This window comes from Cupressus sempervirens, chromosome 10 (assembly GCF_028749045.1).
Source record: "Cupressus sempervirens isolate cs-2001-9-10 chromosome 10, ASM2874904v1, whole genome shotgun sequence".
NCBI lineage: Eukaryota > Viridiplantae > Streptophyta > Pinopsida > Cupressales > Cupressaceae > Cupressus > Cupressus sempervirens.
The window spans coordinates 144888237-144960325 of record NC_143127.1 but is presented as its reverse complement, the minus strand read 5'-3'; the positions used below and the strand labels follow the sequence as shown (position 1 = coordinate 144960325).

Here is a 72089-nt window from a genome sequence, read left to right as displayed (position 1 = left end):
ACTTATTTACACCAATAGTATCAACATGTCACCATTAGATATTTTGAAATATATGTTAGGATCAGCTTCATTTTTTATGTATCCTAGCTTGGAGAGGTACCTATCTATCCTTTCATACCAAGATCGTCGTGCTTGTTTGAGGCTGCAAAGCCATTTCTTTAGTTGAAATACATATAGATGTTAATATCATATTAGTTTTGACAAATGAGTGTCTATACACTTTAGTCATGTATAAGTTATGTACTCAGTTCATGCCAAGTAGATAATACATGTCAAGCATAACATGTTAGATAGTGCATGTTGAGTTACTCAAGTGTCGAGCAATAGTATGTGCCAAGTGATTCAAGTGTTGAGTAACTAGTAAGTGTCAAGCAGATAGTATGTGCCAAGTTATTCAAAGGTCAAGAGATCAATGGATTCCGAGTCATTCTGAGGCTAAGTTATTGCATTGAAGTTGTAGTTGATGTCAGGCATTAGGGACTTCAAATGTTGTGTTATATAGTTTTGATATAGTTTTTTGCAATGGTACAAACTTCCATGTAAAAAAATTTTGAGCCAACTTAAGGATTATTTTATGATCTTAGAAGATATGAACAAATCTTTATTATGAATCCCTATATAGTACATGCATCCAATTAGAAAAAGGGAAGGTTTAAGTAGCAATATGGGTGAATCACAATCATTGAATCATACCTAACCCTAAGTCACCTAGGTCTTCTTAAGGAAGATCCCTAAACTTTTTATGAGTGTTGAAGGAGAAAATAGAGAATTTTTGCATGCATAAACAAAGCTTTCATGGTGACTAAGAAGTTGTGAATTGAAATACATTACAGAATCAGTTAGAGGAGAATAGAGGAAATGAATTAGAAGATAGCAGAGATACATCTTATCAAAAAGGATCAAGTACACATCAGGAAAGAGGTGATCTATCATCAAGTAACAGAGAGTTAACCAAAGGATCATTGCTAAGACATTCTAATAGGTGAATCAATTAAATCCCTTAAAATAGTAGTCTTAATAATTTATTTTAAATCATTTAACAAGGTGCTTACTTCATTATAAGTCAAAGTTCTTTACTAGGCACACTTCTAACAAGGTAAGATCTAATAGTCTTTGTAAGCCTTTAACAAGGAATACCTTTCATAAGGTAGATCATCTCTCATGATCAAAATATTGTAACCTTTATTAGATACACTTTATTACTGTACTAGTGGAGATTTGTGGGTGTCATCCCCACCCCAGCTTTACCTTCTTCTTGGAGAGTTTTTGGGTAACCAGATATCTTGTGTCACACATGTGTTGAATGTTTTATTTACATGTTGTAGATGTATATGCTTAATCTAGTATTTTAGTTTACTTATTGAATTATAAGATGGATGTGAGGTAAATGATTTTATGGTTAAAAGTTTTAAGTTTTGATTCAAATCCCCCCCCACCCCTCTCAGAGTTTACTTTACCTATTGCATAATTTCCAACAATTGGTATCAGAGCTTAGCTCTTTGGAAGTAAAGGTTTGCAACTTTGAGAAAAGATCTTAGAAATGGAAGTGTACAAGTTGGGAAAGACTATTGAGAACCAAAAGATTGAAATACAACTTTCCCTATATCAGTTGAACAAAGCAAGAGATGAGTTAAAGTGATCATTGAAGAGAAGGAAGGAAATAGCTATAGAAGAGAATGACACACATTACCAAGAGAATGACACTACTAAATTATTTGTAGATGGAAACACAAGTGAATTTAATGCATAAATTGTAGATCTAATGGAAAAGAATGGAATCCTAACTAAAGAGATTAGAAATCTTAAGAGAGAATAAGAAGTCCAATCAGTATTGCTGTGTGAAGTCACTAAAAAAAAAAAGAAAGCCATAGAAGAAAAAGTCATGATTGAAGATGAGAAAAGGACACTGGTCAACAAATTGGAGGAGAAAACATCAGAAGTACAAAGAATTGCCAACATGCAATTGGAGAAAATAAATCAAGTCATGATTGCAAATCATGAACTAAATGGAAAATACATTGAGATCACAACACTAAAGTTGCAAAATGAATAATTGAGAAATTATTTGAAAAGATAAAAAGAGTTTTTTGAAAGCTTCAATAGACCTAGTGAATCTATCAAGTAGTTTGAGCAATTGATGAGATCTTCTAGATCCAATAGTGACACTACTGGATTAGGTTACACGAGTACTGAAGAAGGAGAATCATCCAAAAGTGGTGAAGAAAGAAGTAACAAAGGTAAGAAATCCAAACCTACTTGTCATAATTTTTCTAAGATAGCTCATACTACCAATGTTTGCAAAAACAAGACTGCAAATCAGAATCCTAAGCAGAAGTTCATGGGTCACTGCCACAAATGCAACAAACAAGGACATCAAGCACATGAATGCAGAACTAAGACCATAAGCACACCAATATTTGAAGGATACTGCTATAATTGTCAGAAGTATGGACATAGAGCATATGAGTGTAGATCCAAGCCCAAATGGTCGTCAAACAAGCAGACAAAGCTAAAGCACAATGGAAACTATTATAATTGGGATTATAATACTAGTTATAGTTGTCACTATTGTCAAGAGTACAAACATGTTGCTGAAAATTACATAAGAACACATTTCAAAAGTGGCTACAAAATATGGTTGAGTCAAACTATATGTTTTAGATGTTTGAAGATTTGTCACATAAGCAGGAATTGTCCAACAAGGTCGAAGGCACCTAGTAGTGAATTCAACAAAGGCAAAGGAAAGACATATGTTAAGAATGTCAAAGATGAGATGAACAAGAAATTGAAGAGAAAGGATGATTGTAGCACATCAAGTTCAAATGAGGTCACTTCACCCAATGGATCAGGTGATCACACCACTTCTAATTAAGCAATCAAGAGGTATGTTGGGACTGATATTTTAAAAAGGCATACTATACATCAGTTTCAAGGATTTAGTTCTAAATATATTATATATGCATAAAGTAAGACACAAAGTTTTGATTATAACCTAGAAGAAATCTTTAAGTTGTGATAGTTTTCATGTTGCTATCAAGCAAGAAGAGTTTCACTTTAGTTGTCAAGTGAAATGTTAGTTGATGTCAAGCTATCATAGGTGATAGTGTTAGCCAAGCTCATAGTAGTTGTCGAGCATGAGGAAATCACATGAAAGATGAGTGAGTTGAAATTTCTATTGAAGTTGAGTTTACAATTGTGTAAGCATGAAGCATTAAATGCAAGGTTTTAAGATCTATATGATCAATTTCCACTCATTTGACATCATTCAAATTTGAAGAAGAGCACAAAGAGCTAAAGGTGAATTGAGGAGATCATTCCAAGCATTTGTAAATAGGATTCAACACTTGCTGACATCATCTCAGTAGATTTACAAAGTTATTTATTGTGTGTCGAGCTACATAATTTGAATATTTGCAAACCCTAGGATTTCATAATGGCGTCTAGTTCTTCAACAACTAAAGTTAAAGAGGGAAAGGAAGTTTTGAATGTACAATTGATAGGCAATGAGATCAAATAGCCAAACTTTAGAGCCATTCCTTATATTGCTTACAAACAAGATCCATCTGGTGCGTTATCAATGATACCACCACGAGTGTTAATGATTCAAGATGTGAGATGTTTTTAGACATGCAAGGTGGGTAGGATAGGTGACATGGAGATTAGAGAAACCTATGGGAAACTATGCAAAAATGGAGCATTCAAAGATGAATTCAAAATTGTAGAGACAAAAGCGTTAACTCATGCCCTAGATTTCTTCAACATTTTCAAAACTAAATAGATAAAGATAGTTTTGAGAAAAAATTATTATAGTTCTATATGGTTGGATAAAGGACTAGTGAAGATCGCAAAGAATATTTTACACAAAGTAACAAGGTATCCAACCCTAGATTGACCTAAAACTATGAGAAGTGAAGCAAAATAAGTTATTGAGAAGAATACAGGGGTAGTGTGGAATAAATGAGGAATGACAATTGACACTATCTCATATCCATAATTGATTTTGTAGTGAGGAGTATAGCACACAAATTCTATTAATCCAGAAGGCTAAATAGTGTACCATGTATTGATGTTGACATGGGCTACAAAATAGTTAAGAAGGATCATACTTATGACCTTTCTAAGTTGGAATTGCAACAATTGATAGAAAATTTAAGAGCAATAAGGAAGACCGAGAGTGCACAATGAAAATTTGGTTCAATTCTTGTATGTATGTTCTTTTATGTAAAGAATACATTCCCTACTTTTGGTAAAGTTGCATGGAAAAAAAATGGATCTATTGCAATGCAAATAGGTGAATTTATTGAGCAACTTGCAAAGAATTTTGAGTCTGTAATGACCAGCTACTTTGAATATTTCAAGCAATCAATGAAGAAAAGACTGAAGATACTAGTTTCACTAGTTGAGAAACATTTCAATTATGTTTTCTTTCTTTTTGACATTGATTTACATATGTTCAAGTTTTTGTTCCAAGGATAACATGGCTAAGGCCACTAGGATATGAGATCAATGTGGATGAAGCCTCTACAAAAATTATAGCATTACCTGTAGAAGATGTAGATACCAAGGCTACTACCTTCAAGAATTATGATGTGGCTATATCTAAGATAACAATGGATTTAGAGACCGCCTCAATCATAAGAAATAAAAATAAGATAGTCAAGAAGCTTAAGGAGAAATTTGGTGAAGGAGCAAATGAAAATGAAGAAGAAGATGATGAAGAAGAAGAAGAAGAAGAAGATGTTCATGCTCAAGCACCACTAGCCTTAACTCAAGGTCAAGGGGAAGATCAAGCAGAAGAGGTAGAAATTAAAGAAGGTGTTGAGGGAGAAGAAGCCAAGGAAGCACTTGAGAAAAAGAAGAGGAAAGCTAAAACCCCAATAGTTAACAAACCAAGGAAGTTTTTAAAACCTAAGCCTTCAGTTCAAGCAACTTGAACCAGCACAAGAGCTATTGCCAAAAAGGCTCAAGAAGAAGATAAGCCAAAAAAGAAGAGAGCTAGATCAATTAGCAAAGAAGAAGAATCTGAGAAGAGGCCAGAGAGAAAGTATATTACTTCAGCTGAATCTGATGAAGAGAGGATAGAATCTAATGACAACAGCCAATTCAAAGTGGTAAGTCACAGTTCTTCCTTAGATTTAGACAATGTGTGTGAAAGCATAAGGAATCATGTTGATTTATCTAGTCTCCAACATATTGAGTTTGATAAACTTGAAAAAATTGAGATGAACCAAGTAGAGGAGTCAATATGTCATGATGGAAACATTCAAACAAACTCCAATTGAGATTGCCAACTCATTGCCAAAAGATCTATATGACACTGTTGAGCAAAAATGGCAATATAGTCTCAATAAAGAAAGACAAATCAGGGAGACTACACTTGCACAAGTGATGCCAGAGTTGGATAGGACAAAAATGATAAAGGCAATAAAGAAACATGCAAGAAATTTTCCCCTAAATATAGAGCATTTAGCATACTACAAAATAATATTGAGGATTTTGTACAAAAGACCACTCAAATTTAGAAATCATTATATGGCTTGATAGCACCCAAGTCAATAGAGAAAACAACTATTGAGGTAGGTGCAAACAAAGATGAACACCAACAAGTAACTGAGGTTACTATAGTTGACACTAAGACAGTTGCACATGAGGAAGACACTAAGACAAATAAAGCTATGTAGGCTACAGCTAAGGATGAGCAGCAGACAAAACAGAGTGTACAAGATACACTAGTGTTGAGTGTTAGTCCTCAACATGAGTTGAATATTGATACTGATACTATAAAGATTAAGGATATTTTTGATACTATCACTCAGAACATCAACCCCTTTATAGAGGAAGATTTGAAGAAGATACTGGTAGAATCGACTACCCAAGAAAAACTCCATGAACATCTTGTACTAGTGAGTGTTGATGAGATTGAGAAAGTAGATAAGGCATTTGCAAGGGAGGAAGTTCAAACACAATAGACATATATAGCCTCTCCTCAATCCACCTTGATACAACCTACATTATCCCTTATAGTGTGTCAAAGGAAAGAACCATCCATGACCAATATCAACAAATTGGTACAAATTGTGTCAGTACCAAAAGTTGTACAAATGCATAAGAAATAACACAAGTTCCAACATGTCGAGTAGATACTCTTGCACCTACAACACAAGATCAAGGTGCAATTGAGAATGTAGAGAAAGAAAAGGATAGGACTAAAGAGATAGATTTGACTACAAAACTTGAGGAGCAACTAACAATACAAACACTAGTGACTTTTTCAAGAACTGTTACTCCTCCTAGTCAAGCTCTTCATAGGCTGAGTATAGAAGCTATACCACTACAATAATCAAGGCTGAGTCCAAGCACATCCAAGGTAGATGAAGCTAAATAATTTGTGTTAGAAATGCTTTAGACTAATTGAGGGGGGGGGGGGTGAATTAGTTATTCAAGGTCCAAATGTTTGATAAAACTTTTTAACTAAGTATAATGAGCCCATTTAAACTATCCATGCATCCAAGTTAAACATTCTTCTTAGCAAGTTACTGATAAAACAACATGCAAGAATAAGACATGAAAAATCAACACATGACACAGTGATTTACGTGGAAACCCAATTTGGGAAAAATCACTAGTAACATGCTACTCCTTTCTCACTCTTCTGAAGTGATTCCCTATGAAAAGCATGCCCTATTAAAGGCTACAAAACACACTATTAAATGTGACTCGGTTAAGGGATTTCAACCACCCTATTAGAGTGGACCTAGTTAAAGGACTTTAGAACATTCACTTGGAATGTCACCCTGTTAAAGGATTTACAAAATGGTTGTTAAACCAACCTAAGTCCATAGGATTTTTCCCTAATTGATACAATTTCTAGAGAGTAACAATAAGTGCTTTTGATCTTATATAACTCACAACATAACTTGCAGATTTTAGATCTCAATTCAGTTCAAAAATTTTCCTGGCTTTCAATCTTTACAGCTCTAACAGCTTGTCCTCCTTTCAAGCTTTGTCTACTTGAGTTTCCATGCTCGTTGTGCCAATGCAATCACCTCTGTGGTCACCTATCAAAGTAGAGTCTATATACTTTGTTCATCCCTCTTGATGCCTTCTCGTTGACACCACAGACTCTCTCTAATCCCCTTTTTCTTCTTGACTTGTAACTCAAATAAAAGTTTGGAATACTTTTCCCGTTCTTATTTTGGGTTCGAATGGATTAGGTAAGATACAATGTATCTACCCCTTATCTTGTTTCTTATAGAAACATCATGTGAAGTCCACCTGTATTCACCTAAAAAATGGTTAACCTAGAATTCTGTGCCACCAACTCATCATTCTTATCTTCCATCTGGTTCACAAACTTCAAGGTAACAAACTTATCAGCTCATATCTAGTGAATCTTTGAATTTTCAAATAATGCAGTAGCTCGGCACTATTGACTTTCTGATACTTGACACATATTGTGTTACTCGGCACACCTATTACATTTTGTCTAGCTCGGCACTTGAACTTGCTCGGCACCTTCTATTTTACTCAGCACACACTAGATTTTGCATTTTCTCGGCATGAACTAGCTTGCTCATCACCCACTAATGAATTTAGTCAAACTTTGCAGACAATTTTGTTATAGCTTATTCTTCTAGAGTTTCTAAGTGTGGCCAACCTCTGTATCTTCAAGTGTATTATCAATAGACCATTTTACCATTGTCTTAACTAATCCTTTTACTTCATTACAAAATCATAACTCAACCTTTCTCTTAGGTGCTTTTGTTACATCTTATTGATTAAATCCTCTTCATCAATCAACTAAGTGATAGTGTTTGGATCTTACAAGCAATTGTTATTCCAACAAATAGTAGGTTTGACATCAGTGACAAAATAATGATTGAAAATATTCTTAATCAAAAATCTCCCTTCAATCTTCCTTCTTCAATAATGATCTTTTCAATCAGATTTCAACACGTTTGTTGATGTGAACTTGGATGAAGTGATTGAGTTGCCCAAGTTTGATTTTGCAAGCATCACTATTGAACAGATGAGCATACTATAGGATGCTCTTGCAAAGAAGACAAACCAAGAATTTCTCAGACAAGAGCATATGTAGAAGCAAGCCTTGCTCAATATCAAGGAAATTTTTCTTGATGCATTTATCCTACCAGCAACAGAAGCAACAAAGCCTATCATAAAGAAGTTAAACAGCCTAGTTGAGAAGGTAAATGACATAGACCTGGATTCAAATGTGAAATTACTTGAATGGTCTAAAAGAAAATTTCAGAATAAGGTTAATGAAAAGATATCAAGTGTTATTGTACTATCATAGTTGAGTTAGCAACCAAAATTGACAATGTAAAGAAGGTACTAGAGAAGATTTTCTCTTTATACACCAAATTATGCAATCCAACACTCTTCACATAGGAAGTCAGTAGCCACATTATAAATTTGGAGAGTCATATGCAGTCAACTGGCAATACTCTACCAAGGTCTCTAGTCCAAAGTGAGAAAAATTTTAGGAATCTCCTAAACTCCCAGAGTCAGTCAGCAGTATTACATGTAGATGAAGCAAACATAAAGGCTAAACTGATTAGCATCCAGTCTATGGTGACTCCACATATGGAGATATTGCACAAGGAACTAGCCTTTGTTGAAACACTCATGAAGAAAGATCTGCATCTTTCTACTCATGAAGGCTTAGTAAACCTTGCTTCCAAGTTGGCCATCCAAATCAAATCATTGGAGGTAGCTTGTGACAATTGGGATGCTACTTTGAAAATTATGCTTGAGATCCATAAAACATTTTTGGATAAACACACTATTAGTGTATAACCCTTTGACATTAGTGTCAAAAAGGGGGAGAAATAAGAAAGGGGTAGAAATAAAATATGGGGAGAACTAAAGATAATGGAGAAGAAAATATTTTTTGGGGGGCTATTTTTTTGTGAAAGAGCGAGTCAATGAAAAAAATAGAGCACACAAATCAGCTTATGAAAATGTACTCAACAAGAGGAATGATTTTGGTTCAAATACAGAATCGCACAATTAACTTAGGGGGAGTTATTGATTTTTGAGGTATGATTGATAAGTCATGTTTGCAAAATTTTGAACTTTTGAAATTTTGTATATAAGTCAAATAGAGATATTGAATATCTGAGTTATGCTCACAAATGAAGATCATTCATGAATAACCAAGTGTTTTTGTCACTCATGTCAAAGGGAGAGATTTTTAATCTCATATTGGTTTTGATAAATGAGTGTCTATACACTTTAGTCATTTATAAGTTATGTACTTAGTTCATGTTGAACAGATAATGCATGTCGAGCATATCATGTCAAATAGTGCATGTCGAGTCACTCAAGTGCCAAGAAACAATATGTATCGAGTGATTCAAGTGTCGAGTAACTAGTAAGTGTCAAGTCACTCATGTGTCAAGAGATATTATGTGCCAAATTATTTAGATACTGAGTAATCAATGGATGCCAAGTGATCAATGGATGTTGAGTCATTCAAAAGCCGAGTTATAGCATTGAAGCTGTAGTTGATGTCGAGCATTAGGGACTTCAAATATCGAGTTATATAGTTTTAACACAGTTGTTTATAATGGCACAAACTTTTATATAAACTATTTTTGAGTTGACTTAAGGGTTGTTTTGCAATCTTAGATGATAAGAACGAATCTTTATTGTGAATCCCTATGTAGTACATGCATCCAATCAGAAAAAGGGAAGGTTTAAGTGGAAATATGGGTGAATCATAATCATTGATTCATACCTAACCCTAAGTGACCTAGGTTTTCTTAAGGAAGACAAACCCTAAACTATTATTAGTGTGGAAGGAGAAAATAGAGAAGTTTTGCATGTGCAAACAGAGCTTCCATGGTGACTAAGGAGTTGCGAATTGAAATACATTGCAGAATTAGTTAGAGGAGAACAAAGGATAGGAATTAGAAGACAGCAGAGATACATCTAATCTAAAAGGATCAATTACACATCAGGAAAGAGGTGATATGTCATCAAGCAACATAGTGCTAACTGAAGGATCATTGTTGAGACATTCTAATAGGTGAATCAATTAAATCTATTAATAGAGTAGGCTTAATAGGTTGTTATAAATCTTTTAACAGGGTGCTTACTTCATTGTAAGTCAAAGTCTTTTTACTAGGCACACTTCTAACAAGGTGTTGAAATCCTTTAATAGGGTAAGACCTAATAGTCTTTGTAAGCCTTTAACAGGGCAAACCTTTCACAAGGTAGATCATGTCTCATGATCAAAATATTATAACCTTCATTGTATTCACTTTATTACCATAGTAGTGAAGATTTGTGGGTGTCATCCCCATCCTAGTTTTACCTTCTCCTTGGAGAGTTTTTGGATAACCAAATATCTTGTGTCATACATGTGTTGAATATTTTATTTACATGCTTTAGATGTATACGCTTAATCCGGTATTGCAATTTACTTATTGAATTATGAGATAGATGTGAGGTGAATGATTTTATGGTTAAAATTTTTTAAGTGTTGATTCACCCTGCCACCCCTCTCAGATTTTACTTTCCCTATTTTATTTTCAACAATAGATTCTTATCTTTCATAACAAAATCTTCAGGTTGTTTGATATATACTTCTTCATTAATGGCACCATTCAAAAATATGGTCTTGACATCCATTTCATGTATCTTCCATCCTTTGGATGTTGCAATTGCAATAATTATCGAACTGAAGTGTATCGAGCAACCAAAGAAAACGTTTCCTCATAATCAATACCTACCTTTTAAGAGAAGCCTCCAGTAACAAAGCTTGCTTTATGTTTTTCAATACTACCATCTGAAGGATACTTGATTTTGTATAACCACTTTGATGAAACAACTAGTTTGTCTTTTGGCCTAGGTACAATATCCCAAAGACCATTTTTTAATATGGATTGACATTCTTTGACCATAATATCTTTCTATGCTTGACAAGATAAGGCTTCTTCAATAGTTGATGGCTCAAATTTTGTAAGCTCGATTACTAATGTACTGTAACAAGATTTGTTTATGGTTTTCTTGGTCTCTCTGGAGGTTTCATCTAGTTCAATGTTATTTTCTTCAATCATTTTCATTGCCCATAATGGCATTTTCTTGATATTAGAGATGTCTCTACATTCAATGTCCGATAATAGTTCATTCTCTTATGATATGTTCTGCCTCTGGTTTTCAATTTGCAGAGTTCATCCAATTCTATGATGAGCTCATCTTTTGTACTAATGGATAGTTTCAAGGTAATATTTTCTTAAAATTTGACATCTCTACTAATTTCAATTGATCTTTTCCCAAGTATATAGAGTTTGTGCACTTTGGTGTTTTCACTGTACCCAACAAATATTCATTTATTCCCAAATGGTTCTAACTTGGTTCTTTTTTCTTTAGGTATGTGAATGTAAATGGGATAACCAAATATTCTGAGATGACTTAGGTTAGGTTTAATTCCTGTAAAGTCTTCTTCAGGAGTTATATTTTTTAGGATTAAGTGCGGGCATCTATTTTGAATATATACAACAGTATTAGTGGCCTCCGCCCAGAATAAGAAATGTAAATATTGATCATGCAACATAGCTTTTTTTGCTTCAATAATGGTTCTATTTTTTCTTTCTACCACCCCATTTTGTTGAGGATTATAAGATACAATATACTCCCTCTTAATCCCAATAGAGGTGCAAAAGTTTTGAAATTTTTAGAAGTATATTCACCCCCATTGTCTGATCTTGGAGTTTTTTTTTTTTTTTTGACAATTGCTTTGAACTCTTTAAACTTTAATAGAACCTCATTTGATTCTTTGACTTTTAGAAAATAGATCTAGGTTTTCCTAGAAAAATCATCAATAAATATTATGTAGTATGAGAATCCTCCAAGAGAAAGTGTTGGCATAGGTCTACATAAATCAGTGTGGACTAGTTCCAAAATTGATTTAGACTTGTGTTCGCCAGGAGGAAAAGGTCTTTTTACATTCTTTCCTAGAGCACATCCTTTACAAATGTGTATATAGTTTGAATTTAAGTTAGGTGTTCCAGTGGTGATTTTTCTATAATTGGTAGTGTACTAATCCAATATGTATGAGCCTTCTATGCCATATTTCATTAGGATTTATTACTTCGTGACTTAGGGCTTGCTTTTGAATGTTACACAATTTATATAGGGTTCCATCTCTAGTCCCTACGATGATAGCATTCTTGAGGTTAGTATTTTTAGGATAGTACAAGACTTCGTCTTCATTAAAGGTGACTTAAGACCCTTCATCAACAAGTCTAGAGATTGATACTAGATTCCTTTTTATGTCAGGTATGAAAAGAACATCTTTCAAGTTTAGAGTAACCCCAGTTTTATTTCTATAGAATAGGTCCCAATTCCTTTTACTAGATAGGTGGAGCTATCTCCAATGGTGGCTCCTTTAGTGGCATAACTTCCAAAAGTTTCAAACTTATCTCTAAATCTTGTTATATGACGAGATGCACCACTATCTACTATCCACACATTTTCGTTGGATTTCATCTTACTTGATAGAGCTGAGTAGAAAAGGAGGCTAGCATTTTTTCCCTTTCTGGACAAAGTCTTAAGGTATGTCTAAATTTCTCGCTTGTAACATTCAACTCAGATATGTCTCCTATGACTGCTCTAGTTCCTACTTCTAACTCTACGTTAGGCTCTGTGTGTGCTTCGTTTATGCAGGCCTCTTCCAAGGGCGAGGTTGAGGTTGGTTTTGGCTCGATGTCTCCCATGACTGCTTCTTTCACCCCAAACTCCATCTTCTGTCGTGATGCCCTAGATGGGTTTCAAATACCATCTTCTCCCACCCTTCCTCAAGTGGCCTATGGGATAGGTTTCTTCTGGCCTTGGCTTTTGGCGGCCCCTCTGTGGTTTCCTCGCCTGCAAATCTTGTTGGGGTGGCTCTTGCTCCACCTCATGGTGTTGCGGGTAGATCTACCATCTCTTACGCTAATGTGGTCGCTCATGAGGCTGACATTGGAGGTCAAGTTATGCATTCGGGGCTTCATGATGTTGTGCCTATCGCTATAAGTAACCCAATAATGATTGATTTAGAGTATGATATTGTTGAGAAGATCTCAACTTATGTGGATGACTTCTCTTTCACCGCTACTATTTTTCATTTTAAGGGTTTATGGCCCTCTCTATCAAATCTACACGCCTGGATTACCCGAGTTTGGGAGCCCATCATTTCAGAAATAGCTCAAATTTACCTTATGGCAAGGGGTTTTTTTCATTATGAAATTTGTTACTACTAAAGATAGAAATTTCATCCTGAGTCGAGGTTTCTCATGGAGGGAGAAGTTCCCCTTGATGGCTAAACCTTGGTACAAGGATTTTGACCCGTTGACAAAATTCTTTAATAAGATCCCTTTATGGGTCAAGTTGTTGAATCTCCCCCTTCACATATGGTTGGATTCAGTCCTAGAGGCAGGAGGGGAGGCCCTTAGGGACTTCTTGCTAGTTGATATTGTGTCTTCCAATGTGTTTTAGACAACTTATACCTACATTCTTGTGGAGATTGATGTCTCCAAGGGACTCTCTGAAAAGATTAAGTTGGACTCCCCTCTTGGCTCTTGGATTCAGCTTCTTGATTATGAGGGTATCCCCTTTTGATGTAGGAAATACCACAAGACCGGCCACCTTGTTGCCTATTGTTCCTCTAAAAAAATTAGACCAAAGAAGTCACCTTCTTGGTGGAAAGGGGTTTCGAATTATCACTACACGGTTCAAAAAGCCCCCTCTATTGGGGATGGTGGCTCTTCTCTAGACACTTTGGTGGCAGATTCGATTGTTGTCCCTAATGGTATGAATGTTGCCCCAATGGTGGTGACCTCTTTTGTTCTCCCTCCTTCATTTTTTGTATTGGTGATTTGCCCCTCTCGTGGCTTCGTCTTTAGATGTTGTTTTTGTTCCTTCTTTTCTTGTGGTCCTAGTGGGTGGTTCTTCCCCAGCCACAAGGATTTTAGGGGTTGGTTGTGGTGTTGCTAACTTTGAGTGGTAGAAGGTTGATGGTATGGTGGAGGATGGATGGACAATAGTAAAAGGAAAAAAGTTCAAGCCCTCCACTTCATCTTTTGATATGGCATTACGTTCTCAAAAGTCAGGACCAAAAGCTAAATCTTGAGACCCTACATGTTTGCGGTTGTCCTGCTTTTGGCTCTCCTAGCTCTTTTGGCCTTTGTTCTTTTTAGTTTGAAATGGTTAGGGACTTATTGTCTATTTCTTTTTTTACCATGGGGTTTTTGATGCCCATTCAAAACCTGTTTTTATGGCTGAAGAGCATTGTGTTATCTATGATGCCACCTTGGTGTAGTGCCTGCCCCTAGATCGCATTTTTATTATCATTGTCAAATTCTTTTAGGTTGATTTTATGCTTTGATTAGCTTTAGAGATACTAGATTTGTAATATTATGATATTATTTCATGACTTTGATTACAAATGTATCAATTATTGTTGCTTAGTTGATTTCATTCATGTGTCGTTAATGATGTCTTAATGATTCCTAATTAGTAAATGTGGTTTCTTTTGTAACAATGTTAACATGATGTCTTTAATGATGATTATGTTGTATTGATAGAGATGCATTATTATATGTACGCATTTGATGATACTTACCCCATACTTGCATGTGTATGGTGCGCGTGTTTATTTTATCTTTCTATCTGACGTGTTTGATGTGGTTAAGGGAGGGAGTCGTAGTCACCTGCTAGTCGGGATCTACACGATGAACCACTCCCCGCCATTGTCTGTTTAGTTTAGATATATTATATACATGTACATGCTCGTCTTTTATGCAAGATGCAGGTACCGAGCATCGACTTCCCTGAATTGCCAAGATGAGTGTGCCCTATTACAAATACTCAAATGGTGAGAATGGGAAGATAATGATCAGGTCCAATCCTAGCCATAAGCCTATAATACTTGTCCTGCAAGGAAGACTCGTAACAGACTGTCTACCCTTTTTAAACCCGTGAGTATTTTATGTGTATGTTGTTTTGTGAGTCTTTGATGTATTTTCTATTAATTAAGTCTAATTAATAGATTAAATTAATAATTTAATTTAATAGAAAATTATTATGATATTTTGAATATTTAATTATATTTAATTAATTGAGAAATTAATTAAATATAAAGAATTGAATTGAAGATAAAAGTTTTAAGAATAAATTTAGAACGAGATAATATTTATTTAATTTAATAATAATATATTTAGAGTTCATTTTTAAATAAATGCTAAATATTATTGTTATTTAAGTTAATAAATATTTATCAAATTAAAACGTTCAAAAATAAATATTAAATTATGAATATGTTTTAAGTTCGCATGAATGAGTTTAAAATATAGAAATTAATTTAAAATATAAAAACATGTGAACTTGAATAAAGATATTTTAATAATGTGTGCATGAGATTTATAAGTTATAAATTGATTAAAATAGAAGTTGAGTGGAAATTAAATAAAGAGATTTAATAATCCATTTAACATGCATGAAAATATGAAAGATAAGAAAATAAAGGTTGATTTTAGAGTTAACAAGATTGATCAAGAGACCTCTCGGGTAAACGCACAATTAGTGCCCCGATTGTAGGAAGAGAACTCCTTATCAAATTTGATGGGGTCATTATTTAGGGGAGAGTTTTTTTAGACATAGTTTTCAGAGAACACACACAGGTTTGGAGAGCAATTCAAAGGGTTTGGAAAAGAAGGAATTGTTCGTAGCTTGAGGGATTTTGCTTGCAGTAGAAATTTTCATCCAGCTGTTAGAGTTTTAGCATCAGTACGAGGTAGGTTTTGAAATCTCGTGAATGCAATTTTAATTGGAAATATTTGTTTGCTTCGTGATTGTTGGGTGATTGAAATTTTGTTTATCATCTCGATTGTTTTCAAGATCTGATTGGTTAAAATTAGTCTCTCATTATTCATATAGAAGAATCATTGAGGAAATTAATTAAATCATGTAAGGTTTGAAGGAAAAGAAGATTTAAAATTAGAAATTTGAATGATTTGTTGTGTCTTCTCTACCATACTATATTTGCAGATAGTATTTAAAAATTAAAAAATTAAATAATGAGAAGAAAGAAAGAGGTTTTATTTTATATATATAAATTGTTACTATTTTTAAAAGAAATATATTTAAAAATAATATTAATTTATTATAATGTATTTGGATTGTTTAAAATATTTTAATATATTTATATATTACTGAAAAAACGTTTGTTTGAAATTTTATAATTTTAAAAATTTTAAAAAAATAATAATAATATATAAAATTTATAGGGTGGGGACATACCCCCCCCCTCCATACCTGCTGCCGGCAGAGTCTTCTGCGGCAGCCGGTACCGCTGCTGCCGCAGGCAGCAGTACAACTGCTGCTGCGCGCAGCAGGGTACCTGCTGTCGCAGGTACCAAGCCGGCGGGCCTTTAAACACGTCGAAATTTATATATTTTTATATTTTGTTTTTTTTTTGTATAAATTTTAATGCGTTTTAAAATGTATTTAATAAATGTGATTTAATAATGTTTTATTAAATGATCTTTATTAATATTTAATAATTTAAATATTAATATATTTTAATGTAGTTTTCATAATTATTAATAGTTTTTAGTTAAATATTAATAAATTGATAATCAATGAAGATTTTAATATAAGTATTTAAATGAACAATTATTGATTAATTTAATTAATATTAGCTTAATTAAAGTTAATTAATAATGGACATTATTTGTTTAAATTGTAAAAATAGATTATTGATTTAATGGAAGATATTAATGAGGGTTTAATGATTTTAATAAAGTCAAATTTGTTTTATTTAAAATCATTAAGGATTGTTTTTATAACATAAATAAATAAATGATTATCCTTAGCTTAGTTATAAGGTAATTGAACAATCATTTAAATATAGAAATGGGTTAGTTAAAAAGGAATGATTGCGAAAACTTATTACCCCGAACATGTGTTTAACTGAATATGAAACCTTATGTTCAACTTAACTACGTGAGTTCGATTAAGCCAAACATGAAACTTACTCTGAGTATCTATATGGTTTTACTTGTACTTCCTATGCTTGAGATTTTGGCATTATTTAGATGTCGACTAGTCTAGGATGTACACCAGAGGCTTTGTCAGATTTCTTTTATACCATTTATGTGGCTGGATGTCATGATGTGTTTTGTGATTTATTTTGGAGATTATGTTTATGAGGTTTATCTTTGTGGAGCAATTATGTGTATTTGGGGTTGCCATCTTATTTTCGGGTTGCCTGTTAAGGAACCGAGTTTGTTCTTTATGAGTGTTGTGGTATGGGACACAACTGTGGATTTATGTGATTAGGAGAGGTTGTCTAGGTACATGACTTGGGAGTGGCTTGCATAGGGGTCCGGGACCCAAAGTGGTCAGTACCAGGGTAACCTAATGCAAGTTATGTAATAAGTGATAATCTAGTAATTAAAACTTTTGGGGGGAAAACACACTAAAAAGATAAGTTAGAGATTTTTGATCTACCCATGCCTTGAGTGCTTGTATAGACTAAGGATGGGAATGAGATGAGTGCCTCGTCTTCTGAGAGGACTTTCTGATTTCCATATGTGTGATGTTGAGGGTCTGGGGTTCAGAGTAACCAGTCCAGGGTAACTCAACGCTTGAGGGTCTGGGGTCTATTAAGAGATCAGTCCAGGGTAACTCAAGCAGCCATGTGATGACACTCCCTAGTATGTAGCCTGAGTCTCCTCTGTAGAATTTGTGTACCTCTGGTGGTGTATCTATTGTTGGATGTGTTTATTGTGGTTACTTACTTTCATTGATGATGATTGGTGTTTCATTATGTTGTACTTTTGACGTGTGGCTTTTGACTTGAGGTGATTATCTTTTGTTGACTTTATCTTATGACCTTGGTATTTGGTTTATACTTGGTTCATGTATGATGTTTGATTATGTGGTGTCGGTATTGGAGTGAGTGTTCTTACTTTTGGATTATTTTATCTTCTTGAGTAGAATGTGTTACCTTTGAGGTAGTTTTGGCTATTAGGGGTACCTTGCCTAGGAATGTTTTATGTTTGATTTGTCGTATGTGGATCGTTCATTATCTTCCCTGCACGATGGGAGTGGAAGCCTGACTAGGTAACCACGCAGTCGGGAGGTAGTGTCTTCTTACCATTTGGGTTCCCCTTCACATTGCTAGCTGTTGGATGTTCGTTGCAGAAGATGTACCTTTATCATTCTTATTTCTTATCTCAGAGACTTCTTTTCAGATAATGTATTTATGTTATCATGTATTCTGATGTATTGTATCTATTCTCACATACCCTGCGACATGTGCAGTGGATGTTATTAATTGGATGTACGTTCATTTTATTGTTTATACTTATGCATTTGCTTATGCGATTATGTATATGTTATTCCTTTATGATCTTGAGACATTGTACTTGAAACTTAAACTAATTAATTTAAAATTATTAAATGTGACTCAACGTAAAGGAACCCTTGAGGAATTGAAACTATATCTGTAATTGCAAATGTGTATTTTATGTGTATGTTCATGTTGCTTTCGCATTAATGTTATCTGGATGTTGTTTAAACTTTTTTAAAAAAATTAGTTCAATAAACATTGTAACATGTTAGGTTTATTTCTCTTGGGTTCCCGAGCGGGGCGTTACACTTGGTCACCTTGTTTTGGTTGGTGATTTGTTTCACCTATGGGTTGTAGTATTGTTTGGTCTAGGCTTCATTGAAAATATTTTGAATTATATAGGGTTTTAGGCACCCTTCAAAACCTGTTTTCCTTAATCAAAAACATTGAACTTTGGACAAGTCATTTCTTTTGTAATTATTGTTTTCCTTTTGTTTATCATTTTTCTTTCCTTTGAATTTTCTTTTCTTCCCTCTATTATTAGAGACTAAGAAAAGAGTTTGTTTCTCTCCATCTTGATTTGAAATCATCCCTCTACAAATTAGTCTTGATTCTTCAGAGGTGAAATCATTTTAAAGTTGATCAAAAGCTCATATTGACAGTCTGTTGATGACTTGGATGAATGCTTCCCAAGATATAGGCAATCCCCTAAGTGCTATTATGGATGTTCTGCTTTGTTTCCAATAGAAGATAGTTGATTTTTTATTTCAAAAATTCTTCCAAAGTATGTAGGATGAGATTGACTCTCCTTTATTCATTTTTATATTCATAAGTTGATTTTTTAATGTAAGCAATCTACTTGAGTTGTTGATCTCAAATGTATGCTTAATTGTTCTAAATACTTCAAATATTTTCTTGAGGTTTGATATAGAAGGAAGAATATGATTTTTTACGGAATCAACAATGATCTTCCTAGCTTTGTTATTTCATCTTTTCCAAATGGCATTTTCTATCTCTTCTTTAGATATTGAAATGTTTGTTTCAATGAATGATAATAATTCCAATTCTTCAAGGATTGTTATAATTCAAATTTTCCATGAGAAGAAATGTGTTGCTCCTTCAAGTCTATTAACATTGTTTGTCATGATGTCACTTTTATTTTAAGAATTTAGTTTAGCAATATCTCTACCAATTTTGCTCTGATAACATGTAAATTTATTTGATTGTTATTGGTGGAGACTAACTAAGCTGTATTTTCAATTTGATGTAAAGATCTTGAGCGATCTTCAACTCTGAGCCTGAATATGAGTTTACTTACTTCTTATATATATCTTTGTATTGATAATAACCTCTTAATTGATGTGTGCAGATTTTCCTTCTACAGTATTGATGTGTATTTAATTTTATTCAAGTGTATATGTTATTCTAAATTTACAGACTAAGATCTATATGCCTAGTTATTGATATTGATCTACAGTTTCTAAACAATGCATGTATATATGATTGATACATGATCATGTAGGGGCATGACCACGTAGGGTCATGCCTTAATACATATCAATAGTGCCCAATATAATAGCAACGCTTCACAAACAAATATAGTCAGTGATGAACACAACTGATACATATAAAATGTAATCGGCACATTGTGCCCGTTCATCAGATTACAAACGATACAAATGATCGGTCGCTTTGGCATTTTGATAATATAAGTTTTTTATTGTGTGTGTGTGTGTGTGTGTGTGTGTGTGTGTGTGTGTGTGTGTGTGTGTGTGTGTGGGTGTGGGTGTGTGTGGTTGTGTGTGCATGTGTCTGTGCCTATACCTGAGCGTATGCATGTGTGTGAGTGTGTTTTACAATTACACCTTCATAATTAGTTTAATTATCAATCATGTATATTATCATATATTATATTTACTTATATAATTTGCTTCAATTTACTATGAGGCTAACATTATCAAGCACATCACCCCTTAATCCCCCTATTGTAGAAGCCAATTTCCCTATTTTTGACAAATGGAAAAACTCCTATATACATCTCTTGTGTGTACCTTTCATTTTTAATTTATTTAATCATTTTCAGCCACTACCAATTTGAAATTTGAAATTGTTATAGTGTATCTTTCATTTTCAATTTATTTAATCATTTGTTAGAATCCTTTAAAGGTTTAAATTATTTGGATTATTTATATATTTTTCTGTGTCAACTACATATTTCTTATAAATCTATCATAATTATTTAATATATATCAACTATTTAATTAGTTTGTTTAATATTGTATTGTTAACACATTAAAGCCATTTAAATCCACTTACGTCGATGCTTCAATAAATTTAGACTTTATTGATTGTACACTCAAAAATGTAAATCATAATTTTTTATTATTTTTTGCATTTGATTCGACACAAAGTTCATAGTTGTAACACCCTACCAAGGGATCCAAAAGAATTAACCTAAAGTTTTACTAAGTTTGCTAAACATTTTTTTTTTTTAAATATATAATTGCAATTTTAATCTGATAAAAAAATTAAGTATAACCATTCAATTTTTTTTAACTCAAAATTTCCATTTTCAAAATCAAACCCTTCCCAAGTTAATTTACAATTTTTCATATACTGAAAGGAGGTTTTTAACGATATATTAATCTCCACGTATACAGAAGAACCCCACAAGCATTCCAGTAAATTCAAAATATGATACTGAAAGATTCATCACTGAGAAGTATGCACAAACAATTCACAAACACGAAGAAGACAGGAAGGATAGAAAACGTAATTTACTATGTGAATTTAAAACTCAAGAATCTACCCAGATTCTGATGCTAACAACGCAATGCCTGAAAAGATTTGTGAGAGAAGTTTCTTCTCTCAAAACCTTCTCCCTTTCGAAAATCTTCTTCCTTCTCCAAAACTCGCTTCCAAATATTCGCGTCCAAATTTCGTCCCCTTGAAAATGAACCCTCAAGTGATAATAATGAATTTTCTCCTCAAATCAGGGCACTAATTATGCATTCACTCGAGAGGATTGCTTGCTCACCAGAGTTAACTCTAAAATTAACTTTTATTAATCTTTCTTTATCTTTTCATGCACATTAAATGAATTATTAAATTACTTTATTTAATATTCACTCGACTTCTATTTTTAATTAATTTATTACTTTAATCCCATGCACACTTTATGAAATTAAAATATCTTTATTAAGTCCACATGTTTTATCTTTTTAATTAATTATATTTTCACTTTTTAAATTATTTTTGAAACTTAATTGATAAAATATTTATTAACTCAAATAATAATAATATTTAGCATTTATTTAAAAATGAACTCTAAATATATTATTATTAAATTAACTAAATATTGTCACGTTCTAAATTTATTCTTATAACTTTCATATTCAAATTTAATTCTTTTTATTTAATTAATTTCTCAATTAATTAAATATAATTTAAATATTGAAATGTCATAATAATTCTCCATTAAATTAAATCATTAATTAATCTTTTAATTAGACTTAATTAATAGAAAATACACCAAAGACTCATAAAACAACATATGAAAATCCATCATAGCAAAACACATACTAAATCAAACAAAAAGGGTTATAATCACAAATTAACGTCATTCGACGCATTCGGAGGGTACTTGACTCAAATACTTGTCATAATTATCAATTAGGACAAATGGCTTAAGGGTTTAGGATTTGGACTTAAGAATTTATCTCCCTTCTCTTACCATTGAGATAATGCGATAGGGTATGCTCATCCTGGCAATTCACAGAAGTCGATACCCGATACCTACAACCTGCATAAAATCCACGCATGTACATACACAGTATTCTAAGCTAAACAGCGAATGGTAGGAAGTGGTGCATCGTGTAGATCCCAACTAGCAGGTGACTACGACTCCCTTCCTTAACCACATCAAAAACCTCATACATAAAGAAAACAAACACGCAGACCATACACATGCAGTATGGGGTAAGTATCCATAAGAAAACACGTGATAATAAACCATCTAACTAATCATCATCAGTAACTAAAAGCACTAAATAATCATCATACATACATGAAATATAGAGGACCAAGTAATCTCATCATATAATCACTAAATCTGAAATAATATCTGAAAGTAATGCTACTACACATCAATCATAAAACTGGCCTAAAAGAGTTTGGCAATGAAAGTAAAATGCGAACTAGGGGCAGGCACTACAATAGTATTATATTCATCTATTCAAATGGTGTGGTTATCTCGACTAGAATTATATTTTGACTTAAACAGTGTTTAATTGTATAATTTAATTTTACTTAAATACATAAAATTCTTCACCTAAAATTTGAAGGGGTTTTAATCTAAACAAAATTAAAATATACATCAACCACCTCAAAAATCATTATAAAAATAACAAAATACATATTTGTCAATGTCCAACTTTTTTTTTTTTTAAATCATGCTAATTCAAAATGCAATTTTAACCCTCATCTTTTAGTGCATCACTAAATATGTAAATTAAAATGTTAACAAGAAGTGTAATGTTATATCCCTATCTTTTCTTTAAAATAAACTATTATTTATATCCATTGGAAACGTCATGTGAAGTGATTTGATTTGGTTAAGTTAGATAATCGGTATGGTTCATGTGAAATAGAGGTGTTTATTCGTTATAAATGCATGGGATTTGGAATAATGGTTAATCGTTGTGATATTATATGAATTGGAAATGGATAGCTAATATGAATACTTGTTATAGTAATTTTTATTTGATTAAATGATGAGGAATATGTTATTACCATGGTAAATTATTTTTGTCAGAACGTGCCAAAGGGGGGGAAGCATCACCAGAAAAGGAAAGGGTGTGAGGGCATCACCTACCATTAAGCTAATAGGTAAGAGTCTTAAACCAGCTTGGTCAAGGAATAAAATTGACTAGGCAAGCAAGGGGGTACCAAGTGATCACCGTGAGCTATAAATTGGTCTACACATTTAATAAGATGATAAAATAATTAAAAGGAACAAATATATATATATATATATATATATTGGTATTAACTTAAAGCTTCATGTAATAATCGGCATGTCTTAATATAACCATGGTACCTACATATACTTGTACACACACACACACACACACACACACACACACACACACACACACAAATGAGTCATACATGAGCATTTATGCCCACTTAAAGTAAGACATATACTATAGATGTGTATGCTTAGAATATCATGTATACATAATATAGATAGACATAGGATGGTATCCTTATATTAACACTTAGGGTTCGTTTGGCTACAAGAATAGAAATATGGGAATAGGAATTGTTATTCTAAAATAGAAAATAGCGATACATATTCATATTCTTTGTTTGGTAGAATTTGATGTGAAATTCACGAAGCCAAAAAATTATCTGTGTGTGTGTGTGTGTGTGTGTGTGTGTGTGTGTGTGTGTGTGTGTGTCTAAATTCAAATGAGATATACATGAGCATTTATGCCCACTTAAAGTAAGACGTATACTATAGATACGTATGCTTAGAATATCATGTATATATAGTATAGATAGACATAGGATGGTATCCTTATATTAACACTTAGGGCTCGTTTGGCTACAGGAATAGAAATATGGGAATAGGAATTGGTATTCTAAAATAGAAAATAGTGATACATATTCATATTCCTTGTTTGGTTCTGCGAGAATTTGATGTGGAATTCACGAAGCCAAAAAATTATCTTTTCTAAAATAAATAAAATTGGAATAGGAATACATATTCCAATTCCACCTATTTAGGTGGACTTGCAAATGCTCATTTTTGGGCCAAAATTGGAATATGTATTCCTATTCACAATTCTGATTCATTGCACCCAAAAGGAGAATTTCAAATTTTAAGAATTCGCATTTGCATATTCCACTCGTTTTCCTACAACCAAACAAGCCTTTAGAGCAAAGATTATTATTTCCAACTTATGGCTATGTTTTAATAATATTATTTCATGTCATCAAGCCTCTTTATTTTTCCAGCAGCCTATTTGATATTTTCTTTCTTTTTGAAATAGCCACATGTATTATCAGTCATTTTAGAGGCTCTTGAATCCAACTCGTGACGTTACCACCTTTCTTATCTTGCTTGTAACTGAGCATGCTTGAGAAAGTAAGATGACAATCTCTTAAATGCAATTCATCATATACCAATGAGCGTGTTCGCATATGCTAGCTTTAAGCAATTTCTTTTACCATCTACAAACTTCATACGTAGTCTTGTGCTCCATACTTGCAATACCATTTTCATATTACTTTGTTATGATATGCACATGCAATACCAAGCATAGTATTTTGCAATAGTATTTTTCATAATTACATAAGCTCTCTGCTGCAAACTGCAAATTCAATGTCGTGTCCCACATTTGTATTAGCATTCCATATCTCATTGGCCCCTGAAATTGCACCTACAATGCTGTAAGATTGCACCTATGATTTCTTAAATAATTAGCTTGCTCCTCAACCGTGATTCATTTGTACTAGTGTTTGCTAGAATCTACAGGCAACGAGCCATACCGGGCATTCCAATTTTCATTAGCATTTGAGGGTGATAATACCACTATCATGTCGTGCATTCTTTTTATGTTTTTTCTCTGTCATCTTTGTTATATTAGAAAGCTCTGAAAATTATAGATTAGAATTATGAAAGAAACATTGAAACTATAGATAGAGCCAAACAAACCAATTCTGAATTGAATGCCTTGTTTATATTAAAAAAATTGAGTAAACATGCATAAGAATCGAAGTTATTTATTGCATATTGTCATGATTATTCTTTCATAACTTTTATTTAAATTGGAAGGATCTCCAACCTTGTGCAATACTTATAATACAGAGGCATCTTCAATATGCCCATGAGATAAGAGAAAGCACTTCTGAGTTAAGGAAATTGATAAGAAATAACATGAAAGCATTATGTAAATGTTTGTCATAAGCCCAAGTTGGGCAAGAAGTAATTGGTTGTGATAAACAGTGAATATTCAAGAATGTTGACAAACATATTGGGATTCATCAAGGATGACCAACAAGGTTGAGATGAAGATTATGGGTTGATAATAAATGAACAATGAATTATACTTGCAAGGTAAGAGTAAGTAATCAAAAATAAAATAATCAGTGAATGAACCTAAACAAATAATATAGATTGAGTCAACTCATGATGATCGAGTGGTACTAATCTTGTTGACAAGTCAAGTCGTGGGTGATCGAGCACATAGTATCCATTTAAATTTCTAGCCAGGGTAGGTTTAGTGGCTTGCTTGCTACTGCGATCGCTAGAGACCAAGGTTACTAACAATTGGATAGCCCAGCTAGCTACATAGCCAACAACACCATGATGCTCCGTGGCAAGATAAGGGTGTCCCATGCCTAATCCCAGGTAGGGGGATGAAGGTCTTTCTCGATTGAGATTCTCTGGGGATACTTAAGGGCCAGCGGTTGGGAGGAAAAGCGGTTGTGAAATTAAGCCCCTAACAATGCTTTTCCTCCCAACTAGATGTAAAGACTTGCACTAAATAGAGATATGATCTACATGCAAGTCATCTCCTTTATAACAGGTACTTTACTTTTATGTATTTACTCTTTCAATTGAATGTATGTTTGTTGGATAATATTATTAGATCAAATATTCTTTCAACAAACTAATTTAATTGATCTATTATAACCATTGATCCCTTTCAATTAGAAACTTGAAATAGTTGTTATAATTATTTTCATGTGAATATAAAAATTTTGTTCATTTTGTTTATAATTAGCTGTTTATTTAAAAATGGAAAAAAAATAGCATGTTGCGTGTAATTTCAATAACAATAGATAGAATGCAATGACGAGTTTAATAGAAAAAATTACTATCCATAAAAAAGAACACTAGTCAACAACAATAGATAGCATGCAATGAAGTATTTAATGATAAGAATACAAACATACACAAAAAAATTACTATCCAACAAAAAAAACACTAATAAACTTTATAAACTAGTGCATGTGTCTTATTTTCATTCAACTCAAATAAATAAATGCTTTAGCAAGTAAAATAACAAATAACGATGCATTTTTATTGAACATAAACAAAATAGTACAAGATACTTTTAAAATGGATGAAGTTTAAGAAATACAATTATTTCTAATTATACAAGTTTATAGGCATTGCTTTATGTTTAAATATAATTTAAAAATTGTTTATGAAAATAATTGTGGATAAAAAATCATTATGCAATTTCCAGGCATTTTTTATTATTGCACAAAATAATTCTTAAAAAATGCCCACAAAAGCCATCTTCGACGCAATTAAATCTAAACTAAACTAAAAAATAATAGGGTTTTCATACATGGAGTCGTATTTATCTTTAATAATGCAATGACCCCTATGTGGCTTTTGTGCTGCTTAATAACTAAAATCAATCTATTTTTGTAGTGCTCTAACTAAAATAAAATAGCTTTCGACTCTATTTCTGGAAAATCAAATTAATTAAATGCATTTAAAATATCTATAATAGTCCTATCAACAATTAGAGTTCAATTTAGGAAAGTGCGTAGTTCTCTCACAGAGATGACAACTTGCACAAACCTACAAACCTTGTGAAAAGGTTAAATTAAATAAATGTATTTACAATGTCTATACCACTCTCCTGTCAACAATTAGAGTTTAACTTCCTTACTACTCAAAAGCTAATTGTGTACCACTGGGAGAGGCCCAAGAAAAGTTTTTATTTCTCTGAGAGCAAAGAGTCTTTTCACAACTTGCACAAACCTACAGACCTTATTTAACTTCCAACTTTATGGAGATGTCATGGACAAATTCCATCATGTTTGAGCTTATCAAACCATGTTACACGCCTGCATCATTCTTTTGACCACCTCTTCCATTGCATGATAGCATAAATGACATGTTTGATGAGGAAGGCCCTTCCCAATGGTTGAGGGCAATACTGACCACCACATTGATATTGTTCTTCATCCAAACAAAAGTATTGTTTGGTCTATTAGAATTTGCATCTATTTGCAAACTAGTACGTGAGAAGATGCTTCAGAGATTGAGCTCGTTTATTACACATTAAAACCATGAATTTAGTCACCGACACTACATATGTTTAAACCATGGTATTACTTGATATGGAATCCACGGGGCCAATTTCAGTCCATCTCAGATTCAGCACAAAAATACAGAACAAGTTTTCTAAAGCTGAAACCAGATACATGTTATGTAGATCAAAGCAGAAAAACACTGGCAAGGGTATTTTACTTGATATGGACTCCACGGCCAATTTCAGTCCATCTCGGATTCAGCACAAAAATACAGAACAAGTTTTCTAAAGCTGAAACCAGATACATGTTATGTAGATCAAAGCAGAAAAACACTGGCAAGGGTATTTTAAGATATAGATTGTAGAAAATCATGGACTATATCTATGAAGTGTGGAATCGTTAGTAAACAGCATTGCTTCTCTTTAACGTAAGATTAAACAGGGGTGCATGTACTCAGCCACCTTGCTAGGAACCATGAACAAAATGAGCAAAGCTAATAAAATTCCCATAATTGATCAAAATGATTAAATCTTAGAAGACCAAATACCAGCAAACAGGTCATCCTAATCTTCAAAATCTTGGGCACATCTGACGACAATACTTTTCACACTTATAATTTATTGCAAACCCTCCTTTAGCCTCATTAAGAACCAACATTGACAGATACTGAGCATTTCTGTAACAATTGGAACAAAAGTTTTACTTGGTACATTCTGATTATAATGCAAGTAGTCTTTTACAAATCTATAAGTTTGTTGAATCAAAGTTTAAGATGTATTTTGGTAGCATTCATACAGAAACAAGCTTGAAATAGTTGATAAAAATTTTGTACCCTGCCTTATGTCTTCCACGATATCGTAGGGACTTATAAAATCAGAGTAAGTTTTTTATGTTTCTACAAACACCGGACAGATTGACCATATAGTTGATAAGCACTTGATTTAAATATATCCATTCTAATATATTGTGATGCACCACACAGACCTAACCAAAATTATTGGACCACTAACTTATTCTTTTAAGCATGCATGAAACGTTAAAATGATTTTTTTATACTAAACTACAAGCATAAAATCAATCTAAATCACAAGCATGAAATGCAACAAATTTATCAAATAGAAAATCATTTAATTAAAGAGAATAACATAGCACCCCATCCGGAAGATTTTTTGGCATTGGGACTGCTGTGACATATCTTTGAGGATACTGTTTGCGAGTACAAAAAGAAGAATCAGATGAGGAATCTCTCTCTTCTGTAATAGTTTTAACAGGTTCTATGGGAAGACTTCTTCCATGATGTCTGAGCAGTCTGTTTGTAATTGCCAATCTATCCAAATCTTGTGTTGCATTTCTTAGCTCAGTTATCGAGAGTGAGGCATCCAACCTGAAAAGCACAAATGATCAGGAAACAAAAAAGACCTAACAAAGACTCCTTCGCAGGATAATCAACTTTCAATGGACAGAATAATCAAGTTTCAATATTTATACATGTGTGTGCATGTGTTCAGAATTGAAACAGTAAAATGTGCATCACGGAAAATCACCAATTTGCAAGATGCCACATAAGCTGCAATGTAATATTGAAGGTTGCAATGCAGAGAAAATAAGAAATTGAATAGTTGCCGGATTGATATCAGACGTCACTCTTGACCATACAACATTATAATATTTCAAAAAGTTTGAAGCGATAGTTGAAATTCATGTCCAATATGCTACAATATGATATTGAAGGTTGCAATGCAGTGAAAATAAGAAATTTGAATAGTTGCAAGATCAATATCAGACATCACACTTAGTCATATTAATATTTCAAAACTTAAAGCGATAGTTGAAATTCCCAAATAGAACATGTAAAAATATGTAATGATTTGTCAATAATTTGGCATTTTATTTATGTGCTTCAAATATAAAAAATTATGAATAGTACAACTACATGCTGTTTCAAAAAATGTAATTTTGTGGCTTAACAGGGATCTCTGCATCATTGCAATCAACTGTTTTCAATAAACAATATTAACCAAATCTTTTCACAGGCTGGTGTTTAGTTTCCAAAAAGAAAAGAACAGATAAAAGAATAGTGCAATGATTTGTCAATAACATGGCATTTTATTTAGTGCTTCAAATAAAAATATTATGATTAGTAGAACTACATGCTGTTTTCAAAAAATGTAAATTTATGGCTTAACAAGGATCTCTGTATCATTGCAATTAACTGAATTTAATTTACAATATTAACCAAAACTTTTCACAGGCTGGTATTTAGTTTCCAAAAAAGTAGATATTCTTAGTTTCAAAAAATAGCAAACTGTAGTGCTACACATTAGCAAGTTAGATCTCTTGTAGGTCACACAACTGTGCGGAAGATGCTAAAAATTTAGTTCCCACCAGTGTTCCATGAGGCATGTCCCCACAGGTCTGGATGATGGATGAGATATCCTGGGAAGAGGAACAATATATTCCCACCCTGCTCTCCTTGATCCCCACATCCCTTCTTTTTAATATGATGTGCCATCTGTATTTGGGTGTACATACAGCCAAGGGAACAGCATACACCATGACAGTCCCAGGGACCAGCATATCCATGAACAGCCCACATGCTTGTAAACTAAGATGACAAATTAACACACCTACAGGCCGAATTTAGATAACAAAACAATTACAGATTTGAAAAGAGTTCAAATTCTTTCAGCAAAGAACATTTCCAATTTTCATGCAGCAAAGTTGGCCCATTCCAGCACTGGTGTGGCACTTTTAGCGCTAATCTCAAATGTTTCAAATACTAAACATAATTTCTTATTTTGCCCTATACAGAACCTAAACCATGCATCTGCCCAGAGATGTATTTAGTTCTGCGTATACAATATATTGTATGGCACTTAGACGATTGCAAATCTGACAATGGATTTATTAATTATGGGTTGATAACCATTCATATTATACTTTTGATGAATGGCATAAGCAAATTTTATATATATATATATATATATATATATTTTTATTATTATTTTTTTTTTTTTTTGAATGTGAAAATTACACCATTGGTATGATACTCTACTTTGTTGAATGCACTGTGCAAATATCTTACATAAATACATTGATGAGAATATTATTATTGATATAATTTATTGTATAATATGAGGAATTTATTATATTTGATATTATTAATTATTGAATATAATTATACATATATAATATTAAATTAATTTAATTTATATTAGTAGATAATACTCAATTAATACATATACATATATATATGTATATGTGTGTGTGTATGTGTGAATATGAATATATAGCTTAATTTGTATAGATCATGTAATTTATTAAATAGTATTTAAATATTCTATAGTTTAGGTTATTAGATATACTAATAAAAATTTAATTTAATTAAAATATAAATTTATTTAGCTTGTATTAATATATAATACTACATAAATACATAACTGTATACATAGTTTGAAAACTCTCAGTTGCTGAGTACTCTGTTTTTTTTATTTTTGCTGGGTGAGTACTCACAAGTTTAATTCTCCCACTTTTATAGACAAAAAAAACCATTGGTAAAAATGTTGCAAGTAAATCGCAGGTTACAATATGTTTTCAGGTGTTGTTTTTGCTATAAAACCATGCATTTGCCCCTTCATGATGCCAGTTTATAATAATATAATTTGTAATTGAATTTTGCCAGGAAAAAAATGTTTAAGAGATTTTGATTTTTAGCTATTTCTAAGTTGCCAAATTTTTGTAAAGTTTCTGTAGTGTTTTTGCAGAGTGGGTTTTAGTCCAAGTCTGCAAACTATGATTATAATTTATATATGAATAAATAAATAAAATTGTATATTCCATAATTTATATAATTTATTAAAGAGCATTTAAATAATATATATTTAGATATTATACAACTTAATTTATTAAATAGTATGTCTAAATATTATAATATTTTAAATATTTAGTGTGATTAAATTAATAGAGTAAATACTAAATACCAACCCAATGTTACATATAATATTTAATTGTTACATACATGTTTTTGTACAGGTACCCAACATACCCATACCCATGCCAACTTAGTTTTTAAATTGCAAACAAAAAAGAAGCCAACAGAAATACCCAAGGGCTGCCCAAGAGGACCATAAAAACATTATTTTAAGCATTTTTATACACAAAAAATGTCAAAACAGGTAACTTCGCCCTGTGTGATAAAATTTAAAATTGTGAAAATGACGCACACCATGAAGGTTTGGGTCATTTCAAGGGCCTTAATTTGGGCTAGGTGGTGATGGCTATGCCCCTTGACCCCACTGTGGCCATTGCCCCCAAACACCCACAAAGCGTGCTACCCACAATCTTATTGGGAAGTTATTCCCAAACCCCCATGCGCAACAGTATTCTTGAATCCATTTGGACTCCCAAAGCCCTACTAGTTGCCATTCCCAGGGTCAATGGCTGCAAATGCATATTCTTGATACATTGCAATGTTTGTTTTTAAATTTTCATTTTGTCATCAACATTCATCATCAAATGATTTATATTTTTTTATTACCATCAAACTAAGCTTAAAGGAGGGACTTAGTAGAATAATATATTGTTTATTGTAGTCTCAAACTGACCTCGCATGACATGAGTGAGTATAATGTAGAGGTTCAATCTAATAGTGAGACTGAATCTGAACATGAACCTGAGGCTGGGGAGGGTGAGCATGGGGCTGTTCCTGTAGCACAAACTAGTTCCATGGCAAGTACAATAGGTAGTACAGAGTATCCCTACTAATTGTTGGAAAAGTATGTTAAGGGTCCATTTGATTGTATGTCTCCTCTCAAACAATTTGCAACATAAGTAATACTACCAGGCAGATTGGGATCAAGTGGTGACACAAGGAAGTGGAAATGCAACTTTTGTGGTGTAGAATGGTATAGCAGCATTACTAAAGTTGAAGCACACCTTTTTTCTAAGGTATAGGAAGCTGTGGTTTTTTGGATCAAGAAAAGAACCTCAAATATAGAAGTGATATAAAAAAGCTTCAGGGTATTCTAGATGACACTTCAGCTACACCTTTGCCGACTATTTTTTCTAGGAGGACAATGTTGAGCAGAGCCAGCCACAGAGTATTTGGCCGTACTTTGGGGATAGGAATAAGAGTGATGCCACAGCCAGGTTCTTCCCGTGCCATTTACCATGTCCAAAGGCCCTTGGTCCCACCATCCTGAAGTTCCATAATTATAAAAAAAATCTCCAAACTGATATAATTTTTCCCCAAAACATCCCAACTTCCACTATTTTAAAAAAATCCACAGGTGAAATGATTTTTACCCAAAAAATCTTAATTTAATCAGCCCTGGTTTGATACGTTGTTTCCAGTTTAAATTGCGGAAAAAAACCCCAAAAATGTATTTTTCTCAGTTACCCATGCGCTCAGTCTAGGGCAAGAGATGGAGGCAGATGCATCCGGATGCAGATCTGCTTTGGAAGCACAGAGGATGTGTTAATTTTACCTGCCTAATGGAAAAGAAAATTAACCTGGCATTGGTTTGCAGCTGACGTGGCTATTCGCATTGTTCGGGCAGTTGCTCAATTATGATTAATGGATAACACCGCCTGATTACCAATGAGCAGCTGGTGCAGACAAGACACATTATTCTTTACAACAGTTACAAGGGAGGCAGAAAGTTTATTATGTGGCAATCGGCTTGAAAAACTACGAAGAGTACAATCTCATAAATACCATTACCATCAAAATAGCAGAAAGGAACGATCATCAGTGATAATATAGTTTGGGAAAAATATTTAAGTAATTATTATCTGTTTTTATATACTTATTATCCGTTTTTATATACTTATGGATGCTCATGAAACTCTCCATATGTTATCAGGTAGTATCTGTCGCCAAGTTCTGCATGGACAGGTTTGTTTTGGTGGTAGCGGATAATAGTTAGTTTATTATTTAAATATTACATAATATATAATAAATAATATATTTTATAATATTATATACATACACGCACGCGCACGCACACACACATATAAACGAATCAAAAACTCCTAAAACAAATTCACACATCCACATATTGGATTCTTGTACCTGCACCCGCATCCTCATCTGAATCAGTAACTTATCATTTATTATCCGTCAGCTTGTGATATCTTAAATTCACCATCAAAGATTCACCAGATCTCATAAGGTTACAGGGGCAAATAGAAGGTAGGTGGCCTTGAATGGAGGTATATTTTGAATAGATGTTAAGGACATCAAAATAGAAATATTCTTTGGTATGCTTGATGTTAAGGGAATGGGGTTAGGAGATTCACTGTTTTTTTCCTTGATATCCGACACTACTTGCATTCGTCATAGGCTTCTACAGTGATTTCCATGTATATAAATCCAAAGACACTATATAGTGGGAAATAGTAGACAATATTATAAATAAAGTACCATTTAAATTTTTCAACATACCTGATCCCTATAATAAGGGTACTTGCTGAAAGTAAATAGGGAAAGCCCAGACTAAACTGAAACAAAACACTATTGGCGTCAACCTAACGAGGTTCATTTTCTTAGATTCTTGTGATCCTGACTACTCAAAAGAATTTTAACATTTAAATTATCAACAATATTACTGAGGTGATTTTTCAATTGTAAAGGTTAAGCTTGGAATAAATTTCCTTTTCAAATACGAATGAAGTGTGATAGTTTGAGGCTTCAATTTGACACTGCTCATCAAGTTTTAATGACAAGCAAGTAGGGTAGTGACAATTGTATATTCGAGTGGGAAGCAAAAGTACATGCATAATAGCAAATACACATTGTGGAACAGGAAGCAAAATGGTTCCTATGAAAAAGAGAAAAATCAGCTTGTAGTATTTAAAGAAATGAACTACAGCAATATTTATACCAGGATGATGGATTGTTTTTGTTATATTAAAATTTCCTACATATTCCAGAGGCTTAATGCTTTGTTAATTGGCAAAACTAAAGGTTTAAATGCAAGCATTGCCATTGCTAGGGGACTAAATTCCATTTAGTCTCGTCATATATATGAAGGTTCAGAAGTCCTACCAAGAGCACAGTGGCAATGCATGAGAATGCTTTCAGCATAAAGGCTTAGGGTCCATTTGGTAAGCAGAATTAGCAAAACTGGGTTTTGATTCAAAACCAGATTTTGTCAAAATCAGGTTTTGTATTTTGAAATCGGGCTTTGGGAAAACAGTTTATCCTGTTTGGTTCACCTGTAAGATGAGTGGAAGATACATCTTATGCGTTTGGTTCATTAAAACAGCAGAACATACAGAAGTTGAAGTTCATGAATAGTTCGACCAGCTGAGACACATACTATGAAGGTCAAATATTGAAGTTTCATTACCTTACAAATTGTGGGAAGATTGCTGTAAACAGAGACTGTCAAGAAGAATGGCTATGACTCGATGTTCAGGAAAAGATGAAATATGAAATGAAACATGACATCTTATATATATGGAAAAATTATGTAATTTGGATTAGTGAGATCCACTGTATTGCAGATGTCCAAGGCAACTCTCAGAATTGTAATAAGTCTAATGATCGAACCTCCTTGCCGCTGCCATTACATAAGGTGCAGGATCCACATCCACTTACACTCTGAACTCATTCTTTGCTAACCGATTTTGTTCAGCGCACATAAATAATCCTTGCTGCAAATCTAAAACAAAAATTACATGGGAATGACATGGGAATGGGAATGATGATTTCTGTACTGCAAATTTGTTATGTATAAGTAAATATTCATCTGTTGTGATGATTATAATATAGGACTATTCTTTAAAAATGAAATTGAATATCAGATATTAGATGTAAAATACATGACCTTTCAAATATTTGACATATAAAAACCATATACAAAGTGGTGACTATGATTTAAAAGAGGCAAGGCTATCCATCAGAGTTTTTGTTAAAGCAAATTTAAAGAGAAGCCATGCTCAAAGATCTACACAGAATTCCCATGTCTATATGAGGGCTGACGAGGATTCATATGATTGGATAGGAGTCTTGGGTATGGAAGAAATAAATAGTGCTCTGTTAGCGTGCTTTTAGCACCCTTATTTTAAACTTCCAAATCAACCCCATCAAGTAAATCTCCTGTTGGTTTGTTTTGCTGATTACGATGTTGTAGAATGACTTTTGATAAGACAGTGTTTGGAGAATGTACTAAACCTAATCCTAATCCTCAAAGTTCAGAAGGTCAAGTTCAAACGTTTAAAGTTTGAGATACAGTTCAGATATATATGGCACTTGGTTCAGAACCAAATTTAAAGTTCAATTTCTGACGTCCAGTTTCCAAAACCACCTCCATACCCAACTTCATGAGAATGGGTTGTCAATTCAGATAATGGGATCATCAAGTATAGAGGTTCATGCAACAGTAATAGTTCAAGGAGGCCCTATACTTGAGTTCAAATTTCGAAATTCAATGTCTACAATTCAAGAGGGCAGATGAAGAGGTTAGGTTGGAAAATTTGGAGGCATACCTTTACAACTTCAAAATTCAGGGTACGAGATTCATCATTCCAGAAGTTCAGTTCAAATTTGGGGTTTGAGACCGAATTCAGGTTTCAGAATCAAAGTTCAGAGGTTCTTATTATGCTCCTATGAGTGGCTATTACAAAATCCTAAAATAGATCACAAGGCCATGAAAGTATGGAGATCTTTAAGGACGGGCAAATAAATTCTATTTTATGTTCGAACTACCCATTATCGGGTTTGGAGTTTAAGTATAATCCATTGGTTCAGATGTGAAAACCCATGTCAAGGAATCGAGATCAACTGGTCAAGTTGATCGGTTTGAAAGAGTCCTAATTATGTGCAATATCAGAGAAGGATCATGAATTTATTAAAAAAAAAAAAACCATACTCGGTAAAATTTGAGTCAGTGCATTCAAATTGTTTTACCAAATGCCAAACACATTTTATTCATGTTATAGTTTTGTGTGTCCAAGGAAAGCAAATGAGTCAATGTTATAAGACCCAAGCGTGATGGAGTCACTCTTTGATGGAAAATTATCTCCCATGCTCATTTTCCATCAAGGAGAAGCAGTTTTTGAATTTTCCAGCAGATTATAATTGGCAATTTTCTGCTCTCATAGTCACTTTGGAGAATCACGATAGGAGAGTGTATGTTGGTTTCGGTGGGTTTGATGAGATCATCAACACTGTTGGCAACAACGGTGAATCATTGCTCCTTGTGTAAGTTATCACAAAGTCCATGCATGAAGAAATCGCTATGGTGGAAAATGCCCTCCCATGTTCATTTTCTGTCTGGAGAAGCTCTTTTCCAAAACTCCACCAAAGTGAAGTCAGTCTGCAAAAGTCCTTTAGCGGCTTCATGTAAGAACAGGAATGAAGATTGCAGTCCAAAGAAGACAATGATAACTGTAGATGTTATGATGGCAAATCCAAGGCATTTCATTTGCAAAATGGGTGATCTCAAAGAAGGGCTTCGTATAAAAGAAGTTGCAGCACATGCAGAATTAGGCATAACAAAGTCAAACATGGACATCGCACTCGAGATCACTGCTAATCACAGCGAAATGAGTATCCATCATCAAGACATTTAGACACCACATGATGTTATTACAGGAACTTGATGTACAGATGGAGCACCGAAGAGATAATGAGATCGTGTGGAGAGAAAGTATAACTAAAGACCGCAGGAAAGACATTTGGCATAATGCCCGAAAGCACGAAGATGAGGGATTGTTTTCAAAAACTCAAATGGAAAGAATCCATGCAGTAATCATCCTGCAGATGAGGTGTCTGACAGACTATTGTAATGTAACATAGAGAGACCCCAACAGTGAAGCTTGGCGGTATTACTGAGTCATCAAAGGGCACAATACATACCAATAAAACATCTATAGCTGACCCCGTGAACTGTTAAATGCAGATAATTCAGAATATTTAATCGAAGGCACACATCGCAGGCATGTAAAAACCATGTTGAGGAATATTTCACCCATCACAAGCGCGAGGAGATCACTCATTGGAAGTTGTTGAAGGATCAATCTATCAGTGAAGACGAACATATGTTTGTTTGAATCACAAAATGTAGCCAGCACACATGAACTGTTTGACAGAATGCCCTAACAAGAAAAAGGTAGAGTGACGTCGTAATCTCAAGAAGCATTATGTATTTTGGGTTTCATTGAGGATAATTTGAGTGTTGGAATTCTAAAGACGTAGATGTACTCGCTGTTGTGTGTTAGCCAAAAGGCCCTCAGTTGTCGGTGTTCCCAAACTGGGGTCACTCGTATAAGCCTTCAGGCAGTTACAATCCCGTGTGCTCATTAAATTCTCAGAGATTGGGAGCCCGGTATTTTATATACTTTGGATGAAGCATCATCAAAAGTCAATGGATATATTAAGTAATACTCAAACAACAAATGGATCATGCACGCAATTTGTTTGATTAGATACCACTCATACTTGCCCATCGAAGGAATAGAGATCAAAGAGATGCATCGGTTGCTCAAGGTCGTGAGGAAGGGCACGGTATGCATCTGAACTACATCGCAACTTGATGACCAAAGAACACAAGCAAGAGATTTGATGAGGTGCTAAGGTAATGTCGTGCAATCCCCTTAGCCACTTGATGTGAAGTTAACACCCAGGCCCGAGTCTCATAAGTTGGACAATGAATCATCATTTCCATACGAAGTATTGCTAGTCACGTCTCGTTATAAGCTAACAAAAAGCACAGACCGTGCATGTGAAACATTTGACAGATGATTGGCTTATAAAAAAAATAAATTTCCTTCACAAGTTTCGGATCTCCATTTCAAGAAAATCCTGTAAAAACGGTGGTATCTAATCATGTGAAGATGTTGTGCACCATGTGTCATCTGAAATATTGAGATGATTGGGTTAGTAACAAGTTGAAACCGACAAGTGTATAGATTGGATATGCTGAGTATTGACATTTATAAAAGGAATCCATAACATGAAATTGCACTCTAGAAAATAAATATGTCGTGTTCTTATGTATAAAGGCATATATCGTACGAGTATGATGGAAGCTTCCAGAATTTGAGTCATGGAGCTAAGTCGATTTAATATTCAATTAGAGTGAAAATTACATGGTGCACATATATGTCATCTATCAAAATAAAACAACAGATTATTCTGAGGCATACTTACGAAGAACAAAACATATTTAAGAAGAAACCAATCGAAATGTGAAGGAATCTCCAAGAAGAAACAGTTATAGAACCGAAAAGTCACCGTTGGAGAACAGAATGGTTATGAAGGAGTCTATTTATTGTAAATCTTTTTGGGGGACAGGGGTTCTTTTCAGCGAGAAACAGAGAGCTGGAGTAGGGAGAAGGAACTTCGTTTTTTCTGCATTTTCATTATGCATGTTAAGAGTTCGAATTTTTGTAATAGATTTAGCATAAGCTGTGAGCAAATAAAATCTGAGCATTCTTATTTGTGATGTTTGAGGCAATAGGGGTTTCATTCTGAATCAGAGCATTTAGTTATTTCTCCTCTAATTATAATCAATCAAAGTATTGTTGTATTCAGTTTTGGGCATCATCTTCCATCTTGTGTTGAATAATGAATGGGTTGTAGATCAGAGTATTTGTAGACATTCCTATTATAGGAATTGGGATTATTTAACTTTCTTTTTCATTTCATTTTGCACTGCATTTGCATAAGTAGCATTCACATTGCATTACCAATGTCGGGAAGTCATAGGAAATGTGAATTCCTAGGGTTGGCTAGGTTTAGAACTGAATTCACTGCTTGAGTTAGTTTTGTCTATGGCTAGCTTGGTTTTTCCTCTTTCATTCTCAAGTTAAGAACATACCCAGTTAGTTTAGGAATAAAACAAGATTCATTGAGTATCATTCATAAGGGAGTTGTACCTTTCAATTCGGAAGAAATCAATCGACCTAATGATAGATTATCCAACTGTTGGTATCAAATTGTTTCTCACGGATTCAGGCATTTAAGAGTTAAATTGAAAAGAACAATTTGTTTACCAACATGCTCCATCAATGATAATAGTGAGAAGGATCGCACTCTGAATGTCATGGGGCTACAGATCCACAAGCTTCATTGTCGATGAAGATTGCACAGAGTTGCATTCGAATGGAAAAAATACACAGTCGCCTTCAAATGGTGAAAATTTGGGGCTGTGGCACACAATGGTTAAAATGTTTTTTTAGGTTAGTAATTAACCCGACTTAAAAAATGGTTCATTTCTAATTTTGTTCTAATCCTCAAGAGTGTCAAACCTCGAATTCAATTCCCAATTCCTGCTATCTCGATGGAAGAGTGGTAACCTCATTTTGGGCAAAAATTAGAATACTGAAATTCTAATTTTGTTTTATGATTTTCAATCCAAACGCCAAATTTGTCTAAACCTGATTTTGCGTATCCCAATTCCTATCCAATTCCATGAAACAAACGGGCCCTTATAGCTTAGCATTCCATGCATGCTAAATAGGTATCACAAAAACTAACACATGCATTGAGAGGTAATGCCCTCCAAAAACAAACCTCGTATATTTTCTCTTTGACAATCTAGATAGATTTCAGCAGCAACTGTTCCATTGAAAGCGAATGGTGCTTGTGCTTTGGATTTTCATTAAAACTTGCACCAACAATCTCTCGAATTGTCAATTCCAAGTAAATCATTGTTTTTAACTCATCCAATATAAGCAAATCAAGGAAAGTTTACTTATATAATTATACCTAATATTGTCAAAGTCACTCTTCTTTTGTACTAGCGTGTCATTATTATCTGAAAGAAAATTATTTAACTCCCTTTATTTACTGTTTTACAAATCTGCTAAAACAATTATTATTGAAAACATTTTGATATCATTTATGGTCTTTAAAGATGTAGGATTCTGTTTCAAAAGCATTTCTAATACTCTTTGCTGAGCTATTTGATTCAAAACCTATCGAGTTGAACTTCGCAATTCCTTCCTTTGTCATATAATTTCACTTTCACACTTAAGTTTTAACATAGTTTTCTATTACATTTCTCTAGGTATTGCAAGAACTATTAATTTTAAATAGTAAATATAAACCAGGTGATTCCTGTTTTGTGATTTATGATGTCTGCTCAGCAAAGTCAAACTGTATTTTTTATGACTTTCATGAGCCTGAGGATTTCGAAAGCTTGGAGACCAACTCTGATAGTCATAAGGTTTAAATACTTTGGAGAGGCTCTGAACTATGGACCTCATCATTACAAACCACAGCCCTCTAGCGTAGTTGTATCTGCAGTAGCAAGAGTCATTGGCCATGTTTGACTTTTTGAGTCTCCGTACATACTTTAAAGTTTATAAATTGACTCTGTAGAACTAGACGCTAAATTATAATTAAAGTTTTGTCCACCATAAAATTATTATTTATGCACTATAAAGTATGCTTTGTGCAACAGTATAATCAGCAGTATGAATATAAACAAGAAGATCCTATTTTCTATAATTCATGGGTTTGACTCTATTTTATTTGCTCTCTACATCTGTATGCATGGAAATGCTCTGGAATTTTAAAAGGCAGCTATTCTTTTAATCTTTTTTTAACAATTATTTACCTTTCTTTTAAATTGTACTTTTTCCTTATTTTTTCAAAAAAAAACTTATATTTGGATTTGCCAATTCCCCGTACTTTTTTTTCTACTATATGATTATACTTTCTTGTTCAGCACTGGTATAGGCAATACTCATAACATTTGCTTAGACATGCTCATTTTGGCCATGGTCAAAATCTTCCTTCTATATATGTATTGAGTCAAGTTAAACTTGGTTATATCGAAGCAGAACATAATGCATTGTTCTATGTAGAAATGCATAAGCTAGTGAACTAAACCTGCAATAATAAAAATCTAGTCCATGGATTGCCTTTTAGTAAAACAAGTGCAAACTAAATAAACTAACATTAGTAATGAATGATCTGTAACCAGATATCTAATCTACAAAATACTGATTCCTACCTCATGAAGTCATTGTCCAAATTATTTGCTCTCCCCATAAATCCTTCTGCTATTTGCAAAAGCTTTCCTTTGAACTTTGTCTGTTTCTGAAGCTGCCTTAAGGCCCTGTAAAATGAGAACCGAAATCTTAAAAACTCCTAAAATTGCTGCTCATAAAACATAACAAGAATGTCGGTGTTGATTACAAGTTGCAAATACAATCAGTGATACACACACCTTAATGTTATTTATTTTTGGTGATATTAAAGATAAGATTAATTTCGACATATTATTACAGTACATAATTGACAGGGGCATAACTACGGAACTACTCTGATCCAGTCTATTTTTATTGTAGATTTTTTAAATAAATAAATAAATAATTATACATACAAGTTTTCATTTTCTCTATCATTTCCCAGGTCTGCACTCCAAGTGGAAACTAGCTTGCATGCATCACCCAATGCTGTTTTAGCAAGAGTGTAAGTTGCATTCTCATGTTCAACACTTGCTTTTCCACGAATTACTGCAGTAGGTGGAGGTGGAATGAGTTGCTGCATCAGCTGAGTTGTCAGCTTCAATCTTCTTTTTATTTGAGCCAGAGATTTTGTACCTTCTTCATAGGCATCAATCTCATCTTCATCCTGTGAACAGTGCAAGAGACATCATAGTTGAGAAAATAAATACTGAAGATTTGTTCCTCGTCATGAATAGAAGCAAACTTTCAAACAAATAAAAGACTGATAAAGGACTCAACTATATTATGCCCACCTTTTCTGTCAGACGGTTTGTTGCAACTGCCCATGCCATCTCAGCATCTCTGTCATTCGATAAAATTCAAAACCAAATCATAAAATTCCATCTCATATTAGAAACTTGGGGATAAAAATACAAACTATTTTGAGCTATAAAAGAGACAACGTGATGTGCCAGAATTTACTCAATCTAAGTCAATGACGGCAGAAGAAAAAAACTGAGTATTCTGGGTATGAATGTCTTCAAACCTTGTACAGGGAAGCTCTTCTCCAGCTTGAACAATCTCTACATGCCATGGAACAAGAAGTGATGCAACTTCTTTGCGTTTCTTAGGTAAAACTGTAACAGAAGGCTCAATTTTGGATTCAGATATATAATATTGATATTGAGGCATGGCATTCCCCTTAGCGGAAGGTAATGATATATCTGCTGGGTTTGGTGCAGGTGCTGTAGATTCAAATTCTTTCGGAGCTGAGTCACTACCATAACTGGTGGCAGGTGTTGCTACTGTTTGAGTAGGAAACAAATTCTCAACATTTCTCCCATGACTCATTTGTTTAGAAGCTAGTGCTACGGGCCTTCCAGATTCATTCATCCTTTTATACATTTCAGACATTCGCAATGCAATGATTTTCTGATTAGTATCAGTACCAAACTGCAATGATCTGGAATTTGCATACTGTGAATTGACATTATTTCTTTCATCTGCTCCTGAAGAAGACTGTAAGGATTGATACATAAGGTGATTGTAGCCTTGATTTTGCAATCGCCTTTGTATCATTGCTGTCATCCCTTGACTAAAGGCTGCTTCACTTCTTTCTTTAATTACTTGAGATGTAACCAATCTAGAGTCAACTGATAAAGCTCCAAGTTCATGTACTGCTCTAGTTGTAGAAGCAACATTATATTGTTCCAACCCTGTATGAGGATTTGTTAGTTGATCATTGGAATTTGAACTCATGTTTGGATCGGTACCGTTATTACCAGCATCTGTGATCATATACCTTTTCACAGTTTTCCTATCAAAATCGTTTTGCATGGCTGTCCTTGACATAACCTGATTAGCAGAAACATACTGATGACGAGGAGCATCTGAAAGCTCGGAAGCTTGGCTGTCCACTGGACCGTCACTGCAAGAATCACTTTGCTGTTGAATAGGAGGGCAAGTAGAGTGATGGATTGCTTCAGAATCCTGTCCATTTATAGACTTCATATGATCTTGATTATTAGGATAAAAAATCGATGGTGTATTTAAATGAATTTTGGATTGCAAAAACATTCTTGGATCCTGCCCTTGAGAGTGAAGCATAGACAACTGAGAATTTAGTGGAGAAGTTTGTTGGAGTGGCATAGTGGGCAAAGCAACTGGCCGACCCATCATTAAGTTTTGGGGGGCAGAAATGCCACTTGATTCACCCCTTTCAGATGCCATCTGATGAAATAAACTTTCTTGTTTTGAAAGCTCTTCTGCTGATGCAGGCTGCTGAGAATTAATTATATGTGGTACATAAGTCTGGTTGCGTGCAGGAGCTGTTGCGTTTCCTACCATGCCAAATTTCATCTGACCATCTGGCCTTGGCAAAAGGGATTGATCTGACCCACCACTTGGTGGACGAAATGACTCAAAAACATTTGGAAATGTCTTTTCCACCCCCATTGGCAGTCTTTGTTGATTTGCACAGCTTGTTTTAAAGGCATTAAGCAGCTTCAAAAATGCAGCAGATTGAGCTCTCCCAGATGTTCCAGAAATTTGGGATGCAGAATTTGACCAAGCTTCATGCGAACCCTGACTATTGTTCCTTGGGCCAGAAAATCTGCCACCACTTACATACATAATCTTATTGTTTTGTCCATCCTGATTAAGTAAATCACTTGGATAACTGTTTTGCCCAAAAGATCTAGTGGATGATGGGAAAGAATCCTGCATTTCAGACGCTTGGTCATTGAAAGCATTAACAGAAGAAGCCTTAGATTGGGTAACTGCATTGCACGTTGATGCTAATTGTCTTGGAATACCTGCACCTTGGGAGCCTTGAAGCTGATTATTGCACATCATACTACCTTCCACATGAGACTGATTCTCTGGTACTGTATGTGAAACCATTGATTGAGTACTCTTTGGTAGTTGTCCAAGCATACTTGTATGATGTACGTATTGTGCTTTTAGAGGATGAATCAACGAATGAATATCAGGCTCTTCAATGCAAGATGCCTTTTCCTTCAAATCATTGGTATTCTCTTTTGAAACTGCTGCTGATAATTCATGAGGGATGTTTAACGGCTTTGCTCGTGCAGTTAAACACAAACTCTGGCCATCAGTTGTGGAAGCTTCAATTAACTTTGATGCCAAACCTTGACAGTATGCAGAATCTACACTCCTTTGAACACCATCTTCCTTCACTGGATAGCTCTGTCTGTCAGTTAGTGCTTCAGCAGTTTGTGAAGGAGTGCTTGACTGTAGTGATTGACCATGCAAAATCTGCAATAGTTGTGGGGAAGTAGCCAACCTGAGGTCAAAACCCTGAGGACGCCCTGATAACTTGTTATGGCCAAAATTAGCAAGTGCTGCATCAGACGTTGACGCACACAGTTCAACTGATGCACTTTGCTCACCAAAACCAGTACCCTTTATGACATCATTTCTGTTCATATGCTCTGGCTTAGTCAACAGTTCTAGCATGTTTTGGCTGCAAATATAACAGTTTAACGACATAAATAGAATTCCAAATATATACAGAGCATAGGTAACAAAAAAACGGCAAGCCTGGTGAAATCAGAACAATTGGAAATTGTTTAATTACTTTATAGTAACATGTGTAATTAAACACTACCTTGATACAGATGCTTGTTTGTTTAAACTCTCCATGTTTGTTGTTCTGTCAAATGACGAACCAGTAGATGTATGGCCTACTGAAATGTCTTTATAATATCCACCACCTTCTTTTTCTCTCAAGTCATTTGGTAACTTTGTGATGAGAACATCCTGTAAGATTGTAATAATTTCTTATTGTGAAAAGACTCGGGGAAGAAAAGCTAAATAAGAACAATAAGATGGTAACACAAAACCCATTTTTCGCTAGTTTGAAAAGCTGCCTGATATGGTAATGAAAATAAATAAAAACAGCAAATGTGAAAAAAAAGGGGAAAACACAATTTTACACAAACTCCATTTACAAAATTACCTATATGGAGGGAACAAATCCACATCTGAAAAAAAGGCAATAACACGGAGGATATATGTGTATGCATCCACGGAGATGTACATATATACAAAGAATAGTGTTTAGACTAAATAATTTCATTACAAGATATAGGCAACTGCATTAATGATCCTGATCAAAATTGTGTTTTTAGATCTAATCTGGTATAGAACTTCTCTACAAAGTTTTACATTCACAAAAACAAGTGAATTGGGATTCTAATTTATTTTCCTTTTCACTATTTTGGTGTCAGTTTCATTTACTAGCTCTTTTCTACACTTTTGTTCTTCTACGCATTAGCTGTCCAAGGTGGCCTATATTCTAGGGCTGAAAAAGTCTGCACTGATCAATCTAATAAAAAAACCAGTAGACATATTTCCACATATAGAGCATTTGAGAAGAGCTTTAGTTTGAGCAAAATGTGGATTTCCTCGGAGATGCCATTTAAGAAGCATTTCTCCATTGAAATATGGAGTGTTTGTTCGTCTACACTAAAACATACATTACCTTAAGGTTTGTAAGAGGTATCACGATCTTGTCTACTAAGTTTGTGTAAAGGCTACACCATAAAAAAACCACACAAAGTATTATATGTTTAATCGTATACAGTTAATAATGAGTTGAGCTTCAAAACATATCATTGTACAACATATCATAAGATTCATCCAGTACTACAAAAGGACCACAAATAAATGAAAAATGCAGTAATGGATGACCAAAAATCAATATATGAACATATCTTCGAAGCTGAAACTCAGATATGCGAGAAAGTTTACATCTGAAAGGAAAATGTTATAGATGGAAAATTAAAATTAAGAATTCTCTTTAAAGATTTCCAATTTTTCAGTTATCATTTTTTTGTGTAACATTGTTTTGAGATTTCCAAACTGGAAGGAATGTTTCCGATGAGGTAAGCCTAGATGTAGACGTACTTTGGTTTAGTATGGGATAACAAGCTATTTTTGATAAAGAACTAAACATATTTGCAAAAGACTGGCAGAATTAGGGAGTACATTTCCTTTTACCTATATATAACTCCATGTGTAGCTAAGTTAATTGATTAACAATATTGTTATTTAAATGTGTCGATGCTTATTACTAGCTCTTGCACCACCCAGGTTCAAGGGTTATGCCAATTGTCAATTATCCACTGCCGCTACCATCACCCCTCCCTCCTTCCCTCCTCTCCTTGTGCTTCTTCTTCCTCCTCTTCTTTCTTCTCCTCTTCCTCTTCATCTTTTTTGTCTTCTTCTTCTTAAGACTGCACCATTTGTGAATAGACAGCTTAAACCTATTTCCTTGTGAAAATAATAAAGAGCACTAATCCCTCCAAAATTCAATTTCATTAATATTTTTTACAATTTTTCACAACAGTTTCTTTTTAGCGATCTTTTCTATTTGTTAAATATAAAAAACATTCGTTTATGAATCTGAAAATTTAAAATAATTGGAATAGGGGAAAGGACCCAGTACTTGAACACCCTAACTTCACACTTATCAAAACCCTACGTAAAAATTTCAAATTGCTCCCAGTTTTTTACAGCAGCTTACTTGGTGAGTCACCTACTTATAACTAAGGTTTCAAGTCCACGTCACCCATTATAATGCCATATCAGCATGCTTTTTGCCAATTTGTCCAAAACAGCCCAAAAAAAAACTGAGACCAATAGTCGTGCATAAAGGGTACCCATGGTTGAACAGTTGATGTGGCATCACATCATTGGTTAATTTTTATAAGTTATAACTAAGGGTACATTTTATTCAATTTTGGGTAATTAGCATTGTACTAACAACTTTAAAGTCACAAGTATTGGTACAATGCTGTCAAAAAAATTAGACATTAAGTCAATAAGTGTAGGTATCAAGTGAACAACTCCTATCACAACTATTGGAATGCGTTCAAGTACAGGGTCCTCTCTCCTAGCAGGGATGAAATTAGACTGATTGTATTGGCTCATGATATATATTAGGAAAAAAGGACATTATTTAATGGGATTTAATATTTATTACTTTTCTAAGAGATTGTAAACACAATACTTTGCCATTTGAAAATAAAATGTTTTTCAAGAAACTACTTTTTTAAGTTTTATTCCTTTTACTTAATGGTAGTTTAGAAAACTCAGCTCTGAAAACATTGTTCCACACAGGTGTGGAAACCAAGATACTCTGAGAATTTATTCATCTTTAACCCCTATGCTGCTGTTCACACAAAGTTTACCTTTACTCCAATTATTTATTAAAATCTATAAGTTTTCATCAACATTTGCAGCATTTTTGCTATATTCAGGCCATTGATTAAAAATTCTTGCAGTTATTGGCCAAAATTTGCATTTCTTCTCAATATGTAGTACATTCAGAATAACAATATTCACACAATTTTGGTATTTGATACCGAAGCACTCACCTTGCCTCTGATTTTCCTTGTAATTGATGCAACTCATTTAAAGATTGACAAAGCTTGAACTGCTAGAACCCTGGCAACATTTTTTTGGGTTAAATTTTAAATAATGGCAAAAGAACCATTCTTAACAGCATACTGAAAAGAATGAAACCCTAATTCCCCGAGACAATTTTCTCCGCAGCCAACTCATCTATGCTATTGTGTTATGATGTAGCCATCAAAAGTTTGCAGGATATCTGATGCAATAATTGAACCACAGCTGGAGGAGTGCCACATCACCTGTGGGAAGCTTTAATCCAGTTTCCGACAATCGTCCACGAAACTGGCAGTAACAGTCCATTTTCTGACTACGGCATGACACTTTTCTGGCCAAAATCTTACCAGGAGATAGCCTATCAGCTAAATTATATAACTAGGCCTAAATTTATTACTTTCTGATACCTTATTAAGTCCAAAAATACAGGACCTAATATGAATTACTAAAGTTAAAAATGGAACACAAAGCAGTAATCAATAGTGGTATATTTTTTGAGTCACAAATATGGATTGAAATTGATAAGAAGTTCATTATCTAGAGAACCATTCACTTATGATGAAACAATGTACTTAATAATCTATTTATAAAAGTGATTTATTTTCAAGATAATGCAAACTAGTGAGTAAGGATCCCCAAACTTAACACTTATCGAGCAGTTTTCCAAATAAGATATCCAATTTGCCTCATGTATGAGGGACACGTGGAACACACCCCCATCTTGGAGACACATCTGAGGATGTCTTCAAACATCAGGATACTTTAGCTGAGGTTTCTTAACATCTCGTCTCCTGGAAAATCCCATGAAAACTACAAAATCCTTACAAAAATTTCCTAGACATGTAATCTTAATTATAAAGTTTTCTGCATTAAGTGTTGCTAAACATGTATCAGCCAAATTATTATATTTATATTTAATCATATGATATATCTACGCCTAACTTTATTACTTTCTGATACCTTATTATGTCCAAAAAAAATTATAACTAATATGATTGACTAAACTTAAAAATAGAACACAAAGCAGTAATCAATACAGGGATGTTATTTGAGTCACAAATATGGATTGAAATGTGATAGGAAGTTCACTATCTAGAGAACCATTCACTTATGATGAAATAATGCACTTTAATAATCTATTTATACAAGTGATTTATTTTCAAGGTAAACGCAAACTGGTGGGTAAGGATCCCCAAACTGAACATTTATTGAGCAGTTTTCCAAATAAGATATCCAATTTGCCTCGTGTATGAGAAACATGTGCACCACACCCATCTACATGTGAGGATGTCTTCAAACATCAGGATACTTTAGCTGAGGTTTCTTAACATCTCTCTGTCTCCTGGAAAATCCCATGAAAACTATAAAAGCCCTACAAAAATTTCCTAGACATGTAATCTAAATTATAAAGTTCTTTGCACTAAGTGTTGCTACATAGGTATCAGCTAAATTATTATTTTTAATTATATGATATATCTAGGCCTGACTTTATTACTTTCGGATACCTTATTATGTTCAAAGAAAACTATAGCTAATATGAATGACTTCAAAATGCTATGTTCCAAGATTCTCTCCAGCAACCCTCAAAAGTCTGGTTCGATTCTGTACAAAATCTGATCCTTCTCAAATTCTCCCCAAATCAGCTGCAAATTCTATCAGAGTAACTTGGACAGAATTTGCAGCGAATTTTGAAGAATTTGCTACCGAGCGGCAAACCTGGGCTGAATTTGGTCTCAAAACATTTTCTTACACAAGTGTTTATATTTTCCTAATTTATTGAATTCAATCCTCACAACCCTAAAGTGACCACTAAAAAGACCAAAAAAGATGATCTATATGTTATGCATTTGTGAATGAAAATGAAAACTTGTTTATGGAGAAAATCCAAATTGACAATATATGACATCCAAATTGATGATTATAGAGGAATTTCTTTTAAAAAGACATGATATTTTTGAATCCAGGGCTTAAAATTTGAATCTCAACTTTCGATCTAGCCTAGTTAGAAATCCTCTAAGTTTCAAACCAATACAAAATAAAAATTCAGATAACTGTACTTATATCTTGACAATTCCTTTCATTCTCGAACTGTCACCTTGATATGGAAATATGTTCCATGCATGTGACCAAGCAAGTGTATCATGTTGTATGTATGGCTAAATGATGCAATTAATACCCAATTGAACTGAAACATAGATATGGTGGTGTACTTTGCTCTGTTGCTTTACTATTAGCACAGTGATGTATGACGTTATGAACACATACATACTTTAAAACAACTTATGTTTTTGTATGGATGAATCCAAAACGAATTTGAACCCAACCCCAAAAAAATTTAGATGAATATTGAACCCGCATCCATACCGGAATCCAAACCGGCAACTTAATAAAAATGAAACACAGAGCAGTAATCAATAGTGGTATTTTTTTGTGTTGGAGATTGTAGCTGCAATAGAGATCTTTATCTCTAGAAGTATGGACATTAATACCGTCAAGGTCACCTTCAGCTGAAAAAACATTTATGTTAAATTTTAATGTTAATTATTAAGACATGTGTCATTCAACACGCAATGAGGCAAGAAAATACGAAGTGTTATACTTGAAAATAAAGAGTCATATTTTAGAAAACTCAAGAGACCTTCAGTTGTAATGTGAAGAGACTCTCCTCTTGTAATATATTTTGCATCAAGCGAAAGATATCGTACACTCGAACATTTATGATAAATAAAGTGATATTTTGCTGTGTCACTAGGTTTTTCCCTTCATTCTAGAAGGGTTTTCCCTTGGTATTTTTGTGTCTCTCTTGTATCTGTTTTTTCCTTTTCTTTTCTTTATAGCTGTTTATCTGAATTTCTGGACCAAAAATCTAACGTAGTAATCAGAGTCAGGTTAGGTATCAGCAATATAGGAATGTTAAAGTTTTGTTAGTATTAGAGATGGATGAGTTCAAGATCGCTTGTCTTCTTGTGTGATGGCATGACACTGTGATCTCCTTGAGTCTGTCTTTTGTGCCCTCTTAATATTTTTGGATAAGACTGTGTATTGTTATCATGGACTCCTCTGAGTGAATTTCTTTATTTTTCCCGGTACGGGTGTAAGATATGATTATAGTCTTCATTCAATGGGTTCCATTCTTACAAGGCTATAGACAAAGGAGAACTTTTGGTCTGTTTTTTTTAAAGAAAGTGGAGGAGTTCAGTGTCGGCCCCACCTTTTCGCTTCATTCCAATATATCCTATAAGCTTTTGCATGTACTATGTTTGCCTTCATTGCAATGATCCTCAAATAAGATAAAAATGTAATAGAAGCTATCAATTATATAAATCATATTGATATTAGTTAATCAATAAATTAATGTCTTGAGCTAAAATACATTCAGTAATTACTTTTAAATCAAAATAAAATCAATTTATTAATTAATAACTACTAATAAACCAATGAATAACAGTAAAATTAAAAAATCAAGTAATGGGAGACAATTATTTAATAAATAAATAAATAATAGATGAGCAGCACCTATAAAGGCAAAATATGACAAGACCCGTCCAAGGGTTGTGACATGGAGAGACCATGGTCCACATATAAAAGGAAGATTATTTTTATCAAAGCATGGAATACACTGGAATAAGCGAAGTGGATCCACCACTGACCAGCAGACCAATCAACTCACGTGGAGGAGGGACCCACTATTGAAGACAGGAAACTTGCAGACCATGGGCAAAGCCAGCATATCAAAGTTTAACACCAACATGAAAAGTGGACCTTAAAAGGTGGGCCATACTACCATTTATAGTCAAACAGGCTTACGTTAAAGGATGGAAGTACACCTGCAATATAACTGAGACAAGACCATACCATTGCAAAAGTCAAGTATAATCCCCCACGCAATCACCCTCCAATCATGTTGATTAAACAAGCCACCGAGGACATCGACTGATTAAGGTAGGTATAAAGATGTTTATAGGAATTTTATTATAATTCATTTATATACCCATATCATAAGGGTTATTATAGTCGAAATATCTATGTATGGTCAATAATATCTAAGTGTGCTCTTTATTGAATATTGTGAATTTCTCCAAATTAATATCTAGTGTTTATTAAAGGAATAATTGATATAACGAGATTGATTTTGGGAATCTCCATCTACCTGACACGATCATATGAACTCCATAATCTTAATATGTGAGATCATCTCCATTTGACAGACATGCTTGAGATTAAGGATATTGCAATAATATCGGTAAGTGGGATTGAAAATCCTCATCTAACCAACATGCTTACATTGTCATCTCAATAATGTAGGTATGTGAGATTGATATAATCTCCATCTGACCGATGTGCATGAGATCAATGTACCAAAATATTTTGATGATGTTAATATTACAAAGTAATTGAAAAATATTTGTTTGTTATTAATACTGATCGAGAGATCAATTTATACAAGAGACTGAACAATGTTTCTTTAAGAAACAATCGTAAAGATTAGAAACATTCTATTCTAGTTAAGAGAACACTAACAGTTATCTACAGCTAACTTAAGAATAGAAACATTCTATTCTAGAAACAAAAAACTAAATATTAGAAACATTCTAATATTTACAGAAGATTACAATAGATAACCATTAGATACTAAATAGAGATAACAGAAACTATCTATCATCAGAATACCCTCCCTTAATGGTTAATCTATCCAGAGCACGAAACTATCAAAAAGCGTAAAAGGCAAATTCTGTCTACTCAAAGTGCTCCACATTGTTTGTTGTGGGTTGCAAACCAGATTGCTTAGATAGGGTAGCTAAGCGCTTCCAACATTCAACCTTTATGTGCCCAAACTTGTGGCAATAGTTGCATTGAATGTTTTCCGTACCCTTCTGAAGCTGAAGCAGAGGACCTCTGCTGAGAAGACTACTGTGAACCAAAACCACCATATCATTGTTGTGATATTTGAAGATGTTTAGCATCTATTGTTTCCACGTGCCATAATTGCAACTGTTGAACTTCTAATTTCCCTCAAGCAAAATATTAGTCAAAGATGTCATGGCACATTTTCCAATGAAAAAGTGAGTATTTATAAAGGCACATTCTTCGGGCAAAAAATAGAAGACCTATAAAATTTGAAGGATGACCCAGAAGAGAGCTCAAAAAACCCAAAAAGAATATATTGTTGATTTTTGGATTGGCTAGCTCGAAAAATCAAGGCTCGAAAAATTGAGGCACCCAAAAAAAAAAACCTAGTTGAGCTCTCAAAAAACCCACCAAGAATCTGTAAAAAAAAAACAATTTAAAAAGATCTGGTACAGAAAATTTGGGTTTTGAACAAAAAGCTCCAAAAAATGGCAAAAATGTGCAAAAAAATACAAGCAAATCTAGATAGAAATGGGTTGCAAAACCGAACCAGGAGTCGACAGATTCAAATCTCTCAAATAAAAACCCTAGTCGGATTATAGAGAGAGGTGGAAGCAAATATGCATGTAAATAATTTTGAAAATAAAAGGCAGATAATTTCAACTAAGAAATTATAATTATTTTCAAAAATATTTAGGGTGTTGGCTCTGATACCATATTACCAAGTAATTGGAAAATATTTTCTTGTTATTAACGATGATCAAGAGATCAATTTATACAAGAGAATGAACGATTTTTCCTTAAACAATCATAAAGAATAGGAACGTTATATTCTAGCTAAGAGAAAACTAACAGTTATCTACTTTAGAAACATTCTATTTTAGAAACTAAAAACTAAATATTAGAAACATCCTATTCTAGAAACAGAAAAATAAATATTAGAAACATTCTATTCTAGAAACAGAAAACTAAATATTAGAAACATTCTAATATTTACAAAAGATTACAATAGATAACTATTAGATACTAAACAGAGATAATAGAAACTATCTATTATTGTAATAGTTAACATATACATATGTGAACCTTAAGGAGTGCACTCTAGAAAAGATGGTTTAATAATTGAGGGTTAGGAAACCTGATCTAGAGACATCTTTAAGGTTGGGATTATGATAGAGGGTGGAATAGTATAATGAGATTTGTTATTATTAGGATTCTAACATATATTTTGCAGGTTTGTGCTAACCCTAATAGTGGGGACATTACATTTGTTCCCTCATTTTGGCACATCACAAGAAAGTTTGTTAGCCTAGAAAAATTAAAGATTATGTCAAACGAGTCTATCAGCTCTACTTTTGACCCGTGTAATTTCCTTGAAGTCTAAACATTCCTTGCTGACTTACTGCAATATAAGTTTTGAAGATCATGCTTATACTATCACAGCTTACATGTGTCGTCTCTTGGCAGGCATGATATTTATTGGTGTATAATCCTTGTCTTATATATGCCACATTTATCGAAATTACATGTTTGCGAATCCAAGTAATTGGAATGACAAAAGGAATCCTGCCAGAAGATGCTCTAAGTTGGGACGAATATTGTTATTCTGATTCATTCGATCTTTGAACAACGTTATTCTTTCAACAGCTCACTTTGCACAACATCCCACCATAACTGCTAGAGTGTCACAGAGGTGAGGGACAACACATCATGTGGTATCTGCAGAATGACGTTGACGTAACTGACAGGATCTTGGAATGGCAGTTTTCTTTTCCCCTCATGTCATCTTTGCATTGTCAAGCATTTTATTGTGTGAGTGAAGAAGTTTGCAACAGCAAAACTTTTGCCGTTCTCTTGCTTCGATTCAAACGTCATTGTGCGTGTGTGATAATCCTCAGCAATGAAAGCGAGAGTAATTTTTCAGACTGATGATGAGGATGAGGGGTGTATTGATGGAAGTCAATTTTGTAAAATGAACAGAATTTTTGCAGAATGGATGTAAATTTTGCAGAATGAACGAAATGGTTGATTGCATTCCGATTGCCTCTGCAGAATAATGATGAGGATGAGAAGATCTCTGTCTATCACTCAACATGGTTAGTGATCGTGTTCTGGTTTCTGCAAAGTGTGATTCCTCCAATATCTGCAGAATTTGACGACATTTGAGGACTCCAAGAAGGAGCGTGAATAAAGATATGTGCAAAAGGTGGCTTTACGCTCGTCAAAATTCACAATCTATTCTTTTCCTCATATTAGTGCGATTATTGGTGCAGGTGTTGTTGATTACATTAGGCATTAGGATTGAGGATTCTCCTACCATGTGCAGAGCAATGTTGATATGGTGTGAGGCATTCCTTGGATACAAGTATCTCCTGATGTGGATTCATTCTCACAGGTTGTAGCTGTTGCCAGTGGTAGTTGACATCATTCTTAGATTGTGTCTCAAGCAATCCTCCTGAGTGTATGCAGTTGCTGATAATCAAGGATACAGTGCTGGTTATTGATCTGGCCATGTTACTGGTAGGCAATATTTGCAAAAGTTAGAAAGTCTTACGATCATTGAACAGTGACCAGTCTCTTGATTGAGCTGCAATTGGTGATTGGTATTCGTTGGGTGATGTGAACATATTTCTGAATATGCTCTGATGAGAGAAAACTGGTTTGAAACATGAAACAAGACTCCGAACAAATAAATTTTTGATGTGTTTTTATTGTTGAAAGGAATATGTATCACATACTTTTATATTATTGGGAATATTGTATTATTTTAGCATTTATCTCTATACTTCTTGTTATGACAGGAAGCAATGGATGATCATATGCAAAAGTCATGCAGACTGCACACGTGAATGCTGATTGCAGTTATGGGGCTAATAATTCAAATCTCCATTAAAAGAGGAAGATCATATACTAGAAATGATATCCAGAGGGAGACTAGTCAGCTTCAGAGGGAGTTGTTTAATCCTTTGAAAACATATTAAAATCTACTATTTTATTGTGTTTCGTGTTGAGAGGGAGGGTTTATGGAATCCCCGTCATTTTATATTGATAATATTTATAATTTAGTGTTGTAAAATTTGAGACTCTTATTGAACCAGAGTTTCAACTGTGATTTTATGGATTATTATACATGCAAAATCAATAAATTGTAATGACAACCCAATAACACTTTCAATTATGAGAGATTCGTAGTGAGCATCATGTTGAGAGAGTTCGTGATAGCATCACATTAAGAGACTCCGTGATGGGAGTTGGAAATATCGTTAAGAGAATCCATGACTATACCACATTGAGAGAGTCTGTGATAAAATGCTGGTTGTAAACGTTACTAACATGCCATGTTGAGAGATTCCATGCCAGCATCACATTGAGAGAGTCCGTAATAAAAACTGATTGTGATTCTTGCAGATTTGTCATGTTGAGTAAATATGAGTAATTGTTACAGGTTTTAATGTTGAGTGATTCCATGAATTATTATAGAAACTATGTGATTAGATTGACATTTTGGTTGCAGCCTTGTGTGACTGCTTATAGCTAAAGATCTCTCTCTGGCTAAGAGGGAGTCTTGAGGATTGTAGCTGTGACAGAGATTTTTATCTCTAGAGATATGTACGTTAATACCATTATGGTCACCTTCAGCTGAAAAGGACATTTATGTCAAATTGTAATATTAAATATGAGGATGTCTTCAAAAATCACGATACTCCTAGACATGTAATCTAAATTATAAAGTTCTTTGCATTAAGTGTAGCTAAACACAGTTGATATGAGAAACAGAACTAAAGAAGACATGAGTTGCAATTTTCTATTTAGTGATGTAGCATGAAAATTTACTAGCTTTTTCAAAGCAGGAATTTGTCTTTATCAAAACACAATTCAAAAGGCATTAAACATACACTAGTCATATCGAATGATCCAAGAAGAAAGAGGGGTACTCCATGACAGCATCTCTCTCTCTCTCTCTCTCTCTCTCTCTCTCTCTCTCTCTCTATATATATATATATATATATCTGTGTATGCAACTCTCTGTATGTCTGTCTCTATCTAAATAAACAACTGTGACCCAATACTCTGTCTCATGTTTAAAAAATAATGACTCTTCTGTCCCTGTCAGTCTCTCGTCTCTAAGTGAGTGTTGTAAATTACATAAATTTTAGCCCTTTATATCATGATCTTTATCAGATACCAAAATTAGTTAATCTTTTGCTTTAACTGACATATATTTATATTTTTATGCATAATAAAGATAATGTTGCATGGTCCTTTACAACTAGTTCTTTCTTAATTTAAATTATAGTATTAAATTTAAATACTTTTAATTCCTCTCATCTCAAATTACCCATCTCTCATTGTTTTGAAAAATGAGTTACCCATCCCATTCATCTATCATAAAGGTACGCTGCCCACTGCCCATCTCATTGTATTAATGTGTGCAATCAATCAGTGTCAATAATCAAATAGAATATTCTGTTGGCCTGAATGTTTTCTAATTTCTGCTCTTCCTTTTGAATTTAGATATTTCATGGTAGAGACTAACATGGTACGTAGGCTTTATCTGCCAAATTGATAGCATTGCACATAATCAGATGTCTTATAAAACTGGGAGCTCAAATTTCTGAATTTAATGTATACCAATCCCTATTGAGTTTGGAGCATATGCAAAGCAGTCGTTCTCAAAAAAACAAACAAAATATCTCAAAATAATGCAAAAAAGGCCAAAAGTTATATCTTGTTATTCCAAAGACAGCTGATAGGATAAATACCTCGCCCATATGTATGTTAGTATTTGATGAGAAAGACCTTGCAGCATTTTGGTGCCGAAACTCTGTTAATTCAGGAGCCTTTCGTCCAAGTGAATCCAGGTATGATGCCCCTCTCATAGAGGGGTCTGGGATCCCACCTTCTGCAGGTTGATAAGTTGTTGTAACATTTGCTACTGCCTGCTGGGACAAATGCCCTGGCACCATCCTCGGCATATTATAACCCGAGTTCTCCTCCAAACCAATACTCATCTTACTCAACCTGCTATATCCTCGATGATTACCAAAAGATTGCAAGTCATCTTCCTTCTGAGGGCTGTTTCGGGCATTGTCACTTACATGATTTGCAGGTTGTTGACTGGCATCACCCTTACGTGTTACCTGACTGGCAAATACAGAATCATTCTGACCATAAAGTGACTGACTTCTATTATGTGTGTCTCTCTGTGGACTGGTGAAGCTATTGGGAAACAAATTCCAAGTTTGTGAGCTATTACCCTGACGATAACCTGGGGCATTTCCAATTAATCTATTCTTGGCAGACCCGTCCAAAATGGCATTACTAGAACTATCTAACTGGTACTTGTTTTCTAGTGTCTGTTGGCTCCTTCCTGCACTATTCTCCAAATTATTCTCATTGACATGTTTGGAAAAAATGCCTGTGCTAAACTCTTCTTGCTGCAGAGGTTGTCCACTTCGATATGGATTTAGTTTTGGATCTTGACTTTGGAATGATGCACCTGTGATTTTATTTCCCTCATGCCTTATTTGGTACATTTGGCCCTCAGCTTTCTCTGTAAAACTACCCAACTGCTCCCTTTCTGCATTCTCGTTTTCATTTTCCTGATACCCTTTGTTGGCATTTAGAACTAAATTATTTGGTTCAATCTCCTGACCTTCATTTTTATCCCAAACACTCTGATCCTTAGACATGAGGTTCATCATTCTACGAGATTCAGATTTAAAGCTACCCTGGTTCTGCAATGTGTTGTTCTGCTGACTTCCATCATAATTAACATGATGTGAAGGCAATCTGCCCTCAGACGGAACTTGTTCTCTATTGTGAGTGATCCAGGAGTTTCCTTGCCTACTCTCAAAGCTAGAATAAGGATTCAAGTTGTTGCTTTTATCAATATGTTGATATAGATTCTGGTCATGCCATGTACTAGAGTGTCCTGCAGCTTCTTGAACCAGCTTGGATGATGGTCCTGACTGTAAATTCATCTGATTCTCATGCTGGATACCCTCCACTTTTGATCCAAAGAGACCTCTTCCTTCTGAATTGCTCTGTGGCAAAGCTTGAACACTCTGGACACTATCATCATTGAAGAGACTAAAAGATCTACCATTCATAGAGTTATTCAGCTGTGCATTTTGTTCATTCCAAACATTTGGTTCTTTCACATTAGGATGAAAATGCAGAGAGTCCCCAGAGGTTGTCTCAGTTTTCTGCAAATTCATGTTACTCCAATCATCATTATCCCCATCAGCTGAAGGAGACTCTGCTACTGCTGATTGCATGAGCGCACTCCAACCACCCTGTGGATTAACTTCTAGACTGTTTAAAAAATCTGTGTTTTCTGTCTGGTATGCACCTTGAAGTGCATACTGTCCATCACTCATGCTCTGGTTTCTATCATCAGGATTAGGTGCAGCCTGAGTAGCAGGCAAAGAAGGCCACGCACCTGGCTGAAAATTATTAAAGCCACTTTCAGATGGTGCATCCGAATCACCCAATGCTTGGGAAGCCACCCCTTGAAAACTATCTTTTGATCCCAGGCCTTCATTCCAGCTCCTTTGCTTTAAATTAAAATCTTGCACTTCTGGAGTTCTTGACATGGTAGTTCCTTGCAGCAAGTTACCCATTCCCTGATTTTGTGGAATCATCTGTCCAAATGCAGATTTGTTAAGTGTACCTTGTTTCCCATCAATCTCAGTTGATGTTGGATCAAATAAATTTGTGCGGTGATCACCAGGAACAGAGGCTACCGCCCCTAAAGAATGGGCTACTGGTTTTCCTACCAGATGATTACCAGCTGAAGCTATATTATTTGGTGCATCTGTCAGTTGCTGAACTGCTCCCTGCAAACTGGGATAAGAGTTTAGTGGCTGTCCAGCTGCATCCCTCATGCTAGCCACAGAACCATAAACAGATGGATCAATGGGCGCACCCATCAAAGCCATAGCCTGAAATGCTACATTTGGATCTTGGGATAATAATACTTCAGGGGGGAAACCTGACAATGATGGTGAGCCATTTGGCATACGGTTGACATTACCAATACTAAAACGATGGAGATTACCTGGTAAAATTGTTGGAGTAAGGCTCTCAACCCCCATTTGAGACATCCCACTACTTGAGCGCACAAAAGCAGATGCATCATGCATGGAAGAACTATAAAGTGATGGAGCAAGCTGATTCCCCATATTTTGATTACCACCAGCAAGAAGCTGCTGTAGCTGCTTTTGCCACCGAGCATGCTGCTCTAACTGCTGAGCTTGCTGCTGGCGAGCATTTTGATCTAACTGCTGGGCTTGCTGGGCTTGCTGCTGCAGGGCACGCTGCTCGAAGACTTGTTGCTGTCGAACCTGTTGTTCCAATAACCGAGCCCGTTGCTGTCGAGCCTGCTGTTCTAATTGCTGGGCTTGCTGCTGTCGAGCTTGCTGCTCTAATTGCTGTGCTTGCTGCTGTCGAGCTTGCTGCGCTAATTGCTGGGCTTGCAGCTGTCGAGCCTGATGTTCTAACTGTTGGGCTTGCAGCTGTCGAGCCTGTTGCTCTAATTGCTGGGCTTGCTGCTGCCGAGCTTGTAGAGCCAGTTGCTGGGCTTGCTGATGTCGAGCTTGTTGCTCTAGCTGTTGGGCTTGTTGCTGTCGAGCTTGTTGCTCTAATTGTTGAGCTTGTTGCTGCCGAGCCTGTTGCTCCAATTGTTGGGCTTGCTGTTGTCGTGCCTGCTGCTCCAACTGCTGAGATTGCTGCTGTCGAACATGAAGCATTAATTGCTGAGCTTGCTGCTGTCGAGCATGTGGCATTAACTGCTGAACCTGTTCCTGTCTTATTTGCTGGGCACGCTGCTGCCTCATTTGCTGCTCTAACTGAAACCGTTGCCTTGCTTGCTGCTGCTGTGATTCCTGTTCTAATTGCTGGGCTTGCTGCTGCCTACGTAACTCTTGAAACTGTTGATATGTGTATTGCTGTTTCCATGCTTGCATTTCATCCAACCCAGGTTGAACCCTGGCCCCACGAAATTGTACACCGGCTTGGGGCTGGCCCTTCAAATGGACTTGACTTCCAAGGAAATCATAGTTAGCCCGACCTTCCCTATTGTCCCCTCCTTCTGTATCATTCCTGCCATGATTCAAGCCCTGACTAACATTATGTCCCTGTTGTGTCTCAGTACCATCCAAGCTACCTGCATTTGACTGACTCCTCTCTGGAGTTCCACTATCACCTGCAGAAGCAGCCTGATTTGCTCTGATATGAACAGTTGAAGACCCAGTCAACAGACTGTCAAAATTCAGTTGATGGTTCCTTGGTTGAGTTTCAATAAAACTATTATTTAATACTGAACTTCTCTGTGGACTCCTTGTACCCAATGCCATCCGTGGTGTGTGCCTTCCATCACCGGATTGTGCCTCCAATGGCATGAAGGAAAGCATACCAGTTGATATCATGTCACTGTTTCTTGGACGATCAAATGCTGAATTGTCATGAGCTCTGTTAGCCTTATCAGTGTCATAAGATGAATGTTGAACATAATTGGGCTCTTCGCTCCGTTTATCAGCAGACAATGCACTGCTGTTCAGAGTAGGCCAATTTTGTTTTCTTTCTAGTTGAGACTGTTGCTGAGATAAATGCTCCTGCTCAAAAAAATCGTGCACTTCATCACCAGCTCTATTACCAGATGTTGATAATTGTGCTTGTATATTGTCTGAACATTGTTGCTTTGCAGAAAAGAAGTCAACTTGAGAAACAGGCATTTGAAATTGAGGTGATGATAATCTGGGTTCTTGATTTCCACCCTGTTAAGCAAAAACAGGTCTAAATGAAAACTTGCATAAACTGAGAAACTTGTCAGAAGCCAGGCTTTCAGCACTTGTAAAAGCTATTTAAAAAGGCCATTGACAATGATCACAACTGAATAGATATTAATTATATTACTCACTCCTTGTATATACATATTTGTAGAGCTTGGATGGTGTGTTTTCTCCTTTCTCCAATCCATGTCCTTGCTAGTCTCTGACCTGAGAGTGACCCAACAGAGACGAAATTAAAAATGAGATTCATAACTATGGCCAAAGGGTCATCAACCAAATAAATTAAAATGCTGATAGATACATTTGTTATGCCCATACAACACTGGGCCGCAGTAGAGCCCATATTTAAAACCAAATTGCTGCAACCATCTGGGCCTTGAGAAATTGTAAATCTTTGCATACTGTAAGGAATACTTGGGCTGCATAGAAGATGTGAATTTATGCTTCTGGAATGACACCAATATTTTTAAGAAAAGAAAAGTAATTTTCTCACATTCACAAAATCTAACTTCCATATGTAGACCAACCAAAAGTAATGTCAGGCAACGAATCCAAAACAGGTACTCTGGAAACTCAGATATGGAACATCAAATATAGTGACAGGTAGTTAGAAGATGGTAGAATCAGAGGTCTGCTTCTCAACGATACAGAGCAATGGGGGAGTACAAAACAGTAGCAGTAGAAACTGGTGGACACTCTTGGAACAAGTACAAAATACTACTGGAAACAGTAATTTGAACTCAATAAGTATTCATAATCAAAATTGGGTACACAAAAGCTTCAAAAAGAAAAGTATGGAAAACAGGAACATCAATTTACTTACTTCAAAATGAGTGGAGTAAGTGGATTCACTAATGAAATAAAAGGAAAAAATATCAGAAATAGAGTGAACTGCTCTTGAAACTGAATTTTCCACAATTCACATGATTGGTATCCAAAGACTCGATAAATGTTCTAAAAATCCAAGCGCCAGCAGCAGAAACATTGGAAATTCTGGAGCTATGAGCAAAGGGCAGGGAAGTGTTATTGACAGTTCCAATTAGCAGGAAACACCTCAGCTTCTCTCTAAGAGTTCAGAAGTTTCTGAGATGGGCAAATGATTGAAAAACCTGAAAACCGATTTCCAATCCATAGATTTGGTGTCAAGGACTTAATCGTAGGTATAGTGGCACCGTAATAGAGCTACCTATATGCTTACAGACTTGAATCTTAGTTTAGCTCCCATGCTTACCCTGCAAAAACAGGCAAGAGCGCCTACATAAAGAAGATGCTCAAACTTGTTCTTCTGCCCATATATGTTTCCTTTGTCCACTCAAAAAAAAGGTCATACCACTAGACTACCAATGGTGACACAGAGAACAGACATTGTGCATTTGTCTCTGGGAAATATTACTTCACTCTCTTCAGAAATTTCATTGATACTTCAACTTGGCACTGATGCACATTTGAGAAATTTAACAAATAAAAGATTGTGGAGGCAAAAAAGTAACTAATATGTGACATAAAAGGTTTCAAAATATGTAAATAAATGTTGCTTTGATAATATCAGTACCTTCCTTGACCACCAAATTGTGATCCTTCTGCAGCATGAAGAGTTCCACCACCAAACGAGTCTACACCAGCATTGTCCAAAAAATCAAATGATGGAAAGGAGGAATCTGTCACAAAGGAGACACTTTTTATATTTAGAATGAGTCTCCTTCCAAATCAAACTATCTCAAACAGTGATTCAAGAACTTGTTTGTGTGTAGATTTTATTACTGCAAAGTAAATCACAAGTTTTGCAGGCATTTGACTGGTGAAAAACAAAAAATAAGAAATAACCAAAAGTGATAAAGCGAACTTGCCCTATCTATTCAATTCATTTTCCTACTGATTCAAATTTTTCTTGTAACTTTCAAATAACAGACAGCATTTCCAGCCAGAATCTTCTTGGAAAATACCATCCCTCATATCATATTTTTCATAGCTGTGTGTACTTTGCTAAACCATGCAATTAGAGAGATTGAAGATTCTTGATATCATGGATTTCCGTGGTTAAATGTATATTAGTTTGCCAAGCCACTAAAGAGGCTAAAGTATCTTCTTGGATTATTTCAATGGCTGGATGCATCAGGGCATATCATGATATTAAAAAGGCTTACAGATTTCCTCGTATCATGGATTTACATAACCAGATGTACTGTAATAAATTACATTGCAATTCGATCCAATGCTAAATAGACAATCAGACAATTTTAAAAAATCATTAATTTTCATAGACTATAGCGATAAAACCTAGCCACGACGTATTGACTTAATTTTCAGAACCTGGGAGTAATGCGGCCGTAGACTCTGGAGCGGATGCAACACTGCACAAACATTGAGTAACATGGATTAATCGCCAGTTAAGTCATCAAATACAAAGTTTACCTAAAACTATTCTTTTACAACTTTAAAATGAGATTTTGAGGCATTAATTAAGAGGCCACTTTTAGTCATGTTGTCGTGTCATTATTCCTGATGCTCTTGATATGGCTGATATTGAGGTATTTTGTATGTAAATACTCTGTGCAATGAAACCATATTCTACTGGACTTTGGTCTTTCCTACAAACACTTAAAGAAATAAAACCCATGTAGTTGAAATTTATACTTGTCTACGAACAAGTTGTGAAACGGAACCCTATTTTCAGTAGTACTATTCAGTCCATATAAACGTTTTGTAGAGAAGAGCTTATGCAGCTCAAATTTAAACTTGTTTCCAAACCTTGTCTCAAATCAATACCTATGTTAACCGAAACATGGTCCAAATTATATCTAAAGTTTGTAAACGAAAACCTAGTAAAAACAACTAACCTGGTCGAAGGGCGGTCAAGCAGAGTGAAATCAATGGAAGCGTATCCTTCCTGCGAAAGAAACATGTTGTTTCCGTACGACTCCATCCTAAAAAATTCTTAAATGTTCTGGAAAAACAATTATCCCCTTCCAACGCCGAGCACTCGAAGAAGATGAAGAGGACCTAGAAGATAAACAAGAAGATGCAAAAGCACTCGCACTCGGAGAAACCTGCCCGTATTCAGTCTACGCCCTCTCTGCGGCTTAAAAAAATGAGCGGGGAGGGCAAATTCAGATCGCCGACTTTCTCCAACTTACTGCTAGAAAGCCGTGCGCTGCCTTTCTACACCTATATTTAATACCACAATTAATCTGTCAGATCGCCGGATCGAGCCCGCCGGCTGCGCCAAAGAAGCTCAAAACCGAAGAAGAGGCATTACCTACACGGTATCCCTACCAAACCGGCACAAACAAATCCGCATAAACACTGCAAGAACTTCGAGCTAATGCAAACTCCAGACCTCGACACAAACGCAAACGAGGGTTTTTTCGCTCCCGCCTTGTCCCTTCACCAAATGGCACTCTCAGAGGCTCGTTGAAATCGTCTCCACGCGGCGATTCTAATGGTGGCACTGTGATTCGTTTCCTGTTAAAATTTCAAGGCGCTTCGAAGCGGTTTTCGTGGTTGCTGTGCATGGTGAAGAGGATAAAAAGTGGTCGGAAGAAAAATAATGCAAAATTTTCAACAACCTGGAAAACAATCCTCGGAACGGTCCGAACCTTGATCCAAGCCTCGTACCCAGACTGCAAAAGGCGGGCCCCTTTATTAGGTCTGGAGTGTAAGACGTAAAATAACGTTTCTTTATTTCGCTCTCGGATGGTAAACAAATCGAGGCGGAAAACAAATACAAATTGAAGCGTAGTGGTCTTCGCGGGAATCGAGCCGCCGACCTCATGCCCTCAGTACGCGTTATGAACGTGGGCATTACAATACATTTTCTTCTTTCTTCGTCCGTCATTTCTCAGGGACGGAGCTTTTACTCTACATACAGGTTATTTTTTCTCGTCAGTAGACGGGAAATGTGGTGTCCGTCTGTTATTTGCCGGTGACGGGGATTTGACGTTGGCTCGGATAAGTTTGGTGACGGAATTGAATGAATTATTTCGATTTAACCGCGAGCTTTGCGTCGTTGACAAGTTTAGGTGGTTTTGTGGTTATAAAACAACGTGATTAGCGCTTTCAGTGGGGTTCGAACTTGGAACCTCTTCCCAAGGAAAAGAGGGTTGTTTTTAATTGGGTTCTTAGTTTTTTTTTTTTTCCCCGGCTTTTATTGGTTTTGAATTTTTTTCCCCTGCCATTTATTGGGCTTTCTTTTCCATGGCGGTTGTGTTCATTGGCATGTTTCAAATTTTCCCTCGGTTGGGCCAATCAACATTTGTGTTGGACTAAAAAATTTTAAAATTAGCTTTGGTTTCCTAGGACCAAATTGAAAATACTATTCTTTTGGGGTTGTGTATTTTTTGTTTTTTCAATTGGCTTTGAGAGAGGCTAGGTTTGAAGAGTGATTAATTGTTTAGGAGGAGGTAAATAAATGTTAAAGCTCAGTCTAAATCAATTTAAGATTAAAATATCATTTATGTTGGAAATGATAAAATGTTAGGTTCAATTTAAGATTAAAATATCATTTATGTTGGAAATGATAAAATGTTAGGTAATTTTTTTTGGGGGATTCTCCATTTCGAATTCATGATTCTTACATGGGACATTTCACACGTGAAGAATAATGTTTATGTTGGAAATGATAAAGTGTTAGGTAATTTTTCTTGGGGAATTCGTGTTTGGAATTCATGAGCCTCAAAGAATTTATTGGCTTTGTAATAAATATCTCTTGTTCCAAAGGATGAAATGTAAGGTAATTTCTTTTGGGGAACCATGATTCTCATCACGCATGAAGAATTTTTTACTTTGTAATAAATATCAATTGTTACCTAACCTCAAACGGCAGTTGTAGTTCATACCTCACCTCAAAGGGTAACTCCTTATTTGGAACACCTTGTAACAAATAGCTACTTTTGCATAAATCTATTTTGATTAACTAAACAACTATACATATAATTATATTATTGTAAATTTTTTTAATTAATTTTCTTATTATATATATTAGAAAATATATCTAGCATATTTATATTACATTTTTTTTATTTAAATATGAAATTTATTATAATATTAAGAAAAATTAATTTAAAAATTATTATATAAAAAAACATTCAAATTAATTTAATATATAAAATTGAATATAAAGTATTATACATAATAATATCAATATAAAATGTAAAAATAGCATTTTCATGTGATAAAATAAATGCTACAACTAAGGCTAAAACAACCTATATTAAAATAAAACAATACTTAGATTGGAAATGATGTACAGAGAGTGATTTTTTAGGATAACTTTTTACTTAAGAGTAAAATTGTGTTTACTTAATGATTCTTTCAACTCTAGTGCCATTTTAGTCTATTGATTGTTGCATCCAAGATAACCTTTTTTTAGTAGGCCTAAGAAACTACTATATATTTAATCATTTTTTATTTTTTTTAGAATTAATAATATTTTGTAAACTAAATATTATTATAGTATATAATATATTATTCTTTAAAATATCTAACATATTTGTTTTAAATTATTTATCTTGCATATTCATTTGAAATATAAAATTTCATTTAAGAATGTAATTTGATATGAAATGTCAAATATTTAATTTAATGTAGAATATAAAAGTAAATATAAAAATTATATAAAATGTAAAGATTTAAAATTTATTATATAATATTAAATGAAAAAAACAAATATGAAAAATGATAATAATGTTTATTAATATTTTTTATAAACAATTAATGATATATATTTGAAAAAAATACTTCTTCTTCTTTTTGACGAAAATGAGGTAAATATCTATTGAAACATAATGTATCGTCCTCTTCAACTATCAAGAGTTAAGAGCACAATGTCACTTTTATTCCACTCTCTAGGAATATAAGAAAATGGGATTGATTATGAAGAATCCAACAGGGTCAAAATTTGTTGTGCATTACAACCAAGTGCCAATCAACATTCTTAGGTTTATGATTAGTAAGCATATCCATAAAAAACTAAGAATTTGACTCAAAGATAACCCAACCAAGAGTGCAGAAGAGCATACATAATAGTTAAAACTTCCATAAGATCATTAATACAATGTCCCTTTGGTGTAGAAGCACCTAAACACTAAGGGGTTTAAGAGTCACAACAAGAGTATTTTGATTGTATTTAAGCCTTTTATGATGTATTAAGGTCATTTGAAGGTAATTTAGGTCATGACAAGTCATTATACAAAGTTATGTAGTACAAGTTGTAAAAAAATGTCACATTGTCCTAATAGGTCCTTAATGCCCAAGATGGTAAAAGTATCCAAGGAAGGTTGAAATTGATATAATTTATCATGTTTAGTCCATATTAAGAGATTTTGGGGGTATATGTAAAGTTTCACAAAGTTTAGACTCAATTTGCAAAAGCTGTCATGACAAAAAAAGTGTTGTCATGATAAGAAATTTACAAAATTGATCTTCGTCAATTGGATGGATTAGGTAGTTAGTTATGGGGTAGGAATATGTTATAAAACATGTCATAGTTGAGTTCAAGGTGTGTGATTAGTTTGGAGGAAATCATACAATGTTATAACAATTAGGCCTCTAATTGTCATGTCAATTTCTACATGGTATTAGTACAACAAAGAATGTAAGTAATATTTGTGTTGTAAATCCTTCATGTAATAGTCATGGTATAGGGAAATGGAAGTCACTTCCCACTAATGGAACAATTATTGTATTAGGTTGGAAGGAACTATAAATAAATATGTTGGTTTTTTATCAAAATTTTGGAATTGTTGCATTTTTATACTATCTATTACACATTTAGATTATTTAATGGATTGGAAGTTGTTATAAAAGTTTGGAATGTGTAGAGGTATGTCCTAACAACCTATTTTTTCAAATTGTAGAATTATTCAAGACTTATAAAAGAGGATCCAATCATATTTATAACAATTGGTCTTAAACCCTCAATTTTAGAGTGTCTTGTAAGGGTTTGGTCATAATTACAATTTTAACCAATGGAAAAAAACTACAAATCTAGAATATTGAAGTATAATAGTTACACTTTGATAGACATTTGGTCTCAAGTTTAATGATTAAGGTAGGTCAAATGTTTTTTATGCCCTGGCTAATTGTTACAATACATTTATTGAGTTTTAATAGTATTTTATGTTGATAGATTAATTTTTAGATTGAAAAAGGTTCCTAACAGTGTATAACATTTGGAAAGTATCAACACAAGACAAATAACCTTCCTAATTGTACAATGGATAGTTGATGGAAGGAACACACTCTCGTCAGAAATGTTTTGAACACATTGTAAACTAATATCGTTAAGTAGCAATTAGAATCTAAGTATGATGATTCATGATCAATATTAAGTAAAATGTTCATGTTTATTCAAGTGGTGATGAATTAGAGTGTTGGTGAGGTATTTTTTCATGATGATGAGCAATAAAGGTAACTCATTGTTATAAGATAGATATGAGTGGTCCTAATGTGTGTAGGACAGTAACACTAAGGAGGATTCTTGTCTAAAATAGTTTTGGTCTTGATATGAAATCTCAAAGGACAATTATTGACATTTGGCATTGAATATTATAAGTGATGTGCTTGTTGAACATTGACCTTAATGGTGGCTTAATGTTAAGGATGGACAATATGATGAATGTGACGGAGATGATAGAGTTCAAGATTATGTTTTGTTGAATCAAAACCAATAAATAATGTTAGGGATTATTAAAAAGAGTTTAATTGAGTGAACATGAATTGAATAATGCTTGTACATAGGTAAAGTAAGATGGAGGGATATCTTGGCGATAACATGGGCAATGATGTAATAAGGAGTTGGATAGTATTTGAGGTTTACTTGGAGTAATGAAATGCAAGTTCTTTGGTTATTCAATGAGAGATTGTCATAAGGACTAGCTTATGGAAGATTTGTGACCACAAGGCCTAATAGGACTTGAAGTTGGATTATGTGGTTGTGTATTAATAGATTGAGTAAATTTCTTCTTTGAACATGTAAAGGTATGAAAAAAAAATTATTGTGCCTTGAATGATGTGAATGGATGCATTGACTGACTATTTGATGGATTAGGCAATGTTGAATGTCTCTATTGACAGGATTAAGGAACCTATCATATTTTTTTGTGTTTTGTGATTTCATCTTTTAGAGATGGTGTTATATAAAAATGTCTCTAATGGTTGTTCTCTGTTCGAAACTACAATTGGAATAATTGTTATGTTGTCATTGATGTCAAACCTATTGGAGAGATATTTACTAGTAGTGTAGAGTGCCACATCAGTTGATTGATGAAGAGGATTTGAAAAGAGAAATAACTAGACAAAGTAGTGAAGTTGATGAGTAAAGAGAAGCAAGTATGTTGGAATTACAATTGGCACTTGATCAGTTAGTCATTGACAAGATAATGTGTTGTTTAATCATCATATAAAGTGAAGAAAATAGTTGAGTTGATGTGTAGAAGAGAAGACAAGAAGTTGAGTAAAACATTAAGCTTAACCAAGTGATAGTTTTACTAGGCTATTAAAGCAAATGATTAAGTAGCTTAAGAGATAGTCGAGTAAATAGTATTAGTCAAGTTTTAGTTAGGGTTGATTGAGATAACAAAGAAACTATAGTAGTGATTGAGGTACACAGTGTTGACCAAACAAAAGAGCACAGTGACGACCAAGTGTCAGCAAATTAACAATTTATGAAAGAATCGAGTTTGAGGATTGAGGTACACAACGTTGACCAAACGAAAGAGCACAATGATGACCAAGTGTCAGCAAATTAACAATTTATGAAAGAATCGAGTTTGAGGTCGACATAGTTTAATTTTTGGATTAGTCAAAATGTGTGGATGATAAGGTTGTTGCGTTGGTATATTAAATACATGAATTAAGTTTGTTATGCAATCAAAGACAAGGATTTAAGGAGAAGTTTCTAGAAGTGTCAAGAAAGGAGTAGAAGGACAAAATGATGGATAGATTCATTAAATCTAATTAAAACCTAATATCTTTAGTGATGTTTAAGTGACAAAAGATTAGATTTACCTATTTAAGGAGGCATACGAGGTGTTTTCTAAGGTTGGTTCGTTGTTGATTGGCGATTCAGCAAAAACCCTGCAAAGAAAAAAGTAGCCAAGGAAAAGTGAGAAGATTGGTGAAGTGTGATACTTGAAGGGTTTCCAAGCATATCAGAGAAGGAGGTGATAATTAATTCCATACAATGATCCAATAAATGAGCTAAATCGAGATCTAAATTTGCAAAGTGAGTTGTATCTGAATAGATCAAACCTGGTTGTTACTTTCTAACCATTGTGGTAGTCAAAATCCTTTGATCAAGATTGACCTAATAGTCATTTTGTGAATCATTTAATCAATGTGACATTCTAATGAGATGATCCAAGGTCCTTTAACCAAGCCACTCTTGATAGGGTGATTAAATCCTTTAACAGGGTCACACTTAGTAGTGTATTTTGTAACCTTTAACAGGGTTGGCTCTTAACTGAGCTCACTTTAGAAGAGTGAAAAGTGGTAGCATGTTACTTGGTGGGTTTTTTCCAAATTGTATATACATGTTAAATCTTGGTGTGATATACGTGTGATGCATGTTATTTACTGTTAGTGGACATATATTAAACAAAGAGTTAATTGATGAATGAGTATGTTAAGTTACTAGTGAGTTGTTATATGGACCAAATGGTTTTATGAGTTTGAATAAGTTGTTTGAAGTTAGTGAAAGTTGAATTGGTATATCTAGATCTGAGGATAATTGATTCACCACCCCCCTCCTCTCAATTATTTCAAATATAATGTGAGAACTTCAGTGCTTGTAAGAAAAGTTTGAAGGACTCGAGCTAAAGATCAAGATGTACAAGAGAGAGGTACATAATTTGAATGAGGAGAACTTCCCAACATGGTAACACTTGATGAAATTGCATCTATCTAGAGTAGGATATTTTGCATGTATTACGTGGAAAGTGAATGCATTGAAGTTTCTAGACCCATGATTGTTGAACAAATGAAGGAGAAGTAGGAGCATAATCAAGCGATGGTAGATCTGGCATCTTCTCTGTGTTGTTGAATTTGACGATGTGAAGGAATGTTCTACTTCAAAGAAAATATGGTACAAGTTGGTACAAATCCACGGAGGAGATAAAAATGTGTTGAGAGATCAAGTTGAAAGTTTGAGAGGCAAATTCAACGACATGAGAATGAAAGAAGGAGAAATTGTTGCACATTACTATGGTTGGATCAAGGAGGTTATGAATGCTATTAGAGGAGTTGGAGGTATCATATCTAATCAGACTGTAATGAGTAAGGCATTGAGGACTTTACTTCTTATCTATGCAATTAGAGTATCTACAATCCAAGAACTAAGATGTACATCTGGTAATGATTTGGCCTTGGATAGTTTAAGTGGTAGACTCATTGTATTTGAATTGTCAAGAGTTGATAAGTATACACCATCTAATGTTGAATGTGATTTCAATTCTCAACTAACCCTCAATGGATCTAAGAGAAATAAGAAGAGAAAGCATGTGGATAGTGACAGTCAATCAAATGACGATCTTGATGATCTTGAAGCATTACTAGCAAGAAGGCTACCAAGAAGAAAAGGAAAATATAAAGGTAAACTCCCTAGTATCTGCTTTACATGTAACAAAGTTGGTCATATTGTTGGTAGATGTCCTGCCAAAGATGAGAAGGAAGAAAATAAAGACATC

General features: G+C 34.3%; 1 protein-coding gene across 2 annotated transcripts; it reads right to left on the bottom strand.

Annotated features, from left to right (window-relative positions):
• Positions 1-28531: 28531 nt before the first annotated feature.
• Positions 28532-65104, bottom strand: LOC149532999 (uncharacterized). 2 transcript variants are annotated; one of them, XM_089806589.1, is made up of 11 exons: positions 64245-65104; positions 63718-63758; positions 62960-63065; positions 61536-61614; positions 57376-61392; positions 44961-45112; positions 42378-44816; positions 42145-42193; positions 41767-42017; positions 41395-41499; positions 28532-28808 (listed from the first exon to the last, which is right to left on the bottom strand). In XM_089806589.1, exons 1-11 carry the CDS (start codon positions 64328-64330, stop codon positions 28556-28558), a joined length of 7578 nt encoding a protein of 2525 aa, XP_089662715.1. In that variant the 5' UTR covers positions 64331-65104; the 3' UTR covers positions 28532-28555. The 2 variants fall into 2 exon arrangements, with proteins under 2 accessions (XP_089662715.1, XP_089662716.1); XM_089806590.1 differs by lacking the exon at positions 63718-63758 and having other exon boundaries at positions 64245-64962.
• Between the last annotated feature and the right edge of the window lie 6985 nt (positions 65105-72089).

What these genes read in the sequence shown, in the direction of transcription:
- LOC149532999 (XM_089806589.1), bottom strand. Translation starts at nt 64,330, where the DNA reads ATGGAGTCGTACGGAAACAACATGTTTCTTTCGCAGGAAGGATACGCT. An exon ending in CAAACCGTCTGACAGAAAAG is followed by an intron (nt 42,018 to 42,144) that starts GTGGGCATAATA and finishes CACTGTTCACAG; the next exon opens with GATGAAGATGAGATTGATGC. An exon ending in GATAGAGAAAATGAAAACTT is followed by an intron (nt 41,500 to 41,766) that starts GTATGTATAATT and finishes CTCATTTTACAG; the next exon opens with GGCCTTAAGGCAGCTTCAGA.